Below are 70,547 nucleotides of genomic sequence, written 5' to 3' on the forward strand. Positions count from 1 at the left end.
GGATCTCTCCCTGTCCTTATCTTGGACCTTGAGCCTTTTTTCCTTATATTATCTCGGAGGGTACGGTGAGTGAGAGAGAGACTGTGTAGTCTGGTCCCGATCAGGGCTAAACTACAACAATATTTTTAATCTCCTCCATGAATTTTCGGGCATTTTTGGGCTGTAATCACCCCTTTTAGGGGGTGACTCCCGTGAACTCCTCCACTCCTGCACTGCATCATCACCTCCCAGTGACATTGAGGTGCCCCAAATGACATCATCACCTCCTCAGATGCCCTCCCCCTCTCAACGTCCCTTTATGCTAAAAAGGTGTGCCTATGCTTACATAAACCCCATTAAAATGCTTATACTATAAAAATATATTATTTTCCTCTTGCATTATTTTAACTTGTGTAGCTGTGAATTGATACCATTAGATTATCCATCTCCAAAACACACAGTTAGAACACACAGAGTTAAGGTAGGGATGGTTTAATTTTTCAAGGACTGAGGGCCTAGTGGATTAAGAGAAATCCTTGGCATCTGACTCGATTAATCTGCAGTGCCACCAGCCAACACTTCAGCTGCAGCAGCTGAAATTCCACACCCTCCCCACCCTGCCTGTGATACAAGCACCACTGCTAATGTGTTTGCACATCTGTGCATTAATAATATCAAGGACAACCGTCGTCTTATTAAAGCTCCATTTTATATAAAGGAAAAAAAACCCCATACTTTAAATACAGCCATGAGGAACACTGCAGAGAAGATTTAGCTGAAGGAAACAGCTTCCATTAGCGAGAACTGTAGCCATAGACAATGCCGAGTTCCTTCTTCCCTCTTCTCAGGTGACAGCTCTTGTGGTGGGTGCTTGGTTCTTAGCATCGGTTGTACAATAAATAGACCTTTTGAATGCTAAATAAAATACATTCTCTGCATACAAGGACTATTAATGAAACATTAAGTTACTGGCAAGAAATTAAGGCCATTCTGTCATGCAACTGTGGGGGTAATTTGTGAGTTAGCAAACACCCAGGGCATCCTAAAACCAGCCAGCATCCCTTCGACGTGACTGAGGGCTTGGATCACTGACTGCAGTTTCATCCTGCCGTCGGGTCTGACGGAGTTATCGGCAAGACGCTTTCGACCACTGCAATTCAACCACCTCCTAAACACTGAAGACCTGGAAACATTAATTAGCTTATTCTCAGTAGCTCTGTACCATACTCAGAACAGAGGAAGAACTGGATGTTTGACATCCATTTATACTGGAAACGGTAACGAGTTATACTGTAACAAAGCCATTATAAGTTAATGCTTAATTTGAACCTAAAGAAAATTGTAGGTAGAAAGAACATCATCCAGCAGCACTCAGTGCACTCTTCAGAAGATCCTTATCAATAACCAACATCAAAATACAGGTGGAAAAGAACTTCTATCTTCTTACAAAGTTTTTTCTTAAATATAACAATACATGGAAAACACATCAAATCCATAGGGTCTTTCCTAAGCAAGTGTCCAGTGCAGAAACCATTTCTAATTAATAAAAGAGGCAAAAGGCTCAATCCTTAGGAAGGCAGCTACTGTGGAGAAAATTTTGGGAGCATAACACTTTTGCTTACAGATTTCAATGACAGTAACATCATTTCTCCTTCAGAGCCAAATCTTCATCCTTTAGGGCAAATTTTCTTCTCAGAACTTCTGCTATAAGAACAGCTGGGTCTTCCTCCTTCATTGAAGTTCGGTTTCTACATGGAAAGCAAAAGCACAGTGTATTAGTAAAGAGAAGTGCCAAAATTGATGGTTTACAGCTCTGGTTTAGAGTCCTTTAAGTATTTTTCTGCAACACTTATCATCAGCTTTTGTCACAAGTGAAGGAGGTACAACAACAACAACACAAAACAACAAAAAGCAATTAAAAATTCAGACCTTTCACGCTGGATTAGAAAACCAGGAACTCATCTTGTGGGTCAAGGAGTATCCTGAAAATCTCAGCATCAAAGCTCTTTATCATTTTTTTTTGTTCAACTGTGTTAATAACAAGTAAAATAAAACTTCATTGATTATTTGCAGCCTATGTTCCCTCAATATAAATCTACAAGTGGTGTTTGAGTTGAAGTCCTGGAACTATATTTTCCCCTGAATTTTGCTATACAATGGATATATGCTTTCATATTTAAATATGGGTAATTACAGGTATTTTAAAGGAGGGCTGGTATGCATTTCCCTCCGCTTAGCTACTGCACCTGTAGCAATCCTGTTATCAAAGCATCCTGCCTTCTTCAACAGACAAGCAGTTCACATGAAAAGTGTTAGTAAGCTTATTTTACAGGAAGCCCAAACCTAGTTCTTTTTTCCTCAGGTATCATGAATTGCTCACTAAAGTTTTGCTTGGAACCTGCAAAAATAATTTCAGAGCTTAACTTTTTTTTTCTTTTTTTTTAACAGCTGAAGTCCTCCCTTGGTCAGAAGACATTAAGGGTGTTTTAAACATTCCCAAAATTAAAAAAAAAAAATCCCCCCAAAGTATTTCCTTATGTTTTAGGGAGTGGCTTGTTCTCAAATTAACGCTGAAGGCTTTTAGGAAGCTGTGCGAGATGCTATTGGGCTGCTCACAGGTAACCCTTGGCACTGTGTCAGATTTGTCTAATGCAAGTTCTTAATTTTCAGTTGCATAAATGCATCACTATTTAAAAGATGGTTTTGTAGGCAGAAGCATGCCTTTGATTTCATCCAGACAGAACTGTTCCTTCTGGAAAGGGTGCAGAGAAAGACCAGAGTACAGGGCCTGGAGCCCTCCCTGAACTGTTCCTTCCACCCAGGCGAACCTGAGAATTCAGTTCCCCAAGCATCCATCAGCCATCTCTGAAGAGGGACGGGGGAAACCGAAGCAGCCAGAGGAGGAGGCAACAGCACCGACAGAACCTCAAGCTGAGCTGATCACAAGGAGCAGCTCTCCCAGGGTGAGTGAAGAGACAGAAAACCCACACCGCAGTGGGAAAAGGGTACAAATGTTCTACAGTGAGGCACAGCCAGCGGCAGACCACGGAGCACCAGCACTCCACCTCAGTGTCTCAGGCCTTTCCAGCAGCTTGAAGGGCCAAGGAAATAATCATGGACAAATTGAGTTGTTCAGTCGTAACAGTAGTACTTACAGGTGAAAGTGTCCTCACAGTCCGAGCAGCTCCTCCCGCTACCTGACCTTCACCCCACACCAAGTGCCCGGCCCAGCAGCACACCACTCAGCCACTCCCCTCGTGAAGCACGTCACAGACACTTTTAACAGGCTCTACTTCACATTTGGTGAAACATGCACATTTCTGCAAGCGTTTCTCACTCATTCCTGACGCTTCCAAGGTTGTGTTTAAGCACCGAGTCCTAAACAGGAGCATCAGAGAAGCATCCATGTAGTTATCTCGTTAAGCATCATTTGGTAACTTCATCCACTTAAAGAGTACGTGAGCCTTTTAAGCATTACAGGCCCTGCGTACCTACGCTAGCAGAGCTGCTCTGCGTCACCTGAGAGCGCATGAGCACAGCTGTAAGAGCATGGGGCTGCTCACACAACTGCATCGACACTGAAGGATTGTGACTAGGAACTGAGGCCCATCAAGTAATGAACATTAGTGAATTATCTAATGTAATTTTTCAACAACCCGTGATTCTTCAAACAGCTTTAATTAAGCTGTAGAAACCATATCCTAAAATGTCACTGTTCAAGCAGGAGGCAAGTTAGAGGCTGAGAAAGAGATGAGGGGAAAACGTTTAGCTACAGCAAGAAATCGTCTCGAGCTTTTCTATTCTACTGTTCCTAGCCCTGACGCAAGCAGCAGCTGCAAGCGTGACACAGCTCATGGCTCATCAGCCAAGCCATCGCAAAGGGAGAAAGGGCAGCTGTCCCCTTCCCCCAGGTATTCTACAGTACAAAACTGTTGCTTTCCCCCATCTTCAATGACATTAAAAGGAATGAACACTGTTGGTAAATCCCGTCCTCGCGCACAAGCCGTCTCTTCCTCCCACTCATTCACACAGCTTCTCTCTTAGGGTGACAACAAGATCAAACACCTTCATCCATTAGTAGTTGTTCTCATACATTCTGTCGAGGAAATTGAAGTCAAATTGTGATCCATTATACTGCAACGTTCCCTGTCATGCACACACTGTTTTTCACGCAGGACGAGCTATTTGGCTGCTGCAGACACACTCACGCGCCCAACAACTACACCATGCAGGAGGCTAACACAGGCAGCAGGTTACCCCGGCTCCAGCATAACAAGCACTACCTGCCCAGCACACGAACCTGGCTGCGGCTAACAGACAGTCGCTCTAGGGTCAGAAGTCACAGGTTCTGTCTCATGGATTTGCACCAATCTACCTCAGACTCTGCAAACAGCCTCCCACTGCAGTCAGCACCTGCCTCCTCGTGATTCTGACAGCACTAGCAGGTGTGGGTAAGGAATGCCTCAGATTTCCCTACCATAATCTGTCTTTGTATAAGTTTGTTGTTTTTTTTTTTTCCTGGAATAACGCATGTTTCCCTATTTTCATCTGGCACAGACGGCAGCAGTTTTCTTACCCTGAAAAGTCTGCTTCTGTAGAAGGCTGACATACCAGTCTGCACTAATTAGAAGACTGATAATTACATTGTTACATGTGAATGCTTAGTCCTAGATGTACATGTTTCTGGTAAGGTTAAAACATCATATGTCACAACACAAAGCATCTGCAAACTTTTCTAGATTTAACAGAGCCGGTGAATGACCATGAGAATGGCACAGGTACAGTCTTAATAGGTAAGTCACCTCATCCTAACCCAAACCCCTGCTGAGCCAACGTGGCAGTCACACAAAACAGGATTTTTCTTGCAAATTCTCTCTCCCTTTGACTAATAGTTCAGAATGATTTCTGGATGCCCAAAGCACTGCTTTGCAACAGACAGGAGAGAAGAGGAGCAATTCATCTGTGATCCACAAACCCTACTCACCCCCAGGAAAGATTACAGACATTTATATAAGGCAAAAGAGCATTTAAGCTTTGAGTAATATTTAACACTTAGGAAAACAAGAGCAAAAGGGTATGTTGTATGAATTACGGATGTGTAATACCGTACTGGCATTCTGGATGCAAGCTGAACATATTTCTCTCATTTGACTATGTATTTTTTTCAATGCTGAGAATTTAATTTCTTTTAGACTGAATTAGGCATAGAAATTGTGAACAGCCATCACACAACATGTTATTTTTGGCCAGGAATCTTACTCACAGAACATAATGGCTGGATAGATCTTTGAGCTGAAAAATGTGGAAATTGAACTTTATGACTGATTCCCCACGTAAAACGAAGGTAGTACAGTGAACACTAACGGAGCCACTTTATCAGCTGGGCAGAATCCTGTCTCAGCCATGCAGCAGCTGGCACGTCAGCAGCTTGAACCATTCTCATGATCAATGTGTACATTCGTCACGAGACAAGTGAACACTCACTCTGCCCACGCTCAGAGCTGGGCCAGATGGAAAAGCCGAGAAGCTGAAAAGCTCCACATGGTAATTCTGATACATGCCATGCTGAAAAAGCTGCTGAGCTTCCCAGCTGCTTGGGTCTGCACAGTGGTCCAAGCACCAGCACCTGGAATCACTGCAAGCAGAGAGGGCAGCACCACCATCACTCTGAAGATTGCCAATATACATGGTTCTGCTTTTCACCTGGGCAAATGAAAGCTTTTTTTTCGGGTGAACAAGCTGAAACAGCCAAACATTGTGCTAATTGGTTTAAGTTCCCCTCCACTGCTTCCTATCCAGGCAGGTAAGCCATCATTAAAAAAAAGCCCAAACCCAGAAACGTTAAGTGTTAGCAAGTTCTGCTATAAACAGGTATTTTTCCCCTGTGAATCATGAATATGGAGCAGCACAAACAAGCAGTGAATGCAATGTCCAGCATCTGCAATGATTTGACCAGAAGAAAAAAAAAGAGAGCAAAAATAAAATCAAGAGAGTTCATGAAGCACTTACAAGTCTTTGCTCTGCTTCATCCTATGAATGTCTTTAAGAATGCCCATCATGTCCGCAAAACTGCTGGCCTTCGAAAGAGACACACAGTCTTCCTCATCTGGATCCTTTGGTTCTGGTTTACAGCACTCAGAGGTTGCAGAACAAAGCATGGAGACTGACGGGAGCTCGGGGCTTTCGAGTTCTGCCTCCTCCTCTGTGATATCGCTAATGACAAAGGAAGTTGTAGATTGGAAAGAGGGTCCAAAACAGGGTAAAGGAGAAGATGCATTTGAACTTCCTGGAGATAATAAGTCTGGAGTTAATGACGCAGAAGCTGAAAAAGAAAACAATATAGGTGGATAGGTAAACTTATCCCAAATCATGTAGGTATTTTTTTAACAGAATATAAATCAAGAGGCATCATCAGCCAGCCTCTCTCGTGGTGTAAGAAAACAAATTCATCATATTCCCCGTTACCCTCTGTGTCCACTCTGCTTCCCGTGACACCACTTTGCAACACGGGCCCTTCTCCATACCTTTTATCCCACCAACCCCATTATGTATCTTAATTCCTATCCTGCCTGTCACCCTATCACTCCTCCAGTTCAAATACTGCGCCCCATCCCTGCAGAAGGCACATAACGTTTACTTTTTCTGTTTTTACAGATAAGAAATGGAGGAACAGAGATATAGCTGCTGCTCAGGGTCTCAGAGGGAGCCTGTGTCAGAATGTAGGTCTTAATTGTCTTAATTTTCCTCCTCTTGCTCTTCACTGCCACAAGAACTGCTGCCTTTCTGTTCCTTGCAGACGCCTTCCCCCAAAACCACTACACCTGGTGAGAAGGCAGAGCTGGCTCAGGAGCTCCAGCATTTTACGCTGGACAGTCACAGCAATTCACTCTGTGACTGCAGGCATTTTGACCTGTTTTGCTTTCCACCATCTGTAAAATGAGAATAGCATCCACCTCTTCCACAGGGAAGACAGGATTTATTTGCTCATGCTTTAAAATGCAGTCAGGATAAGAACAGCTATATCAATTCTGAGTGTTATTAAGTGAAAATGAGTTAGATATTTCCAAGGTAAAACAAGGGAATAATACGGGAAAACAAGCCAAAACCCAGAAAAATGCTTAGTGCACATGTCCTGGAAAGAACCTTCCTGTACTGAAAACAAACTCTACCTTAAAGCACCAATGCCCTTGGCCTCAAGAGTAAACTTGCAGATAGTTACCCATTTCCAATTATGGGATTTATATAACAGTATTTAATAAAGCAGATTGCACAGTATTTTTTTTTTTACATCAATCTTTCCAAAATAAGCCTGCTAAATAGTTATCTCCTTCATCAGATTACCCAGCTACAGCTAGGCCCTAAATCACAGCTCCCTGTTATTGACTTGGAGGACGTGAAGTCAATATGAACTGTTTTAAAATGCCAGCTGGTAACAACCAGGTGTGCTGCTCAGTAGAGAGGGAGAGAAAAAGGTATTAAATGATTAAATCATTTTTCTCCCATCTGAATCTCTAATTTTCCTCATTTTTACTCTCCTTGAATTAAAATGGACTTTTCTAGCACACAGCTTGAGCAACTGTAGAGCTGAGATAGAATTCAGAAAAAAAAAAAAAAACACTCACAGAATTTCCCGTTCTTTATTTCAATTCAGTTGTTCCTCTGATCTTGCATAAAGAAGAAAGAGGACACACACAGCCTTTCTGAAGGGGACATCTGCTATGCCTTGTTTTGCGCTTCTTCCCTGCAGAATTGAGGGTAACGTGGCTCCCTCACCCCCAGAGTGGTTTCAGTTTACCACGCTGCCGTGAGCGTGGAGGCACGTGGCATATAAGATCCCATGTACTGCGACAGGACCGAAGACGACCAGAAACACCAGCACGTGCATTATCTCACAACAGCCCTTTACCAGTGTCATAGTTCAGCCCCAATCGGGACCAGACTACGCAGTCTCTCTCTCACTCCCCCCACCCTCCGAGAGAACAGGGAGAGATAACATAAGAAAAACGGCTCGAGGTTTGAGATAAGGACAGGGAGAAATCCTCAAAGTTACCGTTACAGGCAAAACAGACTCCACTTGGGGAAAACTATTCATTTATTTCTAAAATTAGCAGGAGAATGAGACAGGGAACAAGATAACCTCCCCCCCACCCCTCCCTCTTCCCGGGCTTAACATTATCTCTACCACCTTCCCCCCCGAGCGGCACAGCGGGGAAGAGGGAATGGGGGTTGCGGTCAGTTCATCACGCGTTGTTTTACGCCGCTGCTTCACGGTCGGGGGAAAAACTCCTCACATTCTTCCCCTGCTCCATCGTGGGGTCCCACCCCTGCGCCACAGTCCTTCCTGAAACTGCTCCGGCGTGGGTCATCTCTTCCACGGGGTGCAGTGCCTCCAGAACGGCTGTCCCAGCGGGCCCTCTGTGGGCCACAGCCGCCTTCAGGCATCCGCCTGCCCCGATGTGGGGTCCTTCACGGGCTGCAGGGGGATCTCTGCTCCTCCATGGGCCTCCACGGGCTGCAGGGGGATCTCGGACAGGAGCTGCATTACTGCTCCCCCTCCTTCTGAACTGACCTTGGCGTCTGCAGCCGTTTCTCTCACAAAAAAAGTTCTTCACAACAGGCTGGCAGACGCCTCTCAGAATCTCTTCACATCATCCATCTCATCTCCTCTCCACTTCTCGCAGCCGGGCCGGGCCAAGTCGGGCCCAGTCGGCTGCATGGCGAGAGGCCAGAGGGTGAGGCCTGCCAGGCCCAGGAGGCTCGCACCTCCCCCTCTGTGCCTCTGCCCCCACTCAGCTTCTTCACATCTTCTCTTCTCCCTCTTTTTCCTGTTTTCCCCTATTTAAATACGTTATCACAGAGGCATTATCATGGGACATTCTGCTACCAATTGGCTTGGCCTTGGCCAGCAGTGGGTCCGCTCTAGGCCCGGCCGAGTCCACTGAACAAAGGGGAGCGACTTCTAGCAGTTTCCTACAGAAGCTGCCACCTTAGGCCCCCCCTCACTAAACAAAACCACAACAACCAGGGAAGTGAAGAAATATCTCATCTCATCTAAATACAACTTTGCATGCTAAAATCATCATATATATTCTTGCCTGGTGGCATCTATATTATCACTACTGATATAAAATAGATTGTTAGACCCCACTGACCATTGCACAGAACTGGAAAAGAACCCCAAATCTCTCATGTAGAAACCAGCATTTCAACTAAATCAAACACCACAACTCTGTTTCATGTTCAAACACGTTTATGGCTCATGGATAGCTGGACTAAATATAAGCAGTCATTAACGCTGCATGTCCCTTGGGACTACAATAATCAGACACCCACATCGTCTTTCCCAGATCACGAGAGACATAACCCTCGCGCTCATTGTCGATACAGAGCAGGAATGCCAATACACCAAAAGTTGTCACGAAACAAGGTGCCAGAGATTAGTCGGCCTCCAGATCAATTGCAGTCACCAGGCAGCACTTGGTATTTCTTAAAAACAAGCCAGACTCCTCCAACAACACAGATGCAAACATCTAAACACAGAACCAGCACTGAGCTGACACCAAAGAGAGCATACCACCAACAGGAGTGACAGCTCTGCTGGAAAAACAACATGCAAGTCTGCTCTGTATGGAGGAAATAATAAGGTTCACTAACTCAGCCCTTCTCGCTCAACAAAAAAAAAAACAAAAAAAAAAACTTATTACATTCCTACCTGACTCTGCAGCAACTATTTTAGCTATCTGACTCCGAAGGTGACTCAGCTCATCCTGGAGCTCCGTCGTTCGGTTCAGTGCTGGTAAACCAGGTTTCTTCAAGGCGAGCAGCTTCTCCTCCTGCTTCCTCAGGTTGGGGACCGAAGCGTTTCGCTGTATAACGGTGAAGGGACTTGGCTTCCACTTGTGCTTCAGTGGGCGAGTGTCACTTCTACAGAACAAAAACCTGTTGGTCATTTACAAGGTTCAGACCCCTCCATGACAACAACACTCGACAACACTCTGCCTCCACCTCAGGACAGCAGAAGACTTCGACACAAGGAGTTAAGCCTCTGCGCCACTATGCCATATGTACCAGTATATGTACCACCGTACGGATGTGCTGTGCCGCTGCACGTGCTCTCTCTGCAACAGAAAGGTCATCACAGAAATCATGACCCAACGGCACAAGAAGTGGTGAGAGGACACAGGGACACAAATCCGGGCGTGCTCACATGGTTTCAGGCTATTTCTCTTCTGGTAACTGTGCCTCCACACCAGGCAGTGCGCTGGGTGCACGAGGAAAATGTCACTTACCCATTAACTTTTGCCTCTGATTTCAAAGTCCATTTCATCTTTCACAAAGTATCTATTACTACTGCCCTGCTTTAAGGACAAAAATTCAAGTGACCAGAATCAAACTCCCAGGACAGAGCATTTCAATCCCAGGACAACTCAACTCTTCAACTTTCTAACCAGAAAATACCATGGATCAGGGTGGTTACTCTGCACAGATCTTTCAGTGAGTAAATATGGTATGGCACAGGCTCTTAGGACTTCCTACAGGAATTCTTCCCAAGGTCCAATTTTTTTTTTCCTATTTCTTGGGAAAAACATCTTTCAACAGGCACTGGACCTCAAAAGTGAGAAGTTGTGCACACTTGATCAATGCCTGGCCTATGCTATGTGAAATAAACCAGCAGACACAAAGAGGAAACCAACCTGACTCTGGCATATGTTTCTTCATCATCTGCTGCTATCCACACAATGTCTGCCAAGGTGGGGACTGGAGGGACATCATTTAAATAGAGCTCCGAAACATTTGGCAGAACCTAAAAAGAAGAAAGTTACGTTAAGGAGGTGGCGGTCCTGTCTCCTGAAGCCGCCCCAGATGTGCTGCACTGGCTGTCGGAGCTTTTCTCCTCTGCACCAGGTCAGCAGCTACGTCTGCCAGATGTGCCACAGCAACACCATTCAGCTTACGGAAACACAGCGCTTCCGTGTGCCGGCTTCTGCACGTGCTGTTGGGTGCGTTCCTGTGCTCCGTGAGACTGCACAGCAAGGCAGCAAAGGGATACTTGACACAGCTTAGCATGCTGCCAAGGCCACGTGCAACACTTTGCCACTACAAGTCCCAGCGCTGTCCTTGAGCTTAAACACTGACGTAAGCGTTTCCATAAACTGTTTTAGTGTTTAGGAAACACAGGCCCAGAGGGCACAGGGCTCCCTGGAGGTCACACAACAAAGCGCTGGTTCCTGTCTCCTCTAGCTCCCTAATCCAGTTCACAGACTGTTCTGGTTTTATTTAGTGAGCGGGGGCTACAGTGGCAGCTTCTGTAAGAAGCTGCTAGAAGTCGCTCCCCTTTGTTCAGTGGACTCGGCCGGGCCTAGGGACCCGCTGATGGCCAAGACCGAGCCAATTGGTAGCAGAATGTTCTGTGATAACACCTCTGCGACAATGTATTTAAGAAGGGGAAAACAGGAAAAAAAAAGAAAAAAAAAAAGAAAAAAAAAAAACAAACAGAGAGAAGATGTGAACGAGCTGAGCAGGGGCAGAGAGAGGGGGAGGCGCAAGCCTTGTGGGCCTTGCAGGCCTCACCCTCTGGCCTCCCGCCGGGCAGCCGACTGGGCCCAACTCGGCCCGGCCGCGAGAAGTCGAGAGGAGGTGAGATGTGAAGAGAACCTGAGAGGCATCTGTCTGCCTGTTGTGAAGAATTTCTGGTGAGAGGAACGGCTGCAGACGCCAAGGCCAGTTCAGAAGGATGGGGAGCAGTAATGCAGCTCCTGGCCAAGATTCCCCTGCAGCCTGTGGTGACGATCATGGTGGAGCCGGTTGTCCCCCTGCAGCCCGTGGAAGCCCACGGAGGGGCAGAGATCCCCCTGCAGCCCGGGGAGGCCCACGGAGGGGCAGAGATCCCCCTGCAGCCCAGGGAGGCCCACGGAGGGGCAGAGATCCCCCTGGTCCCGATCAGGGCTAAACTACGAGAACAGACACTATTTTAGGAGGTATTTTCCTCAAGTTACCAATGATCACTTTACAATAACAGAATTTTAAAAACAAATAGAACCCCCTTAAAATTAACTATACAGCTACATGAGTTTTGTGAACACAACTTTGCAGACACAGCTCATGGCAGTGTCTCATCCTGCTCAAGAGTGGCAGCTTCCTACACACGATCACAAATCCCTTACCAGTCTGCTTACCTCAAAGGTTGCTCTGGGACAGGGTTTCAAAGGGAGGTTTGACCCAATCATCCTGACAACACTGCGCGCTGAGCCATGCAGTTTGTTCTGCCAGATGGGGATCGTCTACAAGAAGCCATGTGATATAATTAATATTTCAAGTCAGTTGCCCTTTTTAAAATTTATTAAATTGGATATTGTCCTATACAATCAACTCAAGAGCTCTGATCTCTCCGGCTTTTTATTTGTTCAACTACACTTTTAATTGGGAACCTGCCAACAACTAAGGTCCTCATTCCCTAAAACTGTGTTTCAGCTGAACATACGTGAAAGTCAGCCAGTTACTAAGGGGCATTTTAAACAAGGGCACAGTATTTCCAGGATTAAAAAGCACTCAGTAACAGACACTGAGCTACAAATGAAAACACATATCAGGAGGAAAATAGCATCACATGGGGCATAGGAGAAAAATTAAATCAGCAGAAAGTCTCATTTAAAGGGACACCCTTGCTTCCATATGATCTTTAAATCAAGCAGCACTGGTAAGACTGTGAAAATTTCTCGGACAATGGCAAAGTGACCAGTTTATTCAACTGAGAGCCTATAAGAACAGCCTTGGAGGGTGTTTGCAGAAAGAGCAAGTGTTTTAGTGACTGCTGGATACTTCTGAAACGGATTCAAAAGGTGATGTGCACTGTCCTTTGACCGCCTTTCCCTCTGCCAGTTCTATGGCCGTCACAGGGCCTCGTGACAGGGTGCAGCGCAAGACTCCAGACAGACCGGAATCCAAACCGGGTCTATCGCTCAGACCACTGACAAATCCATCAGTTTATTTACTGCTGGTGCCTGTTACGCACGCAGTGCCTGAACGTTAGCCTTACGCCGTCGGATTTACGATTCCCGATGTGAATTTTAAATGGAATCTCCATGCGCTGACTGCTGTGATGGCGCTGTGGCCGCTGCCGGGCCGAGGGGGAGGGAAGGGCCCCCGCGGAGGGGAGAGAGGGGGCCCGGTGCCCCGGCCCAGGACGCCGTTCCACTTACGGACTCCGCTGCCATCTCCGGCTCTGGCGGCCGCCGCCGGGGCGGGCTCAGCGCTGGGTGCTGCGGCTCCCGCGGGCCGGGCTCATCTTACCGCGCTCCCCGCCGCTTCTCACTGCAAGGCAGAGGTGATTCGCTGCGAGCCCTGCCGTCCCTGGCTCCCCGTCCCTCGGCTGGTCCCGAGGGCTCGGTCCGCCCCGCTCCCGCCCGCTGCCACCGCCCCGGGGCCCGACCGGTACCTGAAGAGCGGCGGCGCGCCGCTGCCCCACTCCCAGCCCCTCCGCCGCCATCACCCGGAAGCAGAACCCGCCTCTCCCGGGGCGCTTCCGGCCCGCGCATGCACAGGCCCCCCGAGAGTGGGGCCGTGAGGGGTAAAATGGCGGCCGCGGCCTGCAGAGGTGTGAACGTTCCAACCCCTTTTCCACCTCCCCGCTCCCCCAAACCCGCCCCTACCGCCCCCCACCCCACCGTTATGTTCCCCCCTCCCCGGGCCCAGCCGCCCCCCGCCCACATCCCCATCCCGGAGGAGGGAAAAACTGCAGGAGGCCGAAGGTGGTGGGGTGGGATGGGTTTAACGGGTGCAGCTACAGCCGGGCTCCGCCGCCTGTCGCGCCAACCCGCACCGAACCGCGCGGAGCTGCTTCCCCCCGGACCCTCGCTGGCAAAAGCATCGGCTCTGACCCGCTGTGGGTTTGGGACCAGAGCGTCACAAAGCGCAGGAGGTGAAGAAAAGCAGCACCTCCTCCACCCCAAGGTGTCACAAACCTACCGAAAAAACCTAGTCAGTTTACAAACGGGAGACAAAAAAGCTTGGCAAGTATTAATAAAAGCCTCAAGCAATAGCTTCTCTGGGCAGGGCTGCAAGAGCCTGGCAGTCCACCAGAGAAAAAAAAACGAGGTACTTTCAGGGATCCCAACGGCTTGGTGTGAGCCCAGGCCCACCGCAGGTTCAGGCACGGACCCTCCTTGTGCATGGGGCCATCACAGGCACCATCTCTGCGAGGGAGCTCTACGTCTGCGGGATCAAACGAGCAATGCTGCCCTACCTGGGCACACTGCAATACAGAGGGGCTGCCCTGGCTCTGCAGAACCGTTGCTGTCCCTGTTTTTCCAGCCTTCGAGAAGACAAAAGCAATCTCTGCCTGCTCAGCCACTGCCCTCTCCAGCCCCTTCTGTTGCAAAATCAGCGGGAAGGAAAACAAATTACATGAACTGTTCACCTGAGCACAGCTGATAGACACCACTTCAAAGTCTGAAGCCCCTGACCGAGGGGCTCAGGACAGCAAAAATTCCTCACGTGAAGCTTTGTAAAAGGCAGAAGCGCAGATCTACACTGCAGCTGGGCCTCCCAAGGAGCCGGGGGAGGCAGGCACTCAGGCTCCTTCTGCCACTCTCCACTCAGGACAAAGTCCCCCAGAGAGATGACACTAAAGTCTCCCAAAGGGACAAGACCGGCACTGTGACAGGAGCCCGGTCTCAAATACTGCCTGGAGGCTTTGGCACTTTCCGCAGCTGAAAGCGCTGCCAAATCCAAGCCTGTCATTGCTGCAGGCCCCTTGGAGTGTGAGGAAAGTGCAGAGCTAATGCATAGTTATAAAGCCGATACTGAGAAACATCCCGGGGTAATTAATCTCACTAGAACAATTCGCGACGCTACTCTGGTTCAGCCCAGAGGTGCATCTAAGCTCCGTCTCCAGCCAAGGATACAGACAGGAGGGCTGGGACAGGGCTGGGACAGGGTAATCCCAGGTTCCTCCCAGGTCCTGGAGCCCAGGAATGAAAATACCCCTTCCAAAAACAAACTACTCCCCCCCCCCCGTTTGATTTGGTCCAACAAAATTGTGCTTTGGAGAGCAGGAAAAGCATTAACAGCCATGGCTGTCTGCAGCCAGCTGTTGAAGATGCTTTGTCTCCTCACTATCTACAGGAATATGCTTTAAAACCCATTTCATTTAACTTTCTCCAAATTACGCTCACTCTGTAGTCAGGCATTAGTACAGAGCAGGAGCAACTGCTCTGGGTGGCCACAGGTAAGGGACAATAGCATTCTGTCCAAATAATTATTTTGGAAAAATCTCAGGAAAATTTTTTTAGTACTGCTGGCTTTTAAAACTGCTCAGTTCTCAACTAGTTAATGCTCTCAGGGCAACGCTGAACCTCCTGTTCCCGAAAGGAACTTCATCACGGTTCATCGTTCAGTGTGATTCGGAAGCTCAAAGCAAACTGGGATGGAGCATGTCACCAACTCCGAGGAGACATTGGGAGAGCAAAGCTCTCAAAGGTGGTGGGGCGGGAGCGGCCCTGGGCCGAATGGGGTGTCGGCACTGCTCACCCCGCAGCCTGGAGTGCACGTACTGCACTGGTGGAACTAACAGGGCTCTGGCCCCTAATCCCCCCGAGTTAATCCACAGCTGATGTCTCTGAGCTGCACCACACTTCTAATGCCCTCATCTCCATTCCTAATTTCACTGTGTCAACCTCACCATCTCCCTCAGATGCAAAGAACCTGAATACGTGAGACTGGCCCCCCACCACATCACACTGGGTGCTGGGAGGAGGCCATTCCAGAGCTCTGTCCTCCAGTTTGAACCTCCTACTTTCATGTCTACACATCACCAGCTTCAGTCCCATTACGCCACTGCTGTCAATAAATGCCACAGTGAAGAGCTGGCACACAAGCCACAGGGCAGCTTCCAGCTCGGAGCTGCCACTGGCGAGGAGGCGTGGAGGACCCCGGCTCCAGGAGGGAGCTTCCCACCTGCGCTGGATTCTGTGCCTTCACTCACAGGGCACAGGCGCTCACCACGAGTGTTCGGTCGTAATGGCAATGCTGTTCTCCATGGTTCAACACACAGTCCAGTCCTTGAGATCAGGGGTTTCCGGGCGACGCTTGGCATAGCTGTTACACGAGTTTCACCACAGAGGCTGAACAGGAGCTGAAAAAACATGACGGTGGGTGGCAAACCAAGGTGTACGCACCGAGAATGTTTGGAGATTCAAGTATTTTCACTCCTGTAAAAATTTGCCTGAACTCAAAAGGGCGGGTTATGTAAACTGGTATCACTGGAAACAGCCTCAAACCAACAGCCAGAGCAAAGCCCCAGTCCTGGACTGTCTGCATCGTACCATCAAAATCGGGAATGAAGATGAGGAAGAATTGCTGTAATCAAAATAGATCTCTGAAGTCTTTGGCCATCTCTGTGGGGCATTCAGGTGCCTTTGTTTTTAGGTCTACAGGTATGGTTTTGCTCTTTGCAGTCCTTCCTTCAGGAACTGGAGGTAAGTTGCAGTTGAAGGGTCTTCAAAATTGTTAGAGAAACTAAAGATGCTACTTTCAACATCTTCAGGCTTCATAGAAGTAATATCCAGGAAGTAGTTGGCATTGATATGGTGAATCTGGGAAAGAAAACAGAAGAAGAGAGGGGACTTTAAAGGCCAGAAAAATTCCCCAACCACTGCCTTGGCCTCTAGCCAGGACACAGGTGACAAGACTGTAACAGCTCTTAAAGAATCTGTAGTATTTTGCAAACGCTAATTCAGCATCCAGGATTCAGGTCTGCATTTTACAGTCAGAGAAAGACAATGGTCTGTTTCTTACCTCAAGAGTGCTGACCCCTCAGTTAGGTTAAGGAGAAGATGAAGGCGATTTGTGAAAAATCACGCAGGCATAAAACCTAGCTCTGAGCAAGGGCTGGGGAGAGGGCAGCCTGACCACGCTGACTGCTGGGGTGTGCGCTCTCAGCCCAGCACAGCTGCAAAACCAGCACCTGAGCTTCAAATGCCTCTGTGCTTTCCCCTCCCCCGTGGAGGTGGGAAAGGGGAACATGTGTCCACTGAACAAAGCAACCTCAACAGGCTGAGCTGAAGCCACCCATCAGCCCACAGCCTCATCTGGATGGGAGCCACTAAAGAGACAGCAAAGAGTCACTGCCCATGTTATTAGCTAATACCTGGCAAGCGTGGGGCAGAATTAGATTAGCCCTGGCAGGATCCTTCACTGCAGACAGCCCGGCTGCTGACATACAACAAAGCGCTGCACTGTCAAGTGTCAGGAACTGTTGCCATTCTTCAAATCCAAGGCAGGGGGGTTTTTGGGGGGAACAGCAGAGCCAAAGCGTGTGGACTTGCTAATGGCTGAGCCGCTGTGACAAACTTGGGGAATCGAGAAAGATAAATGTGCTAGAAGGTGCTGATAAGGAGAGATTTTCTCCAAAGCATGAGCACAAGGGACAATGGGCGCAGGAAACAAGCTACGATGGCTTCCCAAAGGTCACTGACTCCAATCAGGGACAATGAGGAATCACATACAGACATCTGGTTCAAGACTGATTGTTTCCCTCACACCCGCCAAGAGCTGCTGTTGTTCTCTGAATAAAAAGACATTTATTTCAGATTTCTCGGTAGACCTGCAGTCTGTCTGCCACAGCATCCCTGAGAGCACAGCATCATGAGGGACTGTGGCCCCACAATGGCTCAAGGAGCTGGGGGATGGACACTCACTGCAGGGTCTGCAGGTGACCCTGAAGAGGACATGTTCTAATGGGAAGAGCCAAGCCCAGCTGAAGTGGTAATGAACGTACCACCGTGCCGTTGGGGAGGCAGATGATCATCTCCACAGGGAAGTTGTATTTCTCCAGGTGCAGGTCAGCCAGCTTGCTGTAGAACTCATTCTCTCTGTTGGTCTGTAAGGAGACCCAAAAGAAACATGTTTGCACACACGAAAACTAGCAGAACGGCACAGGAGTACACCAAACACAGGAGAAAGGCAGGTACCAAAGAGCTGCTTTGTAGCACAGTGGTGACTGGTTCCATTCTCATGATCTGCTTTACTAATTCCCTTTCAGTCAGTCTCCCTCTCACATTTCAGCCATAGATTTTCTCCCCGAACAATAAAATCACCCCACCACTAGCAGTTCCCAGGCACACCAACAGTGTGATCCCAGCTTCTCCCCAAGTCCCCAGCTCTGTGACTGACCCCAGCTGACAGCATAGGCCCAGAGACAGGTTTGTGGTGCAATCAGGAGACTCAGAATCAGAGGCAGTATTTGGTTGCTTCCTGAGTGACAGAGAAGTCAGTTTGCTGATGGCACAAATGGCTTTGGGGAGGGCTATCTCACAGTGAAGCATCTGATTTAGCTTTTAAAATTGGCACCACAACAGAGCGAAGGGGGTGATTGTGCCATTTTCTTAGCCTGCCTCCACCTGGTGTTTGCTTGGCCCCTACAATCACTAGGACACGGAGGGCCTGGAGCTGAAATCTCCCACTGGCATGGGTGCAAGCTCCCCTCTCCTGCTGGCACCTCTGTGCCAAGCATCGTCCGAGTTCACCAGCACTGAACGCAAAGAAGGTAGACATGGCTGCAACACTCACCTGCAGCTCTTCCAGCTCCTTCACCAGCGACCAGCTGTTAATGAAGCTCTCGTTCAGCAAGGCGAGGATGGGCGAACTTTCCAGGACGGTCTCCCGGAGAGTTCGCCCCGAACCTGGCAGAGGAAGAGAGGCAGACAGTGGTTTGCTGTGTTTCCTGAGCTGACAGTTGCCATGGTTGATGCCACTGCAATGCCACCACTCTGGCTGCTGGACTCGGGCTCCCCCCCCGAGGCCCGGCTCATTGTCTTTTTTCTCCTTTGTTGGCAATTTTCCACAACTTACTGTTTCTCCTGTGTGCTGCTGTCAGAGAAGACTCACCAGAGCAGACCCCAGTTGCTTGCAAGGCCACAGAAGGACCAGGGCAAGCTTGCATGGAGGCTGACTGGCGTGGTGCATTTAGGAAAGGATCAGGCCCTGCGGATCCACCCTGAGTGCCTCTTTCTGTTCATGACAAGCAGAGCTCATACATGCTGGAGAGTTTTTCAGGGTGGCAGGACTAAACATATCTGCCCCTCTGCCACCCATCACTCCTGCTCAACGTGGCATGCAAATACTTAGGCGGGGGTGCGGAAAGCTACACATCAGGATAATCCCAAGCACACACCTGGCTTCTCCTATGCAGGTGTCAGGGACAAAGCAGAGAGCAGCGTCCCTTTCACCGTGCAGACGCTGCCTCTACCCAAGCAGACAGAAAGGAAGAGAAAAGAGAAAGACCCGACCCATGACTCCACCTCAACCACCGCACTTGGATTAGAGAGTTGGTCCAGAGTTTGTCTCAAATAGATCTGATCCTGCCACTAAGGACCTAAGCTCTGATCGGTAATTCCCCGCTTCCAGCCCATTTCTATTCAGCATCCTCAGTGCCAAAATGAGAAAAACAACATTGACTGCTGGTTCGCTGACCCCTAGCTCTTCTGAGAGCCTGAACAAGCTACGCTGGGAATGTCCTCACCTCAGCAGGACTGGTCGTCCAGGGCACCCCACAGCAGGATTGAGTGCACCAGCTTCTTTTCTGCTTTTGCTCGCTCAAAAGCTTGTGTGAAGGGAAGGTAGGAGACCTGGAGGCAGAGAGGCAGCTTGAGAAATAGACACAGAACAGCCCATCTCAAATATCAGCAGGGTCTGAAGGAACCAGACCTGCCACATGCTACAGGTGACACACACAGAATTTAATCTGCAGTAGTTCCCACAGATTAAACCAAATGACACCTGTAGTGCAATGCCCAGGGACAACTTCATCTCCCGGTGAGATTGTAGCGAGCCCCTCACAGCATGTGGGCTGTTACTGGCTCCCGCAGAGCCCCATCTTTACACACTGCAGAGAGCATCTGCACAACTGCGGGCAGGCTGTCTGCAAACACACCTCAGCAGCCTAGGAAATCTGGCCTTCAGATATTTATTACAAAACCTCACTGAAACGGCCTAAAAACGGACTGCGAGGGACCCTGCACAGAGATTGTTCCAATCACTCAAATGAAGGGAACTTTATTAACATCTTGGCAGCTCAAAGGGTCATTTGTAAGCTCAGGCACAAGGAGGAAGCCATTGAAACATGTCCCTTTGGCCAAGGAAGCAGTGACAGGCAGTAGCCATCTGCGCCACAGGCTACTGGCATGTTATATAGTTTGGGTCACCCAATGCTATAAATCTGTGTCTCACCGCAGGATGCAGAGGCACAGGCGGATTGTGTGTTTTCCGCTGATAAGGAACGCTTGGTCCAAAGGTAGCTGAACGTTGCAAAAGTAACGCCAGAGGAAAACCATTTGTAAACAGCGCGATTACCTACTTCACTCAGAAATCGCGTCGGCAGCTACTGATAAGAGGAAGGAAGCATGAGCCTACATTTACAATCCAAGCCTGGGACACATGACGTCTAGGCTTTGCTCCTGCCTGTGCTGCTGTGCAACCCCTTTCAGAGATGCTGTACTCCCTCATCTGGAAACTGGAACTCCATCAAGCCCGGGAGGCACACACTGAGCTCACAGACCCTCACACTATTCTGAATGCTGATTGGGTTGTAGCCTCTGGTTTCTGCTGGTCTTCGAGGTGACTGGATGTCTTGGTGAAGATGACCTGCCACAAATAAATGTGCCAAGGAAGAGCCCCGCCCCTTCCTCACCTTCTTAAATGGATACATGGCTACTTCCAGCTTCTGGGCTGCCTCTTCCCAGGGGATTTCCTGCTGCCAGGTTATCTCTTCGAACACAAACTGAATGGGCTCCCCTGAGGGATCCCTGCTGTCAATTACATTTCCGTTCTCGTCATGGATCACAGAGGGGATGGAAGGCCCTGTCGATTCCAGCTCCATCTGCAAGAGAACAGGCTGAGAGTTGGACATTGCAGATATCCCACTCCTGGTTTTTCTGTACTCCACGATAGGACAAAAATGCAAAATAAAGACCGTGCAGCTTCTAATGAAGATACAGCTTGATCTATCGTCTCCAGGAGCTGCACTTTACCAGTTGCAGATGTGTTTTATTGGGGAATAGCAGGAAAGCTATTCTCCAATATAAGAACGTAATTTCCTTCAGTTATTGTCTGACTGTGTTTGCTAGACTGGAAATGCCTGAGACCTGTTCACTCCGTGTTCCCCCTTCCCAGTGAAGACTTTTGACTGTGGGATATCAGATCCTTAAAATCTTTGGGACCCGCAGGGCCGGTGTGAAGCTCTCACTCTTACCACCAGCACAGCCCGTACAGGGCCGGTGGCAAGCCACAAGAGGGTGCAGCAGGGAAAGCAAGCTGTTCAGGAGCGTAGTTCAGTGTTTTGGTACATCTGATATTATTTTGTTAAGTGTCTTTTCCTGAATTTTGGTAATTAAAAGGAAACACAGATCTATTTTAGGAGAAAATGGGACTGTTGAATTCAGGCATTCAAAAACTTGACTTATGTTTCCAGTCCCAAGAGCTGGGATTACCACAAAATAGAGCAACAACCTCATGCAGTTTCTAAATTCAGACACGCTGCTGTTCATACTCTCCTCTGCGCTCAGGGCTTGGGTTCAGCTCCTACTCTTCCCCCTCCCTGTCAGATAACTTTTTAAAAATTGAAAGTCACATGACTCCCGGAGCTTAGGATTCAATCCACACAGAGGGGAAAAAAAATCATAAGAACTGGCAATAGGGAGCCACATAGCTGCAGAGGATATACACAGATCAACAGAGATTATATTGCTGTATTGAAATGTTCAAGAGAAAGCTCTAAAGAGCAGGGATAACTGAGGTTATACAGCCCAGGGCCATGGCAGCATAAATCCCTGCTGAGATGCTGCACGCACACAGAGGACTGAGAGTGACTACAGACCTGAGGCAGGTAGCCGATATCCACTTCCATGTTGCTGCTTTCACTCGCCCCATACAGCCACTCCATATCAACGTTCAGAGACCTGAAAGGTGAACCCAATACGTTCAGAGTCACCCAAGGCTAAAGCTATGTACGGGAAACCCCAAATAAATGAGAACATCCAGTGCTCCTCTTGCAGGGTCAGCATGGAAGCCCAGAGCCTCTGGGAGATCACCGTGTTCTCCACACAAGACCAGCAAAGATACCTGCTGGATCAGGGCAAGGGAAATAACCAAGCACTGGGTAAATGCACTCACACCTCTGAGTACTGTCAAAGTGAGGAAAAGAAAGGTGTCTTTGCTCCCCCTTCCTCCTCAGCACTTAACTTGCACATTCTGATCCTGCTGAACTTTTGAAAGTGGTTTTTTGGAAGCAAAAGGCTTTTGTAAGGAGTTGCTGGCAGAGCCGTAAGTGTCTGCTTGCTGTAACAAATGTGCTGACAGAGCCACAGGGATTGAGTCGCCAGGGTAATGTTATAATAGAATTTTCACTCCAGCCGTCATAGGCAAAGAGATTTGAAGCTTCTTTCCCCTGAAACGCTTCCAGCTGCTTGTCAGAGAGCAGGAATGAGCCACTGAGAAGGTATGCACACAAAACCTTAAGCTGTGAAACACCAAGCAAAAAACAGGTTGAAGTAAGAGCATCAGGCTTTGCTGTACTTCTGTGCCTTAAGCCAGGCACTGGGATTGCCAGGGGCTGCTCTCCACACCCTGCCTGTCTCTCCCCATCCTCCAAGTATCAAGGGACAGCTACTGGTGAGTGAGTCAGACCCTGAAATGGGTCACCAACTAGTAGAGATGCATTTGCTAGTTTTACAGGCAACTGCAGAGCTTGATTCACTCATATTTTCCAGGGACTTGGCTGAAAATAATGAGCTTATCCATCACAGACACTCAAGGAGTCTTCTGCAGCTTGCAGCAGGTATCTGACATCTGCAAGGGTCCTTCCACAGCCAGGGACTGCTGGGACAGGTGAGGGGAGACTGCCGCCTGTCTCTGGGGCAGTATCAGGACAACTTAAATTCCCCATCCTTGCACGTCTTTCCGTGTGTATGCAGGTACCTCCCTCTAAAATGGTTTGGCACAGGACAGCTCAGGCTTGGACGCCGAGTTGAAGGATGTGCCAGTTGCAGCCAGGTTGTGCAAGGACAACAATCCCCTGCATGCTCCATGTCCCCAGCAACCTTTGCCCTGCTTCTCCGCTGTCCCTCCTCTGCCCTTGTCCTTCCCTGCCTCTTCCAAGCCAGATGCCCCCCAGACCTGTTGATAAACAGAGCTATTCCTGAAAAAAAAAAATGCATTAGAACCAGTTTAAGGAGTAAGTGTAACAGGAGAATTGAGGACATGAGGACCGTGATGACTGCTGGCAGAGAAGGATGTGGAGGGAAAACAGATAAGCAAACAGCAGAAAAAGCCTGCCCAAAGCTCAGACTGCTGATCTGCCTTCCCTGCACAGGCCAGGATGCCCACAAACCACAAGGGACAGGGCTGCCACTGCACTCATATCTTCATATAAAAAGCCTCCCCAGCCTCCCCCTACACATGGCCCTCCTGTCCTACACAGGACAGAATCCCAGAGCCCCTGGGTTCCACTGGGCTTCATTTACAACAATACTCAGGTCTATTCAGCACCCAGGGAAAGAAAGAAACAGCTGTACCTGTTGTTAGGGACAAAGAGCTTAAACTCTCGGACGTGGGAAGAATCCTTGGAGAGGATGATGTGACCTGTGAACTGGCCTGGGGAAAACCAGAAGGGGAAGTCTGGTGGCTCGTTCAGCTGGAACTCAGCATGGATCCTGAAATGAGAAAGGAGCCATCAGCTGCAGTGCCGGGGGGAGGGAATGGATCATATGCTGCAGATGACAGCAGGGAAAAGTTATCTCCAGGCACCAGAAATTATGAAGCTAAACTAGGGCAGAGAGGTTCAGTTCAAAAAGCTTTTCATGTCACATAAGGAAGAGACCAAAAGACTGGAGCAGATCCCCTGGGTCAGGATCATCTCCAATATCGATGCCTTTTGGAACTGGGCAATAATCGTCCATCCAGGAAAGATGAATTACATTATCATTCCTTGAAACACAGGAAGAGACTAAAATCCCTTCAGCCTCCCTTCCAGCTTGACCAGGCAAATAAAAGCTGTGTAACACTCCCAGTAAAACAAGAGAACAATTCCCCAGGCTCTCCCCCTTGGAAAGGCGCTCCACCCACAGATTAACCAAAATCTAACCAATATCTTGCTAATCAGACTCTCCCCTTTCAGCCAGGGATGATGGACACCCCCAAACCAAGGGTGATGAACAACGGCTGCTGTCCTGCATCTGGGCAACTGTCCCTGCCTCACCAGGGACTCAGTGACACTGCAAGCACGGGTGCCCTCTTCAGGCGTCAGCAAAGCATAACACACGAACAAGAGCTGGCTCTGAACCACTCTCTTCCTCCAACGGCTTCGCCTCCCTCCCAGCCAGGACACGTCTGATCTTGCTGGGGAACACGACTGCACATGCAATGACACTCACGCTCTCTGCCACGGCTCACAGCAACCTTCTCCACTCCCCTGAGAAATGGAACAAATTCAGATGTGCCCCCAAGCCCTTCTCAAAGTCCCCAAGCCCACCTTGAACTGATGGCCTTACCTGAATGCTATGGTGTAGTAGAACGTGCTGATGGCTTGGATGCAGGCCACAGCTCCTTGGGGAGCAAAGCGGGTTTTGACAAAGGGGCGCGAGTGGAACATGCTCAAAAGCTTGTGGATTATGATCTAGGGAAAGAATTGTAAGAGAGCAAAAATGAGAACGGTTCCTCCATAGCAGGTCAGCTGCAGCTCCAAAGTAACTCCCCACCAGGTCAGGAAGGCAAGAGAATGGCTATGACTTAAAAATTAGCTTGGAGATCTACCTAAGCACAAATCAAGGAGATAAAGCAAGAGACTGCTTTTAAAAAATAAATCCATCTTCCACGCTTTTAATGCTACTCCCATTGTTTGCAAGTTTCCATGATCCTAGTCGGTTGACTGTCTGAGTACGGTAAACTGATCTACAAGGATGCCTCCATCAATACTACTTAAGACTTTGAAATAGTGGGTATGCAATCAATAAAGTCTGCGAAGGTGTATCAACTATGTGATCACTAACACCTACCCGGGCATCCCGGGGGAGAGTGATAGACACGCCTGGCTTTACAACTATGGATACACATCATTTCACTTGTCAATGAAACGTTCACCTCTGGGGTGGCACTAGGCAACTCTTCCACAAGGCATGATCACTTCATACAAGTGCTTTCTGCATAACCCTCTCCCCTCCCTGTCTGGGGAAGGCCAGTCTAAAACCCCAAACACTTAAAGCAAGATGAAGTTACTCAAGTCAGCCTTATCTGGCCACAACAGACATCCAGAGCTTTTGCCTGCTTTTAGTTTTGCCTCCAATTTAGCAGATGGTGCTCCTGGCTGTACATTTCAGCCTTTTTGCTCCCTTAAAAAGTTCAGGGAAACATAACACAATAGCCTTGTCCCTCTACGCATTCCTGTAATTCATCTGGGCTATAAGGCAGAACATTTATACAAAATACCACTCACATATATAGAAACTGAGTTTCATATCTCACCTCTTTGCCCTTGGGAGGGGGAGGGTAAAATCTGTTGTTGGAAAGATACCCAGTGAAGATGTTCAGTTCACTAGGAATTATCCACCACGGATCCCCAAGATGCAGTTTATTCTTTGGAGGAAGAAAGGCTTTGAACTGCCTGGCAAGCATCACACTCATAGGGGTTGCTGCGGCAGTCCAATTCCTCAGCCCAGAGAGAGCGACGTGAGAAATCTGTGAACAAAATACACTGTTGGAGTCTAGACTGGACTCTTCAAACATGCAGTAATGCTGACGGATGCAAGCAGGCCTTTGCAGAAGGGGAAAAAAATATGTAATGTCTTAAATTCTTCCTACCACCCCAAACACCACCGAATAGTCAACTTTCAATTGTGTGAGTAACAGGACATGAGAGAGAGGGGAACATACCATATAACGCTACTGCTTTTGGACTTAGCTCCAGGAGAGCTATCTCTAATGTCTGCTTCAAGCTTCCCAGGAAGGGCGTATTAATTGGAGCACAGTGCTGCTGAGTGCACGGAAACCAATGAAATGCTGCAGAAAGCAGTTAGCTTGCTCATCCAAGCAAATCCCATGGGCTTAAGCAAGACCATCTCCCCCTCCTAACGCACTAGGACTTATTCCTGATGACATCACCAGCCTATTGGACGTGTTTATACCAGAATTTCTGGCTGTAGACATCCTGCATGATACTTACTCCCAAGAAACCGTCTTTGCTCTTCGTCATCGTTTCCATGACCAAAGGCTGGAATTTAGCCACAATGGACAACGTCTCCCCACTGGGATCAGGCGTCTCTTCCTCTTCAAATTCTGAGACAGGAGCAACTCCTAAACAAACGGACAAGAATTTAAGGAGCTGTTTCACCTCCCTGCCTTTGTAAGCAATTGTGAAGTGACTACACATTTATCCTGGCAAATCCCGGAGCACTGGAAGTTTCCCAGCTGTCCCTACGCTGTATTCAGCAGCAGAACTCAGACTGACCCCAGAGACCATCTTTAGTTGCATGAATTAAAGGGGAGCCTTCCTTTTCATGGACAACTCTCTAAACCTTGTGGCTCAGCTAAGCAGTCTCATTTCACCTAGGAGGGATAAGAACACATGCTTTAGCCAGGTAAACAACTGCCTGTATTTCAACTGCACTGCAAGCTCTCCTCTACACTATCATCACCACACTTCCTCCTGCTTGGCACCACCAAGAGACCTTTGCTACAGGCTGACACAGCCTCCAAACATGATCTCTCACAACTGCTACCTGAGAGGAATTGCTATAGCCGGAGGAGCGTATAAATTAAGCGCTGCCACTCGCTAATAGTTTTGGCCTAGCCTGGGCTGAGCTGTATTTGTTGCATTCACTCACCCCAAATCCCCTTTAAGCTCTAGACAAAGTAACTTACGTGCTTTGCTAGTCCAGCAATAGGATTTTCAGTCTTACAAAAACTCTACTTTGTGAAAGTGATGTCTAGTGCTTAAACTTTTTCAAAAACATGTAAAGCTTAGCAGCCTCTCTTCATGTAAATAAGACCCAAAACAGTACGCAGAAAAAAATAAGACATGAATAAAAACCGTTGAGTGCATTACCTCTGCTTCTTGCTTGGTCTGTGCAGAGAGAGCTCTGCAAGGTAGGTACCTACCTGTCAGCTTCTCAGCTATCGGCTTGAACTCTTCTGGACTGAGGTACAGATCGTTGTTTGTGTCCAGAGAAGAAAAGAGAAACAGCCCCTCATTTCCCAGAGACTTCAGTGCCAGCTCCTAGTTTGGGAAGAACAGGCAAGTGAGATTTCATTCCAGTCTCTTGCAGAAATTCACTCTGGCCCCTCTCAGCTTCAGAGTTAATTTGCATTCTTTCCAGCACACAACACAGCCATCAAATTGAAAAATTAACACCCCTTGGCAGGATTTTGAGCTATTTACAATAGGGATCGGTGTCCAGGAACTGTTGGCATGAGCATATTATAACTACATCTGGCTGAGTAATTCAAACTGAATCATTTGCTCAGAGTCGGCCTCAAAGTCTTTCGTCAGAAAAATTTCCAACTTTTTCCAGATGTCCTAAATATGCAGATATTCAGAGCACCTGGAAATCACGATTTCTGTAATTAACTGACGCACAGTGAAACAAAGGCAGTCAAATACATTACTATCCACATTACAAGAACACAAAGCAAATGAACTGAGCCCTTGTAACTCTGCAGAAAGCAACTTAACTTATACCTGCACCGAGATCCATGCCAGTGCTACCCTGCACAGCTGCCCTGCTCTAGTCAGGTTCCCCTCTAGGTCTCCAGCCTCAGGACTGGATGGAGCATTTTGGCCCCTTGCTCCACAGGGAGCACTGGCTATCCATTCAGACATACATCGGGGAACCAAAATCCCCATGGTCTTCTCCAGAGACTTCTGCAAGATCCCAACCACCCTGTGCCTCAGTTTCTCCCTCTGCAATAGCTGGTGGGATGGCCTGCAAAGCCCACGCATAGATCCTCCAATGGAAAACACCACTGAAACACAATGTCCCCCTCGGAGCAGCCCCAGAAGGGTTCTAGATGCTTCCAGTCATTTCCACTCCGCAGTACTCAGCACTGAAGGGAAAGGGACGACTTGCAGGCAGACCAAAAGAGCTCCACCTTGGTGCGAGAGGAAGAGAGAGACACAGAGCAAGGCAGGCCACATCGCCACCAGTCAGCCTGCAGCACAGCCCCTGGGACCTGTCATTTGGGGCAGCTTCCCCTGCCATCCCTGTAAAACCCTAAAGCTGCACGGATAAATACTCTGTATTCTGCTGTTTAACCATGTTTATTCTCTATCGCCTGCAGCACCATTACCATCCCCAGAGCTCCTGAACTAGTTTATTTTCCATCTGCTGCCTGCCAGCCTGAAGCAGCACTAATGCAGCCTGGAAGGCTTTGCTCCCGTCAACTGCAGCACCAGAAGCACTTAAGAGCCTTCCAGGGCAGTTTCAGGACTGAGACAGACAGAAATAAAGACCCTGGAATACCAACCAGAGATCTGGACACAGACATGGCTGCGCAAAGACAAGGAGGGAAGCGTGCAGGAACTACACAGCTGAAAAAGGAATGAAGGAACAAGGGACTGTCCTCATTCCTGGGGCCCAAACAGTGCCTTTGTTCCCCAGATGAATGGGGATGCACATCCTTGGCGCTGTAAATAACAACATTCTCCTGAGCAACTGCCCTGTTCCCTGACAGCCAGGTGCCAGGGTTGTGTCAGGAAGCCTTGGGCAGGCTTCAGCACCCCTCTCGGCTCTAGATCTTGCTTGTGCATGGCACGTAATGCATCAGCCTCATACGGGCCTGTGTCATTGCTCACTGTCTGGGAGCTGGCTCATGGCGCAGGGGAGCGTGCAGGGAGCGCACAATGGCTTCCTCCTCCGCAGAGGAGGCTGTCCTGGATGCGTACTGAGGTCTGAAGAGGTGGTCCATTTCCTAGTCCACAGCACATCAGTGATTCCCTGCTGATGAATCTTTTAGACTCTCTCTTCTTTTTGCACTTCACAGACACAGACCTCAAGGGATGGAAGGGAAATGAGCAACAAAGTTTTTAGTTGGTCAGACCGCCTGCTGCTGTAGTATTAGGAAAAGTCATGATCATTTATTTACTTAATAGGGCTGAAGGCAGAGAGAAAACCAGTTATATCCCACATGAAGAGAAGAACATCTCTGAATGCATCTAAGACAGCAGAACGTGAAGGGGGGAATATGGGTGCCTGGTCTCGGATGTCAGCATCCAAAAATTAATCTAAATTGAGAGTGTCCTCCCATCCCCTCAGCCTGCACTTTCACGTAGGTTAAGCAATGAAAAGCCATCAGCTGCAGACCCATCAGATAATTATTCCTACAACTGTAACTGGTAGAGATATGGTAGCTCTGCGGTAAGGCGACCTATGAGCGTGCACGCATCTCACATGTGTGCCAGCAGCCAGCAAGATGCAGCCTCCCCGCTAACGGGACCGGCACCAGCATCGTGCCTGCTCCAGACAGCACTGCCCTCCCCAGAGCCAGGTAAAACAGCCGCTTCTCCAGCAAAGGCACACTCCAGGCAGTACTGGCACAGCGCATCCGTTCGCTCCCTCTGGAAATGTTTCTTTCTACACTCACAAAGCACGGCAGCTTAACGGCAACATCCCCTCCGCACAGCCTCACCCGCACCAGGACCCCAGGGACCCAGCCGGCCCCAGATAAGACCCCAACCACAGGGGAACAGAGGTTTCTGCAGAGCATGCACCAGGCCTGCTGCCCTCAGTCAAAAGGGATGATAAAAACTATGTTTTAAAGGGGAGAGAGATGTCAGGGCTCGGCCTTTTGCTTTCTGATAACAGTCACATTAAAGAAAGCTCTCCAGAACTTGTGGGTTTTTTTCTTTCTGATCTAGGATTATAAGAAATAAAAAGTTTCCCTATTTGCACCACAAGAGCAAGACTGAGATTTTCAATCTTTTTGTAGAGGAGGAGAATTGTGGTTTTCACAAAGAGTTTTCTTCTCCCACCTGCTTGTGGGTTGTTTAGCTAAATAAACATTTCCACTGAAAGAGACAAGACATATGTTTTAAGCAAGATGAAGAAAAAATACAAAACCTTGGGCTGTTCACATTTTGTTCTCCTCTCCAGCAGTGCCCAGCAACAGCCATCTCTAGGAAAACCAGAACCTCCAGAAGAGCTGGCTTTCTGTCAAGCAAGGCTGAGGTCTTCTCAGCCAGCCTGTCGAGGACTGTCCTGACCCTTCCGTCCCTGTCGGCAGAATTCTTCCAATTAACTTGTTTGAGCCATTTTCTCCTTTTTGCAATGCAAGAAGAGACAAAGAAAAGAGGTATCCTTTAAAAACATTTGTCTTTTTGCTACAGAACTATCAAGAAGGAGAAGTCTGCTCTTTTCCGCGAATCTTTTCAGGTGTTCAAGGATGCACACCAAAGCGAAGAGCCAGGGGAGTTCGATCTTTCACAAAGGCATGCTTTCCCCAAAGCGTGCAGCAGCCGTTTGAATTGTAGGGACTACAATCAAAACCAGTGTCAATCACCCTTATTTAAAAATAAACCAAAACAAAGCCCCTAAAAAAAGCCTTCCCATTTTTCAGCTCATGTCCTTCATTCTTTGGCTGCTTCTACAGTCAAGAGTCACTCAGGGCACACAGGATCTGCATTTCTAGCCTGAAAAAAAATCCACAAACATAGAATCATAGAATGGTTAGGGTTGGAAGGGACCTTCAAAGGTCATCTAGTCCAACCCCCCTGCAAGAAGCAGGAAGATCTCCAAATAGATCAGGTCACTCAGAGCCCCATCCAACCTGGCCTGGAACGTTTCCAGGGATGGGGCATCCACCACCTCTCTGGGCAACCTGGGCCAGTGTTCTACCACCCTTATTGTAAACAATTTTTTCCTAATATCCAATCTAAATCTACCTCCCTCTGTTTTGAAACCGTTACCCCTCGTCCTGTCACAGCAGGCCCTGCTGAACAGTCTCTCCCCATCTTTCCTGAAGCCCCCGTTGAGGTACTGGAAGACCGCTAAAACATCTGAGAAACACCTGAGAGTTTGGGGCCTTTTGTCCAGGGCATAAAGCAGGAAGGAAACAGCAGCTGGCCTCAGAGGTGCGGTCACTACTGCTGCCTGGCAGTCACCACAGCTCTGTGGTTGTTTCAGCCTGACGATGGCCATCACAATCCCTGTGGCCACTTCAAGCCTGATGGCCACCACAGCTCTACAAAACTTCAGCCTGGCAGTGGCTGCCTCTGAATACCACAGCTCAATGGTCATTTCAGCCTGGTGGTGGCCACCACAGCCTGGCAGTGGCCACCTCAGGCTCCATGGCCACTGATGAATGGTGATCCCTATAGTCTGGCCAGTGGCTGCCATGGCTTTGTGGTCGCCACAGCCTGGACGCAACCACCTCAAGACTGCAGCCACCAATGCCCTGAGGCCAGCATCTCAGCTTTGTGGTCCCCTTAGCCTGGTAATGGCCATATCAACCCCGGTGGCCACCCCAACCCCACTGGCCACTGATGCCTGGCAGTCACCTCAGCCTGGCCACAGACATATCAACCCCAGTGGCCACCTATGTGTGGTGGTCTCCACGGCCCAGCAGTGGCCACCTCAAACCCTGATGGCCACCAATGGCTGGTCATCACCTCAGGCCAGCAGCGACCACCTCACCCTTAGCAGCCACCTCAGCCCCAGGGGCCACCGATGCCTGGCAGTTACTTCAACCCCAGTGGCCACCTCAGCCTGGTCTCAGCCACCTCAACCCCATGGCCACTTCAGCCTGGTCGACAGACACCACATCCCCAGTGGCCACCTCAGCCCCGATGGCCACTGATGCCTGGTGATCCCCTTAGCCTGGTGGTGGCCACCTCAACCCCAGTGGCCACCGCCGCCTGGCAGTTACTTCGACCCCAGTGGCCATCTCTACCTCCTTGGCCACCTCAACCTGGCAACGGCCACCAAATCCCCAGTGGCCACCTCAACCCTGATGGTCCCCTTAGCCCAGTGGCGGCCCACCCTCAACCCCAGTGGCTACCGCTGCCTAGCAGTCCCCTCACCCCAGCAAGAGCCACCTCAACCCCCGCGGCCGCCACCGCCCCGACCCCCACAGCGGCAGGATCCTCTCCGCTCGCCATTTCATCCCTCCCCTCCCTGAGAGGCAGCGCGGCCTCACGGCCGGTGTCCGTCCGCCGCCCTCCCGCCAGCGCCCCCCCCCCCCGCCATTTCTCCCCCTTTCCCGTTACCTGCTGCCGGGCTACCTCAGCGTCTCGGTAATACTTGATGGCGACCAACGCTGCCAAAAAGGCGAGGGTCAGAGCCAAACGCGGAGGGGCCCCGCCGGGACCCGCCATACTCGCTTCGTTCAGCTCGTCTGCCGCCGCCGAGCCGCCATGACCGCGCCGGCCGGGGGAGGCGTCTGGCGGGCAGCGCCCGGCAAGGAGGGGCCGGGGCCGGGGCCTGCGTCCGCCCCGCGGGGCCCGGAGCCGGGGAGAGGGGTCGGACGGGGGCCGGAGGCGTATAAATGAAGCTGCCACTCGCTGCCTCACAGGAGGTCCCCGTCCGACCCCTCTCCCCTGCTCCGTGCCCCGCAGAAACCTTCATGCAGTTTGGAGGAAACTCCACTTTTCGGCCTTCAATTTACTTGCCTCCGGGAGGACATTAATCACCCTCTTCTTCTACTTGTTTTCAGCTGACCCAAATGGATATTTTTTTATATATATATATTAATTTTTTTTTTTAATAAAAAACAAGTATTAGCGGTTTCCCTTACACTGGGGTTTAAGCCCCAGGATCGATTGCAGGAACGGGAAAGAATTTGCAGTCATCGCCTCCCGCCACATCATGACCCCCCCACATTTGAGTAACTTCTACTATTGCCCCCACCATTTTGAGTCATTTCTCACAACATCCCAAACTTTTCCACCCTCCCTGCCTTCTTTGTGCCCTTCAGGTTCTTCGGCGTGGCTGTCATGTTGCTCCTTAACAGGGGCTTGGCCATGAGATATATCTACTTAGTCATTTCAATCTTTCCTCATAAATCAGTCTCACGCTCCTCCTCACATGCAATCCTGCACCAACACCAAAATCCCCTGATTGCCGGGGAAGATTTAGTACCATTTTCTGCTGCTGCGGGACTAACAGCACAGAGCATTTGATCTCTCCAAGGGTAGCAGGAAGCTTTAGCATTTAATCCTTTGAAGCTTTTGCCATTTCCTAAGCCTGCCTAATCATTTTTAGTTTTAGGTTTAAAGAGCATTTTGGTTGGAGATGAGGAGAGCATGACCAAGTCATCAAGAGAGCAGTGGCAGCTGCATCAAGGAAGGACAAAGAGGCTGGTAATCCTGGGCAGAGCAGGCCAGGAGCGTGTGGAGTTTTTGAGTAAGACGAGAAAAAGCACACTGCTTTTCACCGTCAGGCAAAAATGGAAGGAGCAGGACTTGGCTGGTGAACGGGAGGCACAGCCTTCTCTTTCGACCTTGGGCACCGTTCCTCTCTCTGTCGTAGATCTCCATGTAGCCCTTGATGTTTTTCTTGCAGTGATGGTGCAATCTTGGGTAAGGCAGTGGACCAGACTGGGGAGCCCAGCAACAGAATAAACACTGGGTTATTTGTAACTTGGATCAGGGCCGTTGCATCTGCATGCCAAGGGAGGAAGCAGAAGGTGCCTTCTGCCAGCTCCACCATAGAAGAAAAACGTTCATGAAACTCTGCCGCTGCTCTTTGCTCTCCAACTCCCCATCCATCAAAAACCACTGCTTGGGCCATGGGGAGGAGATGGGAAGAACTGAATCAACAGAGCATTGAAATAATGTCTGGGAGCAGAGACAGGTGGGAATGAGTTAAGCACTCAAGCATTTTAAGCAGATGTGCTTTAAAACTTCCTGGACTCATTAGGTTGGGCAGTGAGGTGTGGAGAGCTTTTTGCTTACCTCAAATAACCTAGCAAGTATGTTTAGAGCACAAAATGTAACAGGATGAGATAGCTTTGAAACAGGATAAATGTACTTGGGTGTGGGGGAAATGAGCAAGAGGCGGTATGAGATGACAAAGCCTGCAGACACCTAGACGGAGAAGGAGACCTGACAGGGTGGCTGGCAGAGCCAAAATGATATCATTTAGATGAGAAGCAGAGGGGCTCATTTTACATCTGCACCATTTCCAGTGTCATCAGCGACCATATAAAGATGACAAATGGGTGAATTATTTGATAGGCAAAAGAGTGAAAGAAAAAAGGTTAAATAATTCAGGGCATCTGCTGGGAACTAAACCTCCTCACAGGAGAACAAAACCAACACCTCCTGGGTCTACACTGCTGGTTCTTGAGGCACGGTACCACAGGGAGTGACGCCAAAGACCCAAACATGATCAGAAGTAAGCGCTGAAACTTGGAAACTGCTAGTACTGGGACCCAACGCTTGATGCACCACATGTGAAACAATCAGATAAATACATCAGATCAAAACGTATGTGGAAAAATACTACGACTGCCAGGCTTTTGAATTCAATAACCAATTCTGCTGAAAGCCTTTCAAGGGAATTTAATAACGCCGTAAAAATGAAATGTGGGTTGCAAAAAGATGCATTTGTTTTCTGGATAGCTTTGTCTTACCTCCTTGTACGGCCAGGCAACAACAGCCAGGCGTTCTACAAGAGATAGTTATTAGCGTTCATCTCTACCACTAATGCAGCTTTATCAGAATTTCATTTACAGGAAATTCCTTCCAACATAAAATAAGGCCACATATTCTGATGGTGCAAATTAACATGAGAATCATGGCTTCTGAATTTAAATGTAACAGAGGAAATGGGAAGTAACCTAGGCTGGTCACATTTCCTGGTAAGGTGACTCAAAAGTAGAAAAAATCCACTGTAAATAAACAACAGAATTCCCACCCGTGTCCCACATGCCTGAGACTGAAAGGCCGGAAAGCAGCTCAAAGACACGCATCTTCCCAGATCCTTTCCTAATGGCATTTAAAACCAAACCTCTGGTTCAAACATAACACCCCATTTATTTATCTACTCAAAGTCTGAAAACAAAGTGGTTCCCACCTGGACAAACAGAAGTCCTGCCACTCCCAGCTAGCAGGAAGGACACAGGCCCAGAGCCTGCTTCCACACACAGGGCTCCCAGAGTTGAGGGCTCTGCTCAAGCAAGAGCATCCAGCCAAGGCTCAAGGAGTGCCGAGGAGCAAGGAAAGAGCAGAGCATTTCAAGACACCAGCTGGGCAAACGTTTCTGTTACCTGCCTTGCCGTAGGACAGAAAAATCCCAGTCACAGATCAGGGCCAGGCCTTGGAAGAAAGCTGATCCTTGGAACAAACCTTTACTCCTGCTAAACACATGCATGCCTAACTTGATGCCTGTGATTAATCCACTGGCCTCAGGGATTTAACTGTGGGTATCTGTGAGCGCACGCAGAAGTATTTGCAGAATTGTGGTCTACAGAAATGGAAATTTCAAACATGGCTGTTTGCAACAAAAAGCTTTCATCGTGGCCGGTGCTGAGCTCCATACGAGTGTCTTGGTAAGCAAACTTATCGATAAGCTTTACTTCGTCAGGCATGCTGGGCAACTAAGAAGCTTCCCCATTTGTGATGCAGACACTGAACTGCAGGAAAGCAGCAGCTCTCCTGTAGAAGTGTACGTGACTTCACAAATACCATTCTTGCTCGCTTGTGTGGAAGGGAAAAGAAGAGCAGAGTTTTAATGTAACACCAAGGATAGATTTCTAAAGGAAACTAGAACCATGCTATTTATTTGGGGGGTTTTAAATTTTGCCAAAGTGTTTTGAGTTACTCCAAGAGCAAAACATTTTTATTTCTGGAATTCCCTGAATCCATTATGAAAATCCTCTGAGCTAAACCAACTTCCCGGTATCCAAATCTCTCAGGTAACACAACTCTCTCCCAAGACGTTTATTTACCAATAACTACTCTTCTAGGCCAAGCTTACCAGCCAGTATCTTTATCTCCAGGATAATGCTAAATCCCCATCTGACAACCTTCCTTCTCCTGGGGAATTACAAAGGCATGAATTTAGAAACGCATTTTTTGTTTACACAACTCGCTCAAAGCAACTTTATCTTCCCAAGTTGCTGAATGAACCAATTATCAAGAGAATGTCACAACAGTGAACAAAATGTTCCATCACCGAGGGCCACGCAGCTTTGCAGTGACCAGAGGAAAGGTTGCTGGGAGAAAGGATGCTGGTCCTGGATCCAGCCTGGTTGCTAAAACTGTGAAGCAGGTACTCACGACTGCCAGCGTCAGCACAGGAGTGGTGCGTGAACATCTCTGCGCAGCCGTCCTGGTTAGAGTCCCAGAGGACACATCGGCTCGACTGCTAGCTCAGTGGCTGGACGCATGGGAGAATCTGGCTTCAATTTTTTTCCTTTCTTTTTCTTCTGTTACTTCATTCCAGAAACAATGTATATTGAAGAGCAAACTTGGCTGGGGATTATTTATCTTTGCTAGAAAAATAAGACATTTAGTAGAACTCCTGCTACCCGGTATCAGATGGTGAACAAGCAATTTAAGGGAGCTGGTGCAGATGGGAATCGCTGTCCATACACCGGCTAGATTACTCTGGAAATCAACATCTATTGTGAAACATTCTTGAAATCAACCAGTATTGTCACCTATTTATTCCAAGCATGATGTCACAGGTCTTTGACAGATGGCTTTAAAGAGGAACAACCCAAACATGCCTTTTATTTTACAAGACTTTTATTCTGTTTCACAGACTTGACTATTACAGCAGTGAAATTATTACAAGTGACTCATAACATTTAGTTCCAAATCAAAGTAGAAAAACCACAAAAATGATAAAGGAAGGTTAAATGAGATGTGATGTGTGGTAAATGTGTTTTAAGAGCACAGAAAAAGTATATAAAATACATTAGGATCAAGAATTTTACAGACAGGTTTTGATCTAGTTACAATTCTGACATGACAGAATCACAGAATCACAGAATGGTTGAGGCTGGCAGGGACCTCTGGAGGTCAGCTGGTCCAAGCCCCTGCTCAAGCAGGGCCACCCAGAGCCGCTTGCCCAGGACTGCGTCCAGGCGGTTTCTGAGTATCTGCAAGGATGGAGACTCCACAGCCTCCCTGGGCAATCCCCGCCAGTGCTTGGTCACCCTCAGAGTAAAAAGTTTCGTCATGTTCGGAGGGACCCTCCGGTGCTTCAGCGTGTGCCCACTGGGCACCACTGGAAAGAGCCTGGCTCCGCCCTCTTTGCACCCTCCCTTCAGGTACTTCTATACGTTAATAAGAACCCCCCCGAGCTTCTCTTCTCTAGGCTAAGCAGTCCCAGCTCTCTCATCCTTTCCTCACAGGAGAGATGTTCCAGTCCCTTAACTATCTCTGTGGTCCTTTGTTGGACTCTCTCCAGTATGTCTATGTTTCTCTTGTATTAAGGAGCCCAGAACTGGACACAGTACTCCAGGTGTGGCCTCACCAGTGCTGAGTAAATGAGAATGATCTCCTCCTCTGGCCTGCTGGCAATAATTTGTCTAATGCAGCCCTCTTTGCAGCAGGGGCATAGTCATGGTCAATTTGGTCTCCACAGGACCCGTAAGTCTTTTTCTGCCAAGCTGCTTTCCAGCCAGGTGCCCCAGCATGCACTGGTGTATGGGGTTGTTCCTTCCCAGGTGCAAGACTTTGCACTTCTGCTTGTTGAACTTCACTGGATTCTTACCAGCCTACTTCTCCAGCCTGTTAAGGACGCTCGGGATGGCAGCACAACCCTCGGGCATATTAACCACTCCCTTAGTTTTGTGTCATCAGCAAATTTGCTGAAGCTACGCTCTGCCCTATCCTCCAGATCATTAACGAAGATGTTAAACAGGACTGGGCCCAGTATTGACCCCTGCTAGTTACTGGCCTCCTTCATGCCACTGATCACCACCTCTATGCCCAACCATTCAGCTAGTTTTCAACCCACCTCACTGTCTGCTCATCTACCCCATACATCAACAGCTTTTCTATGAAGATCTTTTGGGAGACAGTGTCAAAGGCCTTCCTGAAGTCCAGGCAGAAAATACCTGCTGCTCTCTCTTCATCTACCAGGCCAGACATTTCATCATAGAAGTTTATCAAGTTAGTCAAGCATGACTTTCCCTTAGTAAAGCCATGCTGGCTACTCCTGAAGAATTTTTTATCGTTTGTGCGCCCGGAAATGGTTTTCAGGATTAGCTGCTCCATCACCTTCCCAGCAATTGAGGTGAGGCTGATGAGCCTATAGTTCCTCGAGTCCTCCTTCTTGCCCTTTCTGAAGATAGGAGTGATATTTGCTTTACTCCAGTCTTCAGGCACTTCTCCCAGTCGCTATGATAGATCAAAGATTATTGAGAGTGGCCTTGCAATGACAACAGCCAGCTCCCTCAGCACTTGTGGGTGCATCCCTTCAAGGTCCGTGGACTTAGTTATGTCCAGTTTGCTGAAGTACTCCCTGACCTGATCCTCTTCCCCCAAGGGTACATCTTCCTTGCTCCAGCCTTTCCCCTGGTCTGTGGAACCTGGGATTCCTGAAGGCTGATCTTGCTATTAAAGACTGAGGCAAAGGCGACATTTGGTATTTCAACCTTTTCCATGTTCTGTGTAACCAGGTTCCCTGTCTTGTGGGCCCACATTTTCCTAGTCTTCCTTTCGTCACCTATGTTCTTATAAAAGCCCTTCTTGTTGTCTTTGACATTCCCAGCTGAATTCAATTCCATTTGGGCTTTAGCTTTCCTAACGTCAGCCCTGGATGCTCAGACAATGTTTCTGTAGTCCTCCCAGGTTACCTATCCTTACTTCGACCCTCTGTATGCTTCCTTTTTGTGTCTGAGTTTGACTAGGAGTTCTCTGTTCATCCACACAGGCCTCTTGGAATTTTTGCCTGAATTCCTGCTCATTGAAATGGAACTTTCTTGAGCTTGGTGGACATGATTCTTGGATATTAACTGGCTTTCTCAGGCCCCTCTTCCCTCCAGGGTCTTATCTCACAGCACTCTTTCAAGCAGATGTTTGAAGAGGCCGAAGTCTGCTCTCCTGAAGTCCAGGGTTGTGAACTTGCTTTTCACCCATCCTCCTGCCCTCGGGATCCTGAACTCCGCCATATCATGGTCACTGCAGCCAAAGCTGCCTTTGGTCTTCACATTCCAAACAAGTCCTTGCTTCTTGGCGAGTAAGAGGTCCAGCAGACCACCTCTCCTTGTTGGCTCCTCTGTCACTTGGAGGAGGAAGTTATCATCAATCCACTCAAGAAACCTCCTGGATTGCTTATGCCCTGCTGTGTTGTCCCTCCAGCGGGTATCAGGGTGGATGAAGTCCCCATGTGAGGACCAGGGCCTGCAAATTCAAACCTGACGTTGCTCCTATCTGCCTGTAGAGGGCCTGATCCACTTGTTCTTCCTGGTCAGGTGGCCTATAGTAGACACTCACTATAATGTCACCTTTACCTGTTCTCTCTTTAATCCCAACTTGTAAGCTCTCAGTCAGCTCCTCATCCATCCTCTGGCAGAACTCCATGCACTCCAGCTGCTCTCTCACATAAAGGGCAACTCCTCTTCCTCATTCTCCTATCCTGTCCTTCCTAAAGAGCCCAGAAAGCCTACCACCTAGAAAACTGTTAATTAGAAAGGTGATCAATCCAAGAGTACATAAAAGGCAAAAATGAAACAGAAAAATGAAAGCAGGATGCGTGTGTGTGTGAAGTCTATTTTATGGCAAACTTCCAGTCCTTTGGCCACTATAAAGCAAAGTCAGTGGATTTCATATAAATTCTCTGTATAAAGGAATGTCTATGAACTGTGTACAATATGGCCCAGAATAAACATCTCATTATCAGGCTAATAGAGCTCCTCATAGAGGAAAAGAAGGTGCTTATCTCACGGTTTCATCTTCCCAATATAATACTGTCCGGAATTGGACTAGTGCCCCAAAATACCATTTTAAGAACAATGCGAATTCCTTTAACAGAAAGGAAATGCAGTAACCCGCCGACACTGCAGAAGCAGGGCGCTGAACAATGGCCTCACTACTGCACACTTGCTTTAAAGTTCGTGTGGTTGACGGGCAGGGGGTGAGCCTCTGTGTTGAACACCCAGTCATCCAGGGACAGCACATCATCTTCACAGAACAGAAGATAGAGGTACCTGGAGCCGTAAGACAAGGGTGGGTGGGAAGAAGATGGACACAAAGGAAGATTAAAGGAAACTCAAGTGGGACTCTAAGCATGCACAAGCAAGCACTGTCAGCAGGACATTGGCTATGCTGCCATGGTTTATGGTGACACATTTCGCAACTGCCTGTCTCACTCTCCTGCTGGCAACTACCACCCCTGGTGCAAAGGTGGCAAAACGGGATGGGCCTCTGTGCTCAGCCACCCCACAAACATTAGCTCATGCTACCAGCCAAGGCAGATCTACACCAGGGGACAGCAAATTCAGGCCATAGTCATGCCTCCTCTGTGTGCAGGGCATTAACCTGGCAGAGGAGGCAGCTGTATCTTAAACCATCAGAGCTAAATTCAAGGGAGCTCAGCAGTCAGAGCCTCCCACTTAGAGCAGTTCTAGATCACAGGAAGAGTCCTTTAAATCCAGCACATGAGCAGAAACCTCGGGCATATCAAAGACAGCAGTGGTCTATAAGAGGAAACTACCAAAGCTCTGCAGCACTCATAGCCTTGCCCCGTTTTCCCCACAGAGGATAAGACTTCCCCCTTATTATTAGAGACTTAGTAAGCACATAAGAGTGTCGATACTGCAGAACTATGCTACTCAAAGGCCTCTGTGATACTAGACTTACTTCAGAGTCTCTGCGAGGAAAAAACTCTGTTGCATGTTGTCATGGGTTGGGGTTGTGGCGTAAACATCTCTGATGCCAGAAAAACCAGCTTCTACTCTACAATGTTTTTCCAGGGCCTGAGAAAGGAAAAGAAATCTCACTAACACAGAACAGCATGAAGGAACTCATTAATCATCATCAGTTGCGTTACAAGTCAGCTTTACAAATCAAATTCCAGATTTACAGTAGCCTCTGTCTCTCACTGAAGAGCGTGGTGATTACTCCAGACTCCAGGAATAAAGCTAATCCTAATGAAATAAGCAAGAGAAACATAAACCACCTAAGTTAGATGATTGATTGACCTTGACGTTACACACACAGCAAAGTCAGATCTCAAGTGGCTTCTAGCTGCTTGCAGAGCCTCTTTTCCAGGGCAGTAGACAAACAACACTTCTGCCACTGAAACACAGTCCCTGCTAGGATGTGGGGCAGCAGCCAATGGGCTATTGCCTGAGCTGGAAAGAGGTGAGGGACTTTCTGGCTGGGAGGTCTTTCTGGGAAGAAAACAAGACAAAGAGCAAAAGCAGGTTATCTGATTTTCCCTGCCCAGCTACGAAGTAGTGGTTCTGAGCAGGCCAAATATTTCAAATAGAAGGCTGACTCCTTTTTGCAGAGGGCTGTTACATTAATAGCAGGTTTCATTGTCTGCAGCGCTCCACTGTTTTGATTGACTGATGGATTATAGCGTAGCCCAAAAGGGAGAAGAAAATATTCACAATGATCAACAGAGATGCCACACTAAATTGAGCTGTTTTGTGTATTCCTGCTAATGTGTCTTAGTGTCTAACACAATTTAAATAAATCCTGCTCTTTTTCTCAACCAAAGGAAAGATTTTTGTAAGAATCCAATGGCCTGTAAAAGTTATTACTGCAAATTTTCCAACCATACCTTCACAACCTCCCAGCCCCACTGCCGGTACTTGGGATCGTGTGTCAGCCGCCACATGTACATGTAGCTTTCTACCACTTCTGGGCGTAGGATGTAGTAGCGCTCGCTGAGTCTTGTTGCCATGGCTTCAGTTCCAGCATCAAAGCGAAAAGCTTCAGGGCCGAGTTTGGTATCTAGACAAAATCACACATGTGCAATGATCAGTTTGAGGAGGAAGCAAGTAAACAGACTGTCCAGGTGATTTTATGCTGTTCAGACTGCCAACATCTAAGTAAGGCTTGCATGAGGTCAGACGAGCAGATCAGCCAGGCCTGTGTATCAGATCAACCCCACAGTTAAGTCAAAATAGGGGCAACCCCACAGAGTGCTCGAGCTGTGCCCACTGCCACCCCAGGTGTTGCTCATTCTGCGCTATGTCTGGTAGCTATCTGGTGTGGATAAAGTGTTTCTGAGAGTGGATACAATTGGCAAAATACAGACTTGGACCAGATTTGAGCTGGACTGCTCAATTGCACTGCCCCTGAGAGCAGAGTTCGTCATTGAAGACAAACTTAGAACCCAAATGAAAGAACAGAGAGGCAGATCCTGTCCTAAAGCCTCAAAGAGAAAACACATTCAAAGGAAAACTTGCTTCACAATTATCGGCGCACCAGACTGAGCTGTTTTGCCTGCACTGCGGCCAGGATGCTGTAGAAGTGGTACCTGGAATCTGCAATCACTTATTTTGCTTTTCCTTCTGGTCTGCTAACAGCCTCTTTAAAAAGAAGCCATCAAGATGATGGGGAAGGCTTAATCAATTTCACTGGTATAAGTAAAAGACTTAGAGTACCTTAGTCTTTTTGAGTGTCCCTTACATGAGAATCTCAATGTCTTGCAAGCGTAAGCTAGCACTCAGACCCCTACTTTCAACACCAACTCTCTCCCTATTCGAAAAACAGGGAAACTGAGCATAGAGGTCGCTTATGATCATGGCACAAACTTTATCTTGCTGCACCCATGTGTCTACCACAAGGCTGTGTTTCAGGGAGTCATTTTATTTCTCTAAATACTCTGCACACTTTCCCTGGGCCCTCCTGTCTGCGTGGAGATCTAACAGTGTTCGCTACTTGGACTATTTGCTGAGAGCCAGGGTGACGTGAACATTCTCTGCAAAGCAATGAGCTTGCTGACATGACAGCACTGCAACCAGTGTGGGCAGGCTTGCTATTGTCCTCTCTATGCTAATGGATATTGCTAAAGGTGAAAACTGTCTCCAGGCACTCACAACTGGAGGGTTATTAGTTTGGGTGGCTTGTTTTAGGTCTGCAAGTGCTGGGGCAGGGCTGGGGGGAGGGGGGGGCGGGGAGACCAACACACACATAAAAAAAAAAAAAACAACAAAAAAGAGAGTTATTTGCAAACATCAGTTCAGGTTAGCTTGAAGTTTATTGGGCAAACATGCTGGATGCTGGCTGCCAATACGGGCTTGCTACTGTGGTGACGGTGTGAAACAATTTTTGGGAAGAGTTAGTGCAGACAGACCTGTGCTTGACAAGGTTCCAGAAACCAGACTGCTACTTCACTGCCTGCAGTCTCAGAAGAGCTACAGAGATGCCTACAAAGAAAGTGGGCATAAAGAGAGTGGTGTCCAAAGCAAGCTCATCTTGCTTATAGCCCTGCAGGCAGAGAACTAAGCCAGTCTCTCCTCCATCACCAGTCTCTGCTCTCCCAAAGCACTGACTGATAAGCACTCTGGGTGGGGAAACAAATTTTACTGGACTTGTAAATTCGAAAGTCTTAGCCAGCCTCTGCTTAGAGGTCAGATGAGCTGAGAGGCTGAGCAACTTAATTTTTTCAGCTCCTACCAGCAGCTGCAGGTCTCCAACATTCTCCTGTTGGGCTTCTCAGCTGCTCTGCTTAATCACTGTTAATCTCCCCTTCTTGTCTGCAAATGGATGTGAAAGGACAGACTCAAACTACAGCCTTGTTGGGTAAAGGCTAGTTCTGCGGCTGGGAGGCAGGACTAGGACTCAGCTCCAGGTTCATTTCCCAGCTCTGCCACAGGAGCTCACATCTGCCTGTTTCTCTGCTTCAGCTGTCTGCTATGTAGAATGTACTGCATTCTTTTCCAGACATCCCAGAAAACACAACTGAAAATCATACACAGGGATGTAGATGCTGCTGAAGCACAAAATACCCTACTGCAAACTTCTGCCACACAAAAGCTGAGTCTCGTAAGGCTGTAAGCTGTCCCTTACCAACATTTTCTAGGCAGCCCACAGGCTTACCTGAGCGTGCATAAGATTCGTGACATGTGTTTGTTATTTCTGCAGCGAGATCCACGTAATGTTGCTTCCTCTCTTCTTTGGCGTGTTCAGCTCCAAGTGCTATCATGCCCCCAGAGAAGCAAGCCAAGTGGCCCATTTTGTGATCCAAGACACCACCCCTCCATTCAGCAATGTAGGTCAATCCTCCAGCAGACTTTTTGACCAAATGCTTTTCTATTGCCTAAAGGGATGAAAACCAGGATTTCAGGCTACTCAGCGGACAGGGTGAGGAGTGAATACCAAGGAAACCCAAAGATCTAAGATATTTTTGCCTAAACGTTCTGATGAACAATGTCCCCCACAAAAAATACACAGCAGCAACCTGCTCCTTACCTCTAGTGCATCGTCATACATCTTTTTAGCTTCAGAGTCTTTCTTGTCTGACATCAGCCAAGATTTGACAAGATATTCATAAAAGCTGTCTCCAAGCCCCCCAATGGAGACATGGTCTGCAGTGGGAAAGCCAGAAAAGAACTTTAGGTTCATGACATACAATGAGCAGTTGCTTTACAAAGAGCGAACAACCATGTCCTATTTAATGCCCTTGTTCTCTCCTTCCTCTTTCCACTTTCCTGGGGAGAGCATGCAGCATTTCTTTTTCAAAAAGGAAGAAAGGTGAAAAGAGCAATCAGAAGAAAAATGTTCTGTCATTTTACAAAGCATTAGTATCCCTTACCAAAACTATTCAGAGGCTTTATTTTGCAACGGTTATTTATACTGCAACTTGAAGCAGCTTCCTATTTATGAAGCAATCATCATAAATCCCAGCCTCATAAACTAAAAGCAATGGCAGGTATTGACAGATCTCTACTTATATGAAACCACTGGGTGCTGCCTCCCTGCCTCAGGAAAGGAAGAATGCACGTTGGATCACGCAGAGCTGCTAGCAAGGGGCTGCTGCAGGGACCTCTCGATTGTGCCATTTGTATTCCAGGCTCATGGCGGGACTCTGTACCCTGGGGAAGGCTGGGGTTGTTGGTGTTCTAAAATGATAAAGTCAGGTACAAGGATGTGCACTGAATATTTTCTTCTGCAGAAATCAGATTTTCAAGGCTATCTGTTCAGAGTACACAATGCTATGACCTCACTGGAGAGGAAGATGCTAAAGAATCGCACTGTGAAATGGGCATGACAGCTGCAGGTTTCTGCCTAGGGAGAACTGCTGGATGGATTTATATCTTTAAACTACACCACAGGGGAAAAAGCAGCATTTATTCTCTCAAGGAGCCAAGTACTCCCCTTTTTAGACGAGCAAGATAAATTATCCACCACGGACTGAACCATCCCTGTTAATTAACAGTGTCCACCTCTGCATCTGCACATCCCCACTGAAAATGTAAGCAGATGCAGCAGGGTTTTCAGAGTTAGCTGTTCAGATTTTTATTTTCCCTTTCACTGTACATATATAAAGTCCTAAGGCTTATTCTAAATGTTAATTCCTACCAACAGGAGAGATCACCAGCCATGCATTTTCCTGACCTGAAGAGCAAATATCCCTGATACAGTGTGTCCAATGATCCACAGAATAATCCATAACAAAACAATGAGATTAGATGCATGAATTCAGAAAAAAAAAAAAGAGGACAGACGATTTGCAAACATCGGCTGCACAGCCTGTCTTTAAAGAGAAGCTCTGTGATCCTTAGTGTGTCATTCATAAAATCACCAAAGCAGGAGCTCTGGTACATAATTGCTTTCCATATGGCATCAGCTTTGCCAGCATTTGCCTCCTAGGCACTTTGCATAAACAAATCTCTTATTTCAGCAGGGGATCATGCTTTAATTTTCTAAAGGTAACAACTGCACTCAGAAGAGGTACAGCACTGCCTCTTCATTTAGAAGATCTGCTCATTCAGCCAGGTCAAAGATACACCTTTTAAGAAAAGCACAGCAATTCCAAGAAAAACAGCTTCCCGCAAAGAGCTTTAATGACAAGAGAGAAAATGAAAGCCTGGCACCTACAGGGAACATCTCTGTGGCAGGCTGCAGCTGCCTGCCTCCTTTGGTCCTAATCTATTTCTCACCAGCAGTACTGGAGTTGCAGAAGAGGCTGATCAGCCTTTTCCCTCACTGGAACATGGATTCAGACCACAAGGTCACATTATGAGCAACTGCCACAAACAGCCTGTACCACGAGTCGCCCTCATGACGTGAAAGTCTAGGAGAGAGGTTATCTCTAGTCCTTTTGCATAAATCAGCCTATCCCAGAACAACTAATGAGAGGCTACTTTTAATAAGCTCTGAGAACCAGCAACAGGCCCCTTCCTACATCAGCAAGGGGTGGGAGCAGGCCACTACAATGAAGTAAAATTTGCAGACATAAATAGAATCAAATTAGTGGCAGAAGAGAGGAATGCTGAGTATCAAGCTGAGTATTTTAATCATTTAAGTTAAGAGCACAGCTCTTCAGTTTCCCAAAGATTCTGTAACAATCAATTATGGTATCAGACAGGTGCTTCTCCTCTCAGCACCAATGAATAGGCAGAATTAATGCTTGTGTCTGGGAAAACCTGCAGTGTGGCTGCCAGCTGGGAATAACCTACACAAAATGGCATCTCTGGGGTGCGGGTAGGGGATGGGAAATCAGTTTTTCAAGTGGAACTTACTGCAACAACTCTGCAGAGACAAACGTGGAGGGGAAGCCCAACTGCTTACAAAGGGATTGAATAACTTTGAAGATCAATTAATGGGACAACCACAGAAGCCTATTTGCTTTCCTCATGGCACCAAAGGACAGTTCTGGTTTAATGGGACAACTGCAACCATTCAAGATGCTTTGTTGGGACACCTTTCAAGCCAAGCCCTGCCAAATACCATTAGACATGCTGACTTGGCAGATAAAGGCCAGGCATTGCTCACAGCTAGTGCTCTCTCACCGTCTCAGGTGATGGCAGCCATGCAACTGCCCATCAGCTACAATCAGAGCTATTAATACAGTAGTTACAAAGGTCTGGAGCAATCTAGCAGAGCAAACAGTGCAACAAGACATGGGGACACCAGGTAATGCAATGACTCAAAGAAAACTGCCTAAACAAAACAAATGTAATCTGCTGACAGATTAAAAGTAGCTTCTCTGAAAAGAGACTTTTCTTTCCTTTGACAGAGAAATGGGAAATCCAGCAACTCTCCCACCCAAAACACGCAAATCCTCAACAGAGCGGAAAGTTGAGGTCAGAGATCTGGGGCACAGCAGCTGAAGTAGCCTCTCACGTTCCTACCAGAGGGCAAGCTTCTGCCCTTTGGTGGCACAGAAAGAGGGGTAACAGTCTCTTCTCTGGGTAAGGAAGGGGCTGCGTGCAGAAAGCAGGAAAGTAAATAATCTTTCCCTGGGTACACTGCTTCTAATATTTCCTTCCTCTTTTCAAGCTCTTTCCTGGTTATTGCTCCTCTTTTATATCAGAGCAGTATCTATTCAATGCCTATGTCTTCAGTGCTGGCCAGAGCTGGGCTCCCAACAAGAGAAAGGAACACGTGCTTGTCTCACCCTTCTTACACAAAACTGCACTACGTAGAGGTACCATGGTGACAGGTACACACATGCACACAAGAGAACGCATCCCTAGATCCTAGGGAGATCTGAGACTCTGTAAGCCTTCTGCCTCTCCAGGTGGTAGCTTACTTGCTGCAGCACACTCAAGAAGTGAATCTCACAGCGCTTCTGCTCACAGCCTTCATGTGCAACTCCCAAGTAGGCCTGCAGGCTATGTGATGACTGTAGGATGAAGTCTTAAAGAGATGTGCTGATTTCTAATATCTGTGTGATGAACCATGTACTATTATGCTCCCTTGTGCAAGAGAGGCCTTAATTCTCTCTGGAGGTGAGACACTCAGCTGGAAACAAGGCTGATGGAGTAAGTGTACAATTACTATATTGCATCTTACAAGTCGGGTTGCATTATCTAATCACGTGTATAACAGGCTGCCTGACAAGACATTTCCTTGGCTTGCTACTCTGACAGTTGCATTGCTTCCTAAAGAATAAGGGGAAGATTGAAATGCTCAAGGCAGGACTCCAAATGCAAAGCGATACCTACGCTGCACCCAGTTCCCTGTCACTGGGCTGAGAAAGTTGGGATAAAGGCCCTGTGGCTTCTCAACTCTGTTCAGGACTTTGCGGATGTTCATCACCTAGGAGAGACGAGAGACAATAACCGAGTTACTTCTCTGCTGAAAAAGCTGATGGTTTTGCACTGTCACCAAGAACTGTGTCATTCACCAGTGCCGATCCCTGGCTGAACAAGCATGGCAGCCTGTAACGCTGTGAATCATCACGCGAGCAGAAACCAACGACTCAGCTCTCCAGTGAGAGGCCTGTTATGGAGAAACTTTTCTGCTGGACTCCTCAGCGCAACTGTTATCCAGCTCTGTGGGATTTTAGAAATTATTCTAAAAACCCTGCAAGGCCCCAGTTCAGCAAGCAGTGGAAGCAGTTTGCTAACAGCGGTCCAGAAGCAATCTTGAGGATTTGGGATCTGGGTGAAAATGTATGAGATGCAGAGGGTGATTTTTTCGATGATCCAAAGGGAAAGGAGTGGCAGGGATGAGTGACTCACACAGTACTTAAATTCACCATATGGTCACTTAACATGATGAATTGGGGCCTTTAATTTCAACAACAGACAGCTCCTTTAATATGCTACAACAGCTGTACTTATTCTCTAAAACCTCCCTTGGTTTTACCCCCATTAAATCCAACAGGCCTTTCCCATAAGGGACAAAGTTAAATGGTATGCAGCATAAATATTCTATTATAACCTACAGAGCAGCTAATACACTCTAAACCTTTTATAAAATTAGACAATTTGTACGCCAAAAGCTGGCTGCAGACTTAAGTCGGTGCTTCCAAGTAAGTCATCGGGCTGCATAATATTTACTGAAGTTTAGTAGCATGGCATATTAATGACATGTTTGAATAAAAGACACAGATGGACTTTATTCTTGCTAAAATCACACAAGTCCCAGGCTGCAAGTTAATGAGTTGATCTGTTCCTCTGAAGTAATTTCCCTTAGGATGGGCTGTTTGAGCCTACATCATCCTACATTTTTTCTCAGAGGGCATTAGAATGAATGCGATATATTTTCTGTGACACACACCAGGCATGCTCAGCTCAGGAGAGTCCAAGGTTCTGCCCTTATCTCTCTATGGCTTAGGAGGCAAAGAGGAAAACATGTTAGGCTGGGGACAGAGACTTGACCTTGGCTCAAAACACCACAGTTTGAACCTGGAATATGGGTGCAATTCCAGTTTTTATCAGTGTATCTTCTTGACCTTGTGTTTTCAGTGCTCATCTCTCTTCCTCCCCCTTCATTTCCTTCACACACGTTTTCTTTCCATACCACTGTTCCCTTTACTGGTCTTTTCTCAGCTCCCCCCTTCCTCTGAGCAATTTGTCATTATCACTGTCCTCAGGAATCTTTAGCTTGTCTCCTTTATTTCAAATAACCAGTCTTTATCTTCCCTACAGAGTTTCCTGGGTTTCTAATTCTCCTTCACCCTCTGCTTTTCTCTCCTGCTCATCCCTCTGCAAGGCTCCTCTTGCTCACCCCACCCTTATTGCTTTCCACGCACTCCATTCTAGTCTCTATTTGGATCTCCCAGCTTCTTCCTTCCCTTTCTTCCTTTCTCTTCTTCTGCAAATTCTCTTCTTGTTTCTCAACTGACAGACCTGCACTGGAAATATCCTGGAAAAGTACCATTTTGAGCTTTTTATTGGCAATCCCAGAACCACTGTCTGTTTTCACGCCACTGTGGGACTCTGGACAGGCCCCATTTCCTTTGGGCTTATGGGGGCAGTTTGGATTTTAACTGGAACAATCTGTCTCCCTCAAAGCTGATTCCTCAGGGACGTGCAGCGAAAGCTAATGACTTCTAAGTTGCTCTCACATGCACTACAAGATCACTTGTGGAAAAAAAAGCTCAAGATAATGTATAATATTAATAGATTTTCAGTTACAAGTTACACAAAAGCAATCCAATATGTCAACTGTCAAGCCTTTCCTACACAAGAAACCTCAGCAGAAATCTTGCTGGCTGGAGCATAACATTTAATGCCTGTTTCAAGTAAAAAGGTCTGCAAGTACAAGGCACTACTATTAGGATATCAGAATTAGCAATTATCTTTTCAGTCTGCATCCAACGGATGGTTTAATTTTGGCTATGTCCTTGTCTGAATAAGTTTTTGCTACAACTTCACAGGACTGAGACATGGGGAAAAACATCCGCATCTCCCCGGTGGCTGCAACTGATGGAGAGGCAGGTGAAGGGCCTGCAGCAAATGTAAACGCCCAAAGAGAACAGCAGGGTAGCTGCCTTCCAAGGCGTACTGGAGTGACAGGATCTCCAACAGGAGCTCGCTGTGACCTTTTCAGTGAGCTGGTGCGTAGGATACTCCGAGGCCTGGTGACCTCTGCAGCCCACAAGGCACAGGTTTCTGAACCCATGTCCCGCTCTGGAAGGCTTCTCCTCTGGTGAGCTGTACTGGTATAGGGGAGAGGGGACACTGTGCTGCCACGCTGTCCGCTGCAGGCAAACCACAGTGATGCTCTGCTCCAGCACTGACTGCAGGATTATGAAGAGACCAGTTCTCCAAAGATCAAGTTGGGAAGTACTTGCCTTTTCTGCAAACACTGGCTTGCCAGAGAGCTCCGAGAGGTGCAGGAATTCTAAGTGCAAGGTACCAAATTCTGCTAAGATGCTGCTTCCGGCAGATGCCCAACCCCAACTCCAACTCATGCCGCTGCAAGGAGAGAAAAGGGAGCCTTCATTGCCAGGAAAAGACAGCCAAAGCCTGAAGTCCCCCCACCACCCCAGTGTAGATCCTGCCCTTGCTATGTCCATGCAATGCACACCAGGTCTCAACAGAGGCCATGTAAAGGACAGACACAGATTTTTAGGACTCTCACACTGAACAGTTCTAGTGGAATGGAGCAGTAGTTTTACAGAGGATTGTTTAGGATAGGGCAAAAACAAAGACTGCACATACTAGGAAACTGCATTTTTTTGTGGGAGATCAGCTTAATGCAAGCTTTGGAAGAACACTGACAACCTGTCCTACACAAGACGCTTTGGGATAAAACGCATCTTTAAGTAGCTGAACTCTCACATCTCAAATGTCCCACAAGTTCAACAGGTCTGCTATTTTATGGAGAATCCAGACTGTCCCTAAGCACATTGTTTCAACGAGATCTCACACTCTTCGTGTGTACATGACACCGACACTCCCAGCACATGCTTGCTTGTGGGGAGATAAAGCATACAGCAGCATCAACACTACGGGAAAGATGCCATTGGGCAAACCTTACTGTAATGAAAAGCCATGGGGAATCTTAACATCTGCACAGGACAAATCTGACTCCCCACTGGTGCTCACCTCATGCACCTTGCAAGAACAGGAGGGCCAGCATAACACTGCAGAAGCTGGCAAACACTGTCTAAAGAAGCTAGTTATACAAAGTGCCTCTGCCTCTACTTTTGACATACTGAGATCCCTTTTCAGTTTCTGTTTGTCTCTCCTCAGCCTGACAAATCCATGCAAAGAGAGAAACCAGCACTGAAGCACAGCAAGGTGTCGATTCTGGGGATGAGGAGGGCATCGCTTCTCACCTAAATCTGAAGGAAAACTAACCAGCAGACATGGAAGAGCAGAGGCTCTTCCAAGCAGCTAACAGCCTCATTTGCTTTTTCGATTTGCTTTTACATTCAACCACTTCCTTCCTGCATCCCACTGCTACAGGTTACAGCTCCGCGCCTCTCTGAAGTCTACACAGACATGAAAATGTCCTATACCCTTAAGTCTTGGTCGCAGAACAGCCTCTGCAGGTGCTGGCCCAGGGAAGCTTGGCTGAGCCATCTCAGAAGTGATGCAGCTTTGATTTTCACATCTCTCTGAGTGCCGTTTGGGGGTGATACTGATGAGGTAACAGGTTGCCAATGATGGGGGTGAGGGAAACACTAGATGGCATCTGGAAGCTTGGCTATTAGCAGAAAAGGGTTTCTGTTGTTCACAGGAGTCTAAAACTAACCATCTTGCTGAAGGGGGCAGGAAGTTTCCCCTCCCTGTATACAGAAAACCATTTCAGGTCCAGAGCTGTTTGTCTCACCTCCAGACAAAAAGAGCCATTAGATAAGCAATATGTTCATGCTGTCTTAAATTGCTCAGTCACTGCCAAACGTCAGCCTTCCCTGCAAACTGTCAGGGGGCTCTATCACCAGCTTTTCATTTGAAAACACCGTATGTGGCTAAAACAGGTACCCAAATAACATTGAGGGTTTATAGCAGAGATCTCCCTGTGCAGGCAGAATGGTCCTCCAGTCTGACCAGGTGAATGCTGGTATTAATATCGCACAGGACGTATCTGCTATTAGAAATAGTGTGGCCAGCAGGAGCAGGGAGGTAATCATCCCCCTGTATTCGGCACTGGTGAGGCCGCACCTTGAGTATTGTGTTCAGTTTTGGGCCCCTCACTACAAGAAAGACATTGAAGCCCTGGAACGTGTCCAGAGAAGGGCAACAAAGCTGGTGAGGGGTCTGGAGCACAAGTCTTATGAGGAGCGGCTGAGAGAGTTGGGATTGTTTAGTCTGGAGAAGAGGAGGCTCAGGGGAGACCTCATTGCACTCTATAGCTTCCTGAAGGCAGGTTGTGATGAGCGGGGGTTTGGCCTCTTCTTCCAGGCAACAAGCAGGACCCGAGGAAATGGCCACAAGTTGTACCAGAGGAGGTTTAGATTGGACTTGAGGAAAAACTTTTTCTCTCAAAGAGTGGTAAGGCACTGCAACGGCCTGCGAAGGGAGGTGGTGGAGTCTCCGTCCCTGGCAGTGTTCAAGAGGCGGCTTGATGAGAAGCTACAGGATATGGTTTAGTAGCTGTGGCAGCAATGGTAGTGGGAAGACTAGATGATCTTATAGGTCCCATCCAACCATGTGATTCTATGATTCTATGCTGAGCCTGGCAGCAGCTGGCCCTGGGACCGTGTGCTGAACAATCCCACGGAGTTCTCATAGCTATAAAGAGTCAATTACTTTTTCTCTATTTACTGCACTGAAGGGACGTTGTAGCAAATACGATTTCCCAAACAGAAACTGTCTTCTGAGCTAGTTCAAATGAGGAGGGCTTGCAAGCAGCCAAATGGGGCTGTGTTTGTTGTGACAGAAGCAATGTGGGGTCACAGCGGCCAACACAACCCTCCCCCAGGAACTTCCATCCCAAACATGCAGCCAGGCAAGGACTGTGCTGCCGGGAACCCAAGCCCTGGGTTACATATCACAGCAAAACTCAGGGAGAGGTGGCCTGGAGGAAACTGAGTACGGCTGCAACGTGTCCCTGGGTTAAAGAGCAGCCTGAAATGACCCCCTACAGGAAAACATTTTTTCAGCATTATAGAATGGACAAACTGTGTCTTCACACTTGCCCTGCTTTATAACATCTCAGAGGAAACTACCATTTAAAGGACCTTGGTCTTTAAGACAAAAGTAAACGCCCAGAGCAATTTTCATCTCCCAGATAAGTGAGTCTTCATTAAACACTGTCCAGTGCAAGCATGGACTGAAATGGCTGTATCATCACCTTCCCTCACAGAGATCCAAAGCAGCAAAACAGTGCCAAGTCAAAAGAGAGACCAGGAGAGGATGATGAGGAAAAATGTGGAGGTGCAGAGGGTTTAGGGTAGATGTGAAGAAAAGCAGGGGCCAGGGACCTGGAAAAGGAGGCATCAGGAAAGAAATCACAGTGCAACGCACAGGCAGAGAGCATAGAGCAAGCAGCTTGAGACAACATTGTACTCTGGGACCTGGCAGCCAACGTGGCAATTGGGCCAGCAGGATGGAAAACAAGCCTGTGTGAGATATGATACACTGCCTGTGTGAAAACAGGACGTGGGGAAGCACATCAGCGGAGAGGGGACACAAGATGAAAAGGTGGTGTGAGGTGACAGGAAGAGAGAAAGACAGTTGGCTATGGGAAGAGCTGGGGAGGTGGGTGTCTGTATTTGGGTACGCAAAAATGTATACGCAGAATTGACTTAATGTCAGCTTTTGTTTCTTTCAAATTTCTGAACGTCGTTCCTAACCCATCCCCCCAGCTACCACCAACAAAAGCCCACACATGCTGCAAGACTCTCCTCCTTTTGAGATGATGAGGTCTCTCTGGAATTAGCACATCCTTGCAATAGTAGAATTGGAGAGATAATTCCTTCTTGCAAAACTCTTCTGGGCTTTGGTTTGGCCCTGACATTTGGGTCAGCATGCTCCCAAATTACCACCTCTCTCTTCTGCTTCCACTTCCACACTCTATCTCACATTGAATAACTCTCTTCCCCTTTGGGTTTATAGGCTTTGGCTGTTCATCATGTTCCTGCAGTAGTCAGACTACAGATTTAGCTCACTTCATCCTTGCTCCTAAATCAATTGATACCCCGAGCCCTCACAGCAGCCTCATGGCCCTGAAGCCTGAGCTCAAGGCAGTAATACGGGTCCTGGAATGTGGGCTCAGTGTTATTTTGATTTTCTTTGCTCTTACTCAAGGTCATCAGCAAAACATTTTGGGAATGTCTAGGCAGACATAGTCTGTTTCAATTGTCTTCACAAAGGGCAGGGGAGGGTTTGGCATTTCTGTGAAAGGTTAGTCTATGCCGAGTCTTTATCAGCCACAGAGGAAGCAGAATGTCTCTTCTGCAAAAAGAGACAATTAAAGTCATGGTAGAGGCTCAAATTTTCACTGGCATCACGTGCAGATAAGACAACTGAAGGGTGACAGTGATATTTGAGCAATGGATCAGCATGAGCCAAACATTCAAAAGTCCTGCACTTCACAGAGATGCAAGCCAAACAGGAGATTTGGGCTAGGAGATGAATAATGATTTTCATGGCTGCTGCTCTGAGTTTTGTAAGAGGTGAGGATGAAAGGCTTTTCTTAATCCACACTTCCTGCTGTCTCTGTTTCAGGTGGCATGCAGCTTTCACCCTGGGGGATTTGTTTGTAGGCATCAAAATGAGTCAATGAGCCCTTACTGGCAGAGAACACTGTCTACTAGCAAGAATCAGAGACTGGGAGTCCAGCCTCCAGGCTTGCCTCTGTTTGCTGAGGGACCTTCAGCAAGCGATTTAACCCAGCTGCCTCAAAGCTCTCCTCCAGCATGGGAACACCACCTACCTGACATGAAATGTGGCTCTAAGTGAAGGATACACACCCGGCGGAGCGCCGCTAGCAGGGAGAAAACTAGAGGATCTGTATACTCCTCGCTTTCTAGCAGCAAAACTATCAGCCAGTCCCATGCAGTTCCTTTCCTAATTTTTCCAAACATGGAGCCTGGATAAATTCACATGCATCTACTTGGGCACACTGCAAAAATACAGAGAGAGCACCACATGCTACGTGCAGACTACAAATAACCTTTCAAAGAAAACGAGAGTGAGGAAAATGCTATTGCAGCAGGGAGCCCTGCCAAGAGGGAGAGGAAGAAACTGCGGATAGCCCAAAATTAATAAAACACAGCTGGGTTTAACTTGAGTCACCTGCAATCTCTGCCAAGGCACCTCTTGGTTTTGAGTTGGCAAAACAAATGACCTCGAAGAATCTGCACTAGAGGGGGGCACCTCTGAGGAACTGCTGCTGTTCCTGCTTGAGTCCTGGTCTTTTACAAACATTCAGTAATAAAATGACATGCTTGTAAGGACGTGTGTCTTGCCTGCCCAGATTTATGACGCCACGTGGAATACCAGTGGGGGTGTTAAAAGCTGGCAAAAGTTTCTCTCCAAGTTCCAGAGCTTTACTCTTGAAAACCTGTTAAAAGAAGAAGAGAGGATAAATATTTGATGGACTGCCTGTAAAGACCAGTCTCACTGGAATTTTTTCAAATCTCCTTTTTCAAACACACCATTATAAAAAACTAAAAGTGCTGCACTCTAAGAATCTACCACTTCAGGTATACGGCTGCCCTGGTTCCACCGCATGATAGATCTGAACCAAAAGTCATGCTGAACTTTGGTATCTGTTGAAATGTCCTCTAAAAATCCTGCCAAACCCTCAACCCCGATGAGAGCTGCAGAGCTCAGAACACCCTGAATACCTCTGCAGCAAATTTCAGTGATCTGAACTGATCCAAAGATACTCTTTGGGGACAAATTCTTCCCTTCTCCCAGGGTGGCAGAGGACATAAGGAGGTGAAGTGACTGAATTAAAATCCAAAGAAATCTTTCTAGCGTGAAGCATTGCTAGATTTACAACATGGGTTTGTCTAGCTTGTGTCATCTCCTGTTGCAAAAAAACAAGATTTCCAAACAGTCTTTTACTTGCAACTCTTTTCCAGGAAGGATTCATGGTTCCATGGCTAAGCTGCTCCTTTTCCATTTTTAATGTCAAATTTGGGGCTTTCAAATCAAATTACAGCTTATGGTGGCTTACAGCACAAAGCCACTATGCACAATTATTTTGGGACAAACTGATACAAGCACTAATCTTTGCTCCAGAGATTAGTCCTGATCAAGAGAAGCCTGTTAAGTGACTTAAGAGATAAAGCAAAAGCCTTTTACCTCTAGCCCCGCTATACCAGCCCAAGCTGTCACAGTAGTTCTCAGAAGGCAGGAATTTATTGCTCTAAAAACACAGCACTGAGGAAAACTGAGCTATCCTGTGGGCTTGCAGACCTTTGATACACTCACAAGGAGGCAGGGGCTTGGTTTAGAAGGGAAAGCAAGAGACAGGGAGTTGATTTTTGCCTTTCAGCCTGGTGACGCTGATTTGATGTATGACAGGCACTGCCCTGGCTGCTGAGCATCGCTGCTGACTGCACTTCAAGAGGTCACTGCTAGAGTTTTATGGTTTAATGTGGTTTCTCTTTGCTCTATTGAAGCTGTGACTGAGACCAGCCCTAAGTTGGGGTACTGAGTCTTTGAGAGTTTTCCCTGGAGGGAAATCACAGAGACAAGTCATTCCTGGAACTCATTTAAAATGCAACTAAAGTAACAGAACCTCTCCTGTGACTCCACGGATCAATGGTGCCACTATGCAGTGATGAGCCATCCCATCCTATTATGGTGGACAGCACCCAGGCACGGTCAGTGTATCACAAGAGAGCTAAGCTCGCCTTTAAGAGCCAGTCTTCCAGTTCCTTTACTCACAAAACTCCGCCTCGAATCAGAGTTTCTGACTGCCTAAGACTGCAAAGGAATAATCTCTTCATCTCTCTATAGCCAGCTGTAGAATTCCAGTCCAGCTGCATTATAAAACAGATTACGGCATTAAGCCCTAGGCTCTGCTGGGCTAGAGAGAAAGAAGGAGAGTGGAAGCAAGAGCCTCCTGCTTTAGCCAGGACTGAACCCCCCACCATGCTACACGAGGGGCTGTGACGCCAAGCCCACGCCTGCTGGGCAAGGAGACGTTTTGTGGAGCTGTATCGCTTTGTCACAGGAGCTGGCAGGATACAGGTACCCTGCCCTGGCAGTTTGCCACTCTCCTTCCCTGTGCCCCTGGACACTTCATCTTAGAAACCACCGCTACAGAGAGACTGTCCAGGTGGAGTTTGGAGCACTTGCCACTAATCAGTTGCCCTCCTTAGCCCGAGGCAGAATCTGGAATCATGTTTGATGAAATATTGCCTATGTTTAGAATACAAAGGAACAAGCACAAAGACAAAGATCACTGCAAATGGCATTTCACTAGGGAGCAATGTGTTCAACCGAAAACATGTCTTGCTAGAACTGCCCACAGGAGAAAAGATCTTTCCAAATGAGCCATGCACAGTGTATGCAAGGTAATTATGTGAGACTTAATTAAAAGAACATTAGTGGCATTTCGATATTCATATTTAGCCTATTGTTACGGAGGGATTATCTGATGCTCAGAGAAGAGCTGCTGGAGAACCCTTTCAGTTCATTATTGGTCACCGTGAGAGATATGCAGAGCTGCTGAAACAAACCTCTTCTCCAGTTAAGTAGTATGCAGCCAACAGTCCTCCAATATAGCGGATGTTCACCTCAAACAAGGATGCTTCTCCGTTCTGAAAATACATAATGATATACTTGACTGCAAAGTCTGCATGCACAAATGGCAGCTGAGGGGAACAGATTGTAGGTAGATACTTAAGTCTCCCAGTCCTCACCCACAGTGTAACACAGATTTTTGTCTAAGATCTCAGCGCTTTATTTGCTCTACAGTGACAGGTGGAGCCCGAAGGGAAGAGAAACACCCGAACTGCCCACTTATCACCAGCTGACACTATGTAAATCAGTTAGGGCATACATTTTGTCCATCCATCCAACTCCATCTTAGGTTATACCCCACAAAAAGCTGTGAGTTAGTTCAAGGGGCAAATTTTTCCCCTAAAATGTTTTATTTAAAGAGAAAACTGTACAGCAACATGGAAAAATTACTTTCTCTATTTCCTTGTGAAGAGGGCACTGCACTAGGTAGATGTGATGCACTTCCTGCATTAGGTAGATATTTTCTGTCATTCAAGGACTCATCCCAGTCTGCAGGCTCAGAGAGGACCACAGCCTATAGGATGTCTGTCATAGGCATGCTTACAGAGAGAAACTGCGTCACGTCCACGTGCCCCGCGACCACAGACAGCGGACACAGACGGATATGGTTCACTGAATCGCTCAAGAACCCACTCAACTGGAACAAGTTTTGCTCTACCTACTCAGCTGATGATCAGCAACGTCAAAACGATTGCATTCCAAACGTGCCCTTAAAAAACACACGATCTTGGCCATTGAATTTGCACGATAAATGCTTCCTGCCCTCATGCAAATGCATAAAGCCCCAAACCAGAAAGATCTTCCACCAACACAGCACTTTCACTGAGGAAGGCAAAGCAAAGGGGCGCTTGAACCCCTGCACAAGCCTGCCCTGTCCAAATACCCGCAGGTTACGAATGAGAGCAAGCACTTTCTTGAAACTATGACTGAAATTGCATGAGACAGATAACGGCACCCAGTTTCAAACAGAGGTTCTGCACCTTGGAATCCCTGCCTCACTTTTCTGGACTATTAAAGTTCCTTGTACAGAGCCAATTTTTAATTAATTTCCCTCCTTCCCTCCCTCTGCTGTGCTTTCTGACTCCACCGATCAATCCATAGCATTCATTCTTGTCTTTGCAGATCAATCTATTCTGCACGCTAAGATTAAAAGCTTTTATGAAATCTAGATAAATTATCTCCCAGTTAATTTTGTCCCTTTTTTATCGATTCAGTAACGCACTGAGAGCATTCACCAAATTTATCAGATGTGGTCTTCCTTTTACGAATATATGAATGCCAGTCGTGCCCTCCCAAATGATGCTTTTCTATAAAGGCAGCTGCATGCTTTGTTCCCATGGGGAGAACCATTTTTCACAACAGACAACTAGGCTGGCATTAAAAAAATACAAGTTTGAACTGCACTCTGGTTTTAACGTTCACTGTGTGCCACTGATGTGACCCTATCAGCTTTCCCATGAGAAATACAAGACCTGGCTTGGAGACCAATAGTCTGAGCAATGGCAAGGGGCCCTGGCCACAAAGTGAGATAACAGCCAGCATCCTTCATTTGATAGCACTGCAAGGAACGCATTGCGTCCGGAGTCCCAGCAAGTCTAATATCAGCTCTAAGAAGTAGTGGCTAGGAAAGTTTCAGGGGCCACAGAAAGTGAGCACCTCTGGACATTTTTAGATATGATGCCTTTCCTTCCAAATCTAGGCTCACTACGTGCTCCCACTTTGCTGCCAAGGTGCCACACTCCCACTGCACAAGTCCCAGCAATGACATACTAACAAAGGGCCCAGTCAAGGAGATTAACGCTTTCAATCTTAATCAATGAGCATGTAAAAAGAAAACTTATCTAACCACAGGCAGACATTTAACTGAGAAGAAACAGAACTTGTTCTTTGATGAACAAAACTTCCCTGGAGTATCTAATAATTACAGCTGTTTTTATAACCCAGACCAAAACACAGAAACCATTAAACACTGATTCTCATTTTCATCCAGACACTGTGAGTCTGATCTGTTGGTCCCTGACTGGAACCCTGTGCCATGTATAGGCAGAAGATGGAGTGAATCATCACAGCAGTCCCTTTGGCCTTAAAAAAAAAAAAAAAAAGAAGAAAAAAAAAAAATTAGAGTTGAGTGGTTCCTTCCCCAACAGACTTCATAGATTCTGTCTCCAAATGATTCTTAGAGAAAAATGTGATCAGGGCTGGCCAAACACACAGTGTTTCTGTGACACAGTCAAGCATTCCCAGTAAGTGACTCACCACATTCAAGTCAAAGCTCTTCTCCACCCATTTCTTTGCTTCTTGAAATTCCTCCTCGAGTTCCATGATGTACAGAGTATCTAAGGCATCAACCACTGTAGCTCCTCGAAGGCCTCCTGCATTACAAACAGAAGAGCATGATGAATCCCCATTCATGCACTCAGTTACAAGCATAATCCTCTTCTAAGTGAGTGAAGATAATTTTATTTTTATTGTGCGAGAACCTCCAAGATAGGACTTTTACCATTCTGTGGGGCACAAAATACTTTTGCACCATGTCATGACCCAAGGTCTCCTACTATCAGTAGAAAACACAGCCTCATCTGGCAGCAGAGAGATCAGAAACTAATCTCCATGAATCCTGAACAGAGTGAGTGACTTTGGAGAGAGCTCCCTTCCTCTGGCTAACAGAACAGCCCCTGTGAGCCTGCTCACCATGCTCCAGCAGATGGCAATGGGACACATGCAGACGAAGTAAATGCCAGCCAAGTACCTGGACCAAACATGTCATCCATGTAAAAAACTGCATGACAAGCGTTGTCTTACGCAAATGCACTACAGGAGAACTTCCAGTGAGAGAGAATGACATGGCATGCCACACCAAGAAAACCATAAAAGGTGTGTAGAAAGACAATCTTGTAGCAGTTGAGATTAAATTAAAGAAGAGATGTTAACAACCCTGGGGTTGGAACATCTTAGTGCTGGAGTTTTATTTCTGTTTGGGTTCCTTGAAAGTATTCCTAACATGGGAAAGCAAAGGGTACGAAGCACATTGCGACTCAAAACCCTCTGTGCTTAAATCACAAAGGCTATCACTTCCCTGGGTAACCCAGCAAACACAAATCCTCACACGGAGGATTCCACTTTGGAAACATCACCAGTCATCCCTCTGCGGATGTAGCACACCAGGGCCGTAGGTGTGATGTCGCCTCTATCGCCCTCAGCAAGCTGCACTTGCAGGCCCACACACAGCCCCACGCCCTGCTCAGTTGCAGCCACATTCCTACCCACTCCCTGACAGTCAGACCTCTTGGGAGTTTCTGGCAGCAAAGGTGCCTGGATGAGGTTCAGGTTTCATTTCTGCAGGAGAAACTGCATGTACCGGCTCTGTCCTTATCATCTCCCTTTCCAGCATAACCACAACACTGCGTATGCCCAGGGGTTTTCCTGAGACATATTTCAATTTGGCTCATTCCTTCATTGAGTGTACCCTCAGTAAGTTCACAGATGACACCAAATTGGCTGGGAGTGTGGATCTGCCTGGAGGTAGCGAGGCCCTACAGAGGGATCTGGACAGGCTGGAGAGCTGGGCTGAAGCCAATGGGATGAGGTTCAACAAGACCAAATGCCGAGTCCTGCACTTCGGCCACAACAACCCCAGGCAGCACTATAGGCTTGGGGCGGAGTGGCTGGAGGACTGCGTGGAGGAAACGGACCTGGGGGTACTGATTGATGCTCGGCTGAGCATGAGCCGACAGTGTGCCCGGGTGGCCAAGAAGGCCAACGGCATCCTGGCTTGCATCAAAAACAGTGTTACTAGCAGGAACAGGGAGGTAATTGTCCCCCTGTACTCAGCACTGGTGAGGCCGCACCTCGAGTACTGTGTTCAGTTTTGGGCCCCTCACTGCAAGAAAGACATTGAGGCCCTGGAACGCGTTCAGAGGAGGGCTACGAAGCTGGTGAGGGGTCTGGAGCACAGGCCTTATGAGGAGCAGCTGAGGGAGCTTGGATTGTTCAGTCTGGAGAAGAGGAGGCTCAGGGGAGACCTTATAGCTCTCTATAACTTCCTGAAGGGAGGTTGTAGTGAGCTAGGGGTCGGCCTTTTCTCTCGTGTAGACAGTGATAGAACTAGAGGCAATGGTTTCAAGCTGCGCCAGGGGAGATTCAGGCTGGACATTAGGAAATATTACTTCTCGGAAAGGGTAGTCAGGCACTGGAATGCACTGCCCAGGGAGGTGGTGGAGTCACCGACCATGGGGGTGTTCAAGAAACGTTTGGATGTTGTGTTGAGGGATATGATTTAGCTGAGAAGTATTGGTGATTGTTGGACTGGATGATCTTTTAGGTCTTTTCCAATCTTGATAATAATTCTGTGATTCTGTGATTCTCAAAATACTACCCCAAATTCCCCTAGCTTTCCCAGCCTTTTACTGCATGCTGAGGTTGGCTTGGCACTTTTGTAATACCTTCAGTGTTACTTCAATTCTAGTTCTGCTTGAGAGAGGAAAACCCAGCTGGATGCGCTGTCGTGGAACTACCGCAGAGGGGAGAGGAAGGCAAAGGTGAGTCATATGTCACGAACCTTAAGACTTTGGTCTTTTCTTATTAAGGAAAACAAGTGACCGTGTCTGATGTACATCACACCCTTTTGCCAGAGAAGTGCTCAGATCCACTGATTTCACGCAGGGCTCATTCCTGCTTTCAGCATTCCTCTCCTGTAAGAAAGGCATCCTGCCTTACTTTGTTGATGTTACAAGATCGCAGTTTTGACACTTTTCAGCCAGTCAGCACATCATTGCTTTAATAAAAACCCAACCAAGACTTTACTACTCAGCTACAGATTGCTGGCTTTCAGTTGCTGCCTGCATCAAAAACAGGGGCTATGGAGAAGGGATGAAGGCAGTACAGCCAGCCTCCAGAAATCCATTTATTCCTGCAGGCTGGTGAAATGATCATCTAACTGAAGCTATCTCCGAGAGAGCAACAGATGGAGTCAAACAGCCACTAGATCAACTGGTGGGTTCTAACAAACAACAGAGCTGATGTTTGTACAGCACGTTTTCCAAAAGCAGTGACCATGAAAAATAACATAACTGCAGTCAGAACTGCCTTTATCAACCTTAATGATTCTTCAATATTAACGATTATGTGATTTTTATACACTTTCCTATTAGCAAGGAGAGACACACCAGCTCAGAGCAACATGGATGCAGGCAAAACATTTTGAAAAGAGAAGGAAGGGCAATGCTGCCAGAGGCACAGCCCATTATTGTGATATTCGGAGAGCAACACTAACAGGCTCAATTTAATTTGATGATACAATCCACAAAGCCTTTCATAATCTGCAGAGAGACAATGAGAAAAGTTGGATTTGCTCAAACTAAACAGAGACAAAGACACAATAAAGTTACAGTTTTCTGGGATGATTAATTGAAGTGAAAAATATTGCTTGAATTGACAGAGCCTTTTATGTTTTCAGCAAGTAAAGCCTTTAAATACATGAAATGCATTGGGGATAAGGAACGTGCTCGGAGCTTCGCTAAAGCACAGCTCGGAGTTGCTTAGCTTTCCTTCCTTGTATTTGACAGAGCAGAGGGCAAATCCTGCTTCCCTGCTGGTTTGTCTTTGTGTCATTTTAAACATTTGTTTTAAATATTCCCCTAAACACTCTGTTTCTGAAGAACCACAGGCTGTGTGTTTTGTACAACGGTCTTGTTGATGTTTCCTTTCTTCTGCAGAGGCTTTGAAGCAATTGCAAAATGCATGCCTGATTTTCTTTCCTGCAGCTAACAAAGTCTACGGCAAAACCATGAGCTACTGTCTCAGCTCCAGCTGTCTCACAAGTATGATAAAAAAGAACCTCCTTCCAACCATGCAGAGAGCAAACCAGGCATCAGGACTTTGCTGTTGCGTCTCTGTCATGTGCCAGGACAGAGCAGACATCTAGGAAGGACTGTGACCCTGCTCTACAGGAGCATCTCCATTCCTCCCTGCTCCGACTTTGCTTCATCACATCAGGACAGAGCCTGTGATACAATGTCCCAGTGCTCTGATTGTACTCAGCTGTCAAAAGATGGTACTATATGTATCCCCACTTCTTTATTACAATATAGATGCCCCTATTTATAAAGGTGATATTTGCTTGATGTGCTGCTTATTTTTAGAGATCTTAAAAAATAATCATCTGTCCAGATCTATACATTATAATGTGAGGGATATAATCAAAGAGGAAGCAGCTTCAAAAGCAAAAGGAATAAAAGCCCACTCTGTCACTTTTGACTCTTGCTGACACTCCCCTCTCTAAATTACTGGTTTCAACCTCATTGTACTCTCTCTCTGAGGGAGTTTTGAAGTAGAAACCAAGAAACTCTCAAAAGAAATCCTTCTGAAAGTACCCAGAAACAGTAGCGATGACTTTTAGGCAACACTCCATGTCTAAGCCTCTGCCTGTCTCCACAAACCTGAGGCCCTGTGTTCTACGAAAAGCACACCCCACCCCGATCCAGCTGCAAAACCGGCTTGGAGTAGATACACCTTGCTTGGGAGAGGCAAGATCACTTTGCTGATGGCCAGAAGGGACGCAGCTCTGGGATCCACACCAGGCCCTACACTGCCCAGTGAGAGCCTATGGCCATTCTGAACAGGAAAGAGGAACCCTCCACTGGGACCAGCGGGAAGAACTAGGACCTCCGGCAGGAGACAGGGATGCTTGTCGAGGGGCATTTCCAACTGAAGGACTTCATGGCAGCTCTTGTGACAGCAAGCGGCAAGGTCTCTGCCTGGAGTTTCATCTGTGGGAGAGCAGCAGCACACAAGAAGCAGCAGCTCATGGTAGCAATACAAAGATTCATCTCTCCTTGAGCTGAAGGAGGGTCTGTACCACCCCGTCCCAAGCCACAAGTCTATTTGCTCTTTTGTGCATGAGAAGAATAGAGACATCCATGGAGGCAACAAGGCTGCTCTGTTCCTACTTCCACCCACCAAGAGGAACGAGCACCCACCCGCTCACTGCTGAACACTGCCACAGAAATCACTAACAAACATTACATCAATTAACATGGTGCTTGTGAAAGGTGCTGAACCGAGTGCTCCACAGAGAGGAGATGGCACTGTACGCACACTGCACCCCCAAGGCCTCAGTGGGAGTGTGCTTTGCTGCCAGCCTGGAGGAACAAGACCATTCAAGTGATACCATCTCAGAAGGGCCTTCATGGACATTAACAGTAGTGTTATCTCTCAAAGCCACAGATACAGCCCGTAGCAGCTTGCTCTAGTCTGGGGTAGATAATCTGAATCGAAGGACTCATCCTCTTCTCCTATATCTGACTTGTCCCTGCTGCCTGCTAGCTCAGGGGTTTGTTAAAGCCACTTGCAGCAAGAGTTTATAAGACAAAACACAATTCCAAAGGCCCGTTAGGATGTTTAACATCTGTTTACTGGGCCAGAGAGGGAATACTTTGGAAGATACCTGCCAGTCTCAACAAAGAAACTAACAAGTACCAAAGCCTGCCAGGCTCCCGCAGCACCGACTGAACGCGGGGAGCTGCCTGCCAGGTGAGGGGCAGCCTTCTCTGAACCCACTGCAGAGCACAGGGAAGAAGAGAAGGGCTGCCACAGCAGCCTGGGGCTCCCCTGACCTCAACTGCTCGACTACGAGCCCACAGACTATGGCCAAGCAGTGACACATGTGGTCCCGATCACAAGCTGAATGAGAATCATGAAGGGTGAAAAGCTCCCAGTCAGGTGAGTGGGGAACCTACGAGTAACAGATGGGGCACAGGCGCAAGACTCACCCATTTGCACATGTCCCACGGCCCTGCTCTCCTTCAGCATCCCAGCAAGCGAGTGCATGGAGAAAAGGCAACAGCTGCCTTCTCAGCGTACAGTTTAAAAGGAGGCCATGAGGGCTGATCAAAGGTAGAGAGTATCTACCCTACCACCTGCCAAACATGTAAGGGCTAATTAAGGCTTGAAAAGCACTGCAAAGCACTAAGCAGGGACTATGTATAACTGTGGTAACAACCACAACTGCTGCTGCATCTGTGAACTTCCTTTTAGCTACCCATTTTCTGCAAAGCAAACCCACCGATTTAGGCAGAAACAGGCCAATCAAACATGCCAGCGTCAGATACACAACTGAAACGGCACATTTGATCATCAGTAGAGCAATAAGAGCTTACAGCTGACTTGCTGAGGCTTTCATGAGTGTCGTAGTTCAGCCCCGACGGGGACCAGACTACGCAGTCTCTCTCTCACTCCCCCCACTCTCCGAGAGAATAGGAGGAGATCTGGCAAACAAAAGAAAACCAGAAGAAAAAAACCAAACACGTGGGTTGAGATTGAACAAGAAGTAAATTTAACAGTAATGACAGAAGAAAACAAAACAGTGATGGAACACAAATACAGTACAATAGCTCACAACAGATCTCCACATCCAGTCTCTTCCAAGTAGCAGGGAGACTCCCTTCAGCACCCTCCTCACTTACATACTGAGCATGATGTCAGATGGGATGGAATAGCCCTTTGGCTAATTTGGGTAAATTAACCCCAGCTGTTAGCTAATTAGTTAACTATCCCAGCCATAGGGGCTACCAGCTTCAGTTCTCCACCCAGCTCAGGTAAATATTAACTCTATCCTAGCCAGAACCAGGACAATGAGCCACCAAATACACATGTGAAATTCAACCGACGTGAACACTTTGCATCTGCTCACGTTTACAATCCAGGTTTGCCTGAGAACAGCAAGAGTCAGCCGCAGGTAGTACCAGGTAAAACGCTGACAGGCATTGCCCACACAGCACACTTGAGCTCCCCCATTAGAAAAGATCCCAGAGGACAGGATTAAATATTTTAGGGAGTAACAAGACCTACTGAGCAAAAGACACTGTCTTCGTACCACAGAATTGTATTTTATCAGGAGACTGTGACATTATCCTGGTCTTAGCTCTCCTTCAGTCTCTGTGGGAGCTACACAGAACAGAAGACAGTCACATCAAAGAAAGCCACAACTTTTCGTACGGCTTCTTGCAACCAAGGTCAAAACCTTCAGCTTGAAAGAACCTCTGCCACCCTGCAGGCAGACAATAGCAAGCTGAAAGGCACAGTACTGGCTAGATTTCTCTTAACAGCAACTATATGACTGAGGAGTGTGCGGGGATTGAAGGAAAGGACAAAAATTAGGATAAGAAAGGGGGACAGAACCAGACTGTGAAGAAATAAAAATGAAAAACAGAGAGAGTGCAGAGCACTTGCAAGAGCATCCAGGATATTTTCAATGCATTCCCTTGGCACCAGAAAATAGATTGTGGTTTTTGCTGTGCTCAGAAAATGGTTTGTCTTCCTCTGCTTTGCTCCTGCTGTATCAGTTCAAAGTGCTAAAGTGTTGCCCATAACTGAGGAAATCTATCAGCCTTCTGGGCTGCGGAGCCTGAGCCTCACACTATGTTTTCAGCCTGTCCAGCTGCCGTCGAAACAAAGCCGCATCGCACTCCTTCCAGCAGGAACAGGGCCTGGGGTCTGTCAGCTGCTCTAATAAGGTGTCAGTGACTCACTGACAAGAGAAGAGACAATAGTTAGACAACAGAGTGACTCACTGGTAACAAAGCACAATTCCTTTACCTTCATCCTACCTCAGAGGTAGGTATTAAACAGGATACAGAATAGCAGGCCCAAAGAGAAGGGACAGCTGGTATAGCAGCTTGTGTTCCTGGACCTCTCTCCAGAATCTGACAAAATGCCCTCGCATGTTTGCACAGGTGAACCAACCTCTTGCTCTTCCTTCTGGCTTTCCCAGCTCCATTCCTAAAAAGTCCAACCAGCTCTCCTACCTGATGGATATCACTTCCCCAGTCACACCTCTGGGGATCAAAAAGCACCCTTTCATCAAAAAGAGTTTTACGTTGTTTTTTGGGGGGGAGTTTGTTTCGGTTTGTGTGTGTGTGTGTGTGTGTGTGTGTTTTAAGTTACTCAGGCTCTAGGAAGCAATTTTGGACCAATTAAATATCTCCTTGAGGTAAGGTATTTACAGGCTGGGGATCTACCTCTTCAAGTGCTTTTGGTACACAGTATGCAGACCCACAGCTCTGCCAATGGCTAAACAAGTGGCCTAACCCCAGGACATATTCAGCCTCCACAGCTCAGCAAATGTTTGATTTTCTAGACAAGGTGGAGCAGCTGTGATGGGAGGGACAGAGAGAGCTGCCTTCCCTCACTCTCCTCTTCCCAAAATAGCCAACGTGGAGTACGACAGGCCAGATATGAGACTTGAAGGGCTCCCAGCTGCAAGTCTGTCCCTTGAAGAATGTTTAGAAAAGCTGTAAAAGTGATGCTTCAGCAAATGAGTAGCTAAGAGTGGGGTCTTCAACAGCTCTCTTCCTCAGGAAGAAGAAATGCCTTTTACCAACAGCTTTGCCTTACTCCCACAGTCACTCTGTGCCTGGGAAGCCACTAAACATGATGGGTCGCAGCTGTGTCATCTAAAGGATGGCTGCCCAAAATAGCATATACATCACATTGCAACGGGGCAGTCTCCCTGTCTCAACTCTCACCAGCTTTGCTATCTAGGTGCAAGGAGTAATGATGAATTTAGTGTGTGCCTAGATGTACTGCCTTTGCAAGGCTGGAAATGGTGCAAGGATTCCCAAGCAGCGGGAGATGAAAGTACCTTCACCAGTTTTTCAATACTATCTCCCTAATGCCAAGGTTTAGCTGGAATAAAATTCTTCTCTGTGCCATATCACCTGCATTTAGAGAGCAGACACGTAACCCTGCTGTTGCCATTATGAATTGTCTGTCACAGAGATGGATGGAAGCCCAAACTAACCTCACCAACACACCTACTCAGCAGGCAGTGCCAAAGCACTAGAGCAAGCAAAGAGGTTAAGGAATATCATCTCTAATGTCATGGAGACTAAGACCCAGGGGTCCTGGTCCTGCCATTTGGCAAATAATCCTTTATGAAGTTTCTCAGTGAACAGAAACTGAATCCTTCATCTTCAAAGCAGCCATTTAAAAAATCTGTACAGTAATACATTGTGCCAATGCTTAAATGAACAGCACAGATCATTAGGAAGCTATCATACTTAATCTTGCATATAGCAGGACCATTTAAATGCTACAGAACAGAGAGTTTCAAATAGCTTTTTGCTAACTTTAATAACCAAGTTTACAACTGAAAGACAAGAGTGAAAGGGGGAGGAATTTAGATCAGCACAATGTAAACCTAGCTCAAAAATGAAAGGTCTTGACTCCCACTGTTCTTATGTCAAATCGTATTTGTCAAAACAAAAATTAGTGCTGAAATCTTGTTTGGAATAAAAATTAGGATGCAGTTTCTATGAGACATGATGAACTTGTTAACCGCTGAGGCACAAAAGACTCCAGTTATTACCAGTTATTTGTCTTCACCTCTTGGGGTGCACGCAATGCAGGGCAAAACAAGAACTGAAAACACTGAGATCCCTTCTTCTGGTTATGCTGATACTGAAGGCTTCAAAGGCTTGAACTGGCTTTGATTAAAATCAGTGCCTTGTTAAAACAGGAGTTTGAAAAACTACCATCTCTGAGTGCTGCTTTTCTTGTTCTTTTTCTCCTTGATAGTGCTTGGAGACCAGACTGAACTTTTGACATTTATCCAGAGATTTGTGTGAGAAGCCTGGGAGCTGGCTGAGACCACGTCACCAGACAGCTTCTGGGTAGTGGCACACTGTCGAATTCTGGAGGAAATCCACACAGAGACTTTGACACAGCTCAGGATTATCTTGGCAACAAAGTAAACTGTGAAAAAAATCACTGTATGGTCTCTTCAAAAATCTGCTTTGCAGTGAAGATTTGCGAGTCCTCTCTGCAGAGTGCTCTGGATCGGGCAGAACAAGTGGCTGGGAGACTGGAACTCCACAGACAGGATCTGGGTTCAGGCCAGAGCTCCCTGCCCGCTCTGCGCCTTAAGTTTCTTCTGACAGCAAAAAAACCAGGAGGTATTTTCCTCCAAGTTTAAAAAGAAAAAGACTTTAAATAAAGATAAGGTCCTGGTTAGAGAAACAAAAAGATTTTAAAATCCACACGCAGGGAAAGTGACGCAGCGTGCTGACCAAAGTTTTAGCCTATTCTACTCAGTACCAGCCACAGCAAGACAAGGACAAGAGTCAACAGACAGCAAGGCACACGCTGCCCCCTGACACTAAGCAAAGAGCCCCTTGTGCACCGGCCTGTTCCACGGTCAGCTGCTGTCTCCATTGATCACATTAGTTTATCCATTGTCATCTGACCTGGCATTTCTGCCTCTGTTTATCCTTTGCACTGCACTAGCTATTCATCTTCCCTCTGAAACGGCACTGCCAGCCATGCAAAAACACTCCCACCAGTTTATTTTTTAACTTTTCCTTTCACAATTGTCCTCTAGCATGGAAGCCTTGCACAAGGTATCAGTACTGGAAGATACAATCCGGTTCCAGAAGATATTCTCAAGTAGAAAGACAATCTGCCCACATTACAAGCAGGATCAAGTCAGTTGTCAGAGACCTGGCACTGTTTGTTCACCTGACATGAATTAAACAGAAAATACAAATGAAACTAGCAAATGGGCTACA

General features: G+C 47.4%; 3 protein-coding genes across 6 annotated transcripts in view; all 3 read right to left on the minus strand.

Moving 5' to 3' along the window:
• Nucleotides 1-669: 669 nt before the first annotated feature.
• Nucleotides 670-13,453, minus strand: MTFR1L (mitochondrial fission regulator 1 like). Of its 4 annotated transcripts, XR_015260915.1 has the most exons (8): nucleotides 13,415-13,453; nucleotides 13,179-13,290; nucleotides 12,156-12,260; nucleotides 10,674-10,783; nucleotides 9,692-9,918; nucleotides 5,989-6,301; nucleotides 3,135-3,357; nucleotides 670-1,727 (listed from the first exon to the last, which is right to left on the minus strand). XR_015260915.1 is itself a non-coding variant. In XM_086765015.1 (6 exons), the coding sequence occupies exons 1-6, from the start codon at nucleotides 13,191-13,193 to the stop codon at nucleotides 1,622-1,624; spliced, it is 876 nt and encodes a 291-aa protein (XP_086621141.1). In that variant the 5' UTR covers nucleotides 13,194-13,382; the 3' UTR covers nucleotides 670-1,621. The 4 variants fall into 4 exon arrangements, 2 of the variants coding, with proteins under 2 accessions (XP_086621141.1, XP_086621142.1); XR_015260916.1 differs by lacking the exon at nucleotides 13,415-13,453 and having other exon boundaries at nucleotides 9,692-9,903; nucleotides 13,179-13,386; XM_086765015.1 differs by lacking the exons at nucleotides 3,135-3,357; nucleotides 13,415-13,453 and having other exon boundaries at nucleotides 13,179-13,382.
• Nucleotides 13,454-13,730: 277 nt separating this feature from the next.
• On the minus strand, nucleotides 13,731-32,374 carry SELENON (selenoprotein N). Its single transcript, XM_086765207.1, has 12 exons — nucleotides 32,225-32,374; nucleotides 27,124-27,241; nucleotides 26,189-26,319; nucleotides 25,492-25,704; nucleotides 24,522-24,646; nucleotides 23,547-23,684; nucleotides 21,851-21,932; nucleotides 20,666-20,854; nucleotides 19,499-19,604; nucleotides 18,547-18,659; nucleotides 17,756-17,857; nucleotides 13,731-16,571 (listed from the first exon to the last, which is right to left on the minus strand). The coding sequence occupies exons 1-12, from the start codon at nucleotides 32,330-32,332 to the stop codon at nucleotides 16,407-16,409; spliced, it is 1,590 nt and encodes a 529-aa protein (XP_086621333.1). The 5' UTR covers nucleotides 32,333-32,374; the 3' UTR covers nucleotides 13,731-16,406.
• A 4,317-nt stretch (nucleotides 32,375-36,691) lies between these two features.
• Nucleotides 36,692-70,547, minus strand: part of MAN1C1 (mannosidase alpha class 1C member 1) — a 68,453-nt gene continuing 34,597 nt past the window's right edge. Inside the window, exons 4-13 of the mRNA XM_086764925.1 lie at nucleotides 60,241-60,356; nucleotides 57,921-58,001; nucleotides 55,692-55,786; nucleotides 50,622-50,745; nucleotides 48,043-48,136; nucleotides 44,342-44,457; nucleotides 43,970-44,189; nucleotides 41,703-41,875; nucleotides 40,775-40,890; nucleotides 36,692-40,122 (exon numbers count right to left, since the gene is read on the minus strand). Coding sequence (XP_086621051.1) covers nucleotides 40,005-40,122; nucleotides 40,775-40,890; nucleotides 41,703-41,875; nucleotides 43,970-44,189; nucleotides 44,342-44,457; nucleotides 48,043-48,136; nucleotides 50,622-50,745; nucleotides 55,692-55,786; nucleotides 57,921-58,001; nucleotides 60,241-60,356 — 1,253 coding nt within the window. The 3' untranslated portion in view covers nucleotides 36,692-40,004. The remainder of the gene's footprint in view (nucleotides 40,123-40,774; nucleotides 40,891-41,702; nucleotides 41,876-43,969; nucleotides 44,190-44,341; nucleotides 44,458-48,042; nucleotides 48,137-50,621; nucleotides 50,746-55,691; nucleotides 55,787-57,920; nucleotides 58,002-60,240; nucleotides 60,357-70,547) is intronic.

This window comes from Chlamydotis macqueenii, chromosome 22 (genome assembly GCF_036417535.1).
Source record: "Chlamydotis macqueenii isolate bChlMac1 chromosome 22, bChlMac1.mat, whole genome shotgun sequence".
NCBI classification, from domain to species: domain Eukaryota; kingdom Metazoa; phylum Chordata; class Aves; order Otidiformes; family Otididae; genus Chlamydotis; species Chlamydotis macqueenii.

Bases quoted from the DNA above. Each gene is read 5' to 3' on its own strand.
- MTFR1L (XM_086765015.1), bottom strand. The intron at 10,784-12,155 runs GTAAGCAGACTG...TCTTCTTTTTAG, and splicing joins GTCCCAGAGCAACCTTTGAG to GTTCTGCCAAATGTTTCGGA. The intron at 9,919-10,673 runs GTTGGTTTCCTC...AATGACCAACAG, and splicing joins GAAACATATGCCAGAGTCAG to GTTTTTGTTCTGTAGAAGTG.